This window comes from Chionomys nivalis, chromosome 25 (genome assembly GCF_950005125.1).
Source record: "Chionomys nivalis chromosome 25, mChiNiv1.1, whole genome shotgun sequence".
Taxonomy (NCBI): Eukaryota; Metazoa; Chordata; class Mammalia; order Rodentia; family Cricetidae; genus Chionomys; species Chionomys nivalis.
In genome coordinates this window covers 29,158,498-29,227,493 of record NC_080110.1, presented here as the reverse complement: position 1 = coordinate 29,227,493, position 68,996 = coordinate 29,158,498, and the positions used below count along the sequence as shown (strand labels likewise).

General features: G+C 48.5%; 4 protein-coding genes across 4 annotated transcripts in view; 3 read left to right on the top strand and 1 right to left on the bottom strand.

The window, feature by feature from the left end:
- The window catches only part of Myo1a (myosin IA), a 17,444-nt gene extending 3,172 nt beyond the window's left edge, over positions 1–14,272 (top strand). Inside the window, exons 6-28 of the mRNA XM_057757704.1 lie at positions 245–291; positions 418–481; positions 691–789; positions 2,744–2,847; positions 3,036–3,183; positions 3,541–3,659; positions 3,740–3,826; positions 4,777–4,842; positions 4,967–5,071; positions 6,935–6,997; positions 7,134–7,334; positions 7,456–7,682; positions 8,009–8,209; positions 8,320–8,413; positions 8,679–8,828; positions 8,909–8,977; positions 9,266–9,340; positions 11,761–11,895; positions 12,801–12,907; positions 13,122–13,254; positions 13,371–13,523; positions 13,684–13,811; positions 14,125–14,272. Coding sequence (XP_057613687.1) covers positions 245–291; positions 418–481; positions 691–789; positions 2,744–2,847; positions 3,036–3,183; positions 3,541–3,659; positions 3,740–3,826; positions 4,777–4,842; positions 4,967–5,071; positions 6,935–6,997; positions 7,134–7,334; positions 7,456–7,682; positions 8,009–8,209; positions 8,320–8,413; positions 8,679–8,828; positions 8,909–8,977; positions 9,266–9,340; positions 11,761–11,895; positions 12,801–12,907; positions 13,122–13,254; positions 13,371–13,523; positions 13,684–13,811; positions 14,125–14,251 — 2,702 coding nt within the window. The 3' untranslated portion in view covers positions 14,252–14,272. The remainder of the gene's footprint in view (positions 1–244; positions 292–417; positions 482–690; positions 790–2,743; positions 2,848–3,035; positions 3,184–3,540; positions 3,660–3,739; positions 3,827–4,776; positions 4,843–4,966; positions 5,072–6,934; positions 6,998–7,133; positions 7,335–7,455; positions 7,683–8,008; positions 8,210–8,319; positions 8,414–8,678; positions 8,829–8,908; positions 8,978–9,265; positions 9,341–11,760; positions 11,896–12,800; positions 12,908–13,121; positions 13,255–13,370; positions 13,524–13,683; positions 13,812–14,124) is intronic.
- Positions 14,273–19,036: 4,764 nt separating this feature from the next.
- Tac3 (tachykinin precursor 3) lies at positions 19,037–25,428 on the top strand. Its single transcript, XM_057758185.1, has 7 exons — positions 19,037–19,174; positions 19,723–19,841; positions 21,953–22,058; positions 22,234–22,263; positions 22,859–22,912; positions 23,181–23,257; positions 25,205–25,428. Exons 2-6 carry the CDS (start codon positions 19,728–19,730, stop codon positions 23,234–23,236), a joined length of 360 nt encoding a protein of 119 aa, XP_057614168.1. The 5' UTR covers positions 19,037–19,174; positions 19,723–19,727; the 3' UTR covers positions 23,237–23,257; positions 25,205–25,428.
- Positions 25,429–35,603: 10,175 nt separating this feature from the next.
- On the top strand, positions 35,604–43,223 carry Zbtb39 (zinc finger and BTB domain containing 39). The gene is made up of 2 exons (XM_057757815.1): positions 35,604–35,747; positions 37,594–43,223. The coding sequence occupies exon 2, from the start codon at positions 37,636–37,638 to the stop codon at positions 39,763–39,765; it is 2,130 nt and encodes a 709-aa protein (XP_057613798.1). The 5' UTR covers positions 35,604–35,747; positions 37,594–37,635; the 3' UTR covers positions 39,766–43,223.
- A 1,781-nt stretch (positions 43,224–45,004) lies between these two features.
- On the bottom strand, positions 45,005–47,159 carry Gpr182 (G protein-coupled receptor 182). The gene is made up of 2 exons (XM_057757816.1): positions 47,018–47,159; positions 45,005–46,653 (listed from the first exon to the last, which is right to left on the bottom strand). The coding sequence occupies exon 2, from the start codon at positions 46,635–46,637 to the stop codon at positions 45,462–45,464; it is 1,176 nt and encodes a 391-aa protein (XP_057613799.1). The 5' UTR covers positions 46,638–46,653; positions 47,018–47,159; the 3' UTR covers positions 45,005–45,461.
- Between the last annotated feature and the right edge of the window lie 21,837 nt (positions 47,160–68,996).

Below are 68,996 nucleotides of genomic sequence, written 5' to 3'. Positions count from 1 at the left end.
CTGTCTACCCCCCCATCTCTGCACCCCTCCCCAGTCCCCTGCCCTAGAACTCTGTCTACCCCCCCATCTCTGCACCCCTCCCCAGTCCCCTGCCCTAGAAGGTCTTCCAAAATCACTGAAAAAACCCACGTGATTGGTTGGCAGACCGAAGGGAGCTGTCCCACAGGCTTCACTCCTTTGGAGTCTAGCTCGCTCTCGCTCAAGAGCTGCAACCCTCTCATTTTCCCGCCTTTCGTTTCCACAGCATTTGGCAATGCCAAGACCATTCGCAATGACAACTCCTCTCGATTTGTAAGTGACCGCATCTGCCCAGGAGGAAGGGGGTGCTGCGGAGGGTGAGCAGGGCAGCACAGACCCCTCCCCACAGGTGGTGAGATGAGAAGGAGACCCAAGGCTTTCTCTGGTCTCTCTCCGAAGGGAAAATACATGGATATAGAGTTTGACTTCAAAGGATCCCCCCTTGGCGGTGTCATCACCAACTGTATGTGTCCCCCTCTCCGTGCCTCACCAACACTCTCCCACCTGCCAACTCTGTTCACCTTTGACCATCTGCTTCTTCAGGCAGAATGACCGTTAGATGGCAGGAAACTCCCCAACCTTTGGGAACCACTGGGGCTCAGGGCAGAATCCAAGGGCTGTGTTGTGCTGTCTCCTGGACTCTCAGGAGGGTGTTTCCTCATTCTCTCCCAGATCTGCTGGAGAAATCCCGAGTAGTGAAGCAGCTCAAAGGAGAAAGGAACTTCCACATCTTCTACCAGCTGCTGGCTGGAGCAGACCCACAGTTGCTAAGTACGTGTTCTTCCTGGATGCGTGGTAAAGCACCCCAACCTTGTCCTATCTCCAGAACTCTAGGTCTCTCTTCCTCCCTTCTCTCAAGCCCCCTCCCCATTTCTCCTTGTCTGCATTTCCCACCGGGAGCCTATGACTCCTGGCTCTGTTCTCTTCCTTTGCTGGGACGGATTCCCAGAGCTGTGTCTTCGCTGTCTCAGCGCTGCCCTGGTCCCTGGTCCCTGGTCCCTGCGTGGTTCTGTTGGCAGTCACACAGAAGCGGCAGGATGTACGAGTGTTAAGAGCTCCCGGGAGCTTTAGTGACAGGGTCTGGGCTTAGACACCCACCTCACCTAGGAGCTTCCCAGGGTCTCTTTTTTCTTTTTGGATTTGTTTGTTTGTTTGTTTGTTTTATTTTGTCTTTTTGAGACAGGGCTTCTCTGTGTAGTCCTGGCTGTCGTGAAACTCATTCTGTAGAGCAGGCTGGCCTCGAACTCACAGAGATCTACCTGCCTGTGTCTCCTGAGGGATTAGAGGCATACACAACCACCACACAGTAGTCTTCCCTGGTTTTCTTAGCTTTCAGAGGTTTCCTTCATTCATCCGTTCATCTAGCACCACTTGAACACCTGATCGTCACTATGGTAGGGTTTAGCGATAGAGCTGAGAATGACGGACCCTGTCATCAAAGAGTTCAGTCTCATAGGAATGGCAGGTGTGGGGCAGACACCCTGTAGTGCAATATGGTTGGTTCCAGCCTGTGCAGATAGCTGTAGGAGTGGACGGCATGAATCTCCTTGCCTGTCCTGGACTGGCCAGAGGTGGCTCCCGATGAGCATCACTGAGGGACCAGGGAGACTTTGTGTCTCTCAGCCTCCCCTCTAGCTGTGAGACTACGGATTCCTAGCCCCTAAGGAGCCCTCTCTTTGAGTTCTTGTTATTCAGTGCTTGATTTTTGCTTAGCTTTTTTCTGCTGCTTGAAGTCTCTGTGGTGCGGGAGACTCCATAGGTTTTATCCTCCCCCTTCTTGACTTAATGGCCTTAATGATGTTCAATTTGTATGACTCACAGACACTGTGTTTTATTCCAGCTGGGTCCATACCTGTTAGTTTAAGTTGAGTCTGGGTGAATCTCCCTGGCGTCATTATTACCGAGTTTTCTGACTCATTCTCTCTCTAGCTTCCCTTCTTTAGTAAGCCCCTGTTTCAGAACTTGTGTGACAGTGGGAGCTGCCACTAAAATCCAGCCTGATGTTCACTACCCTGAATCTCAGATCATTTGCATAAAATATAATTGACATGCCTCTAGTCTATGATCAACCTAATCCTCCTATTTTAGGTAGACAACTTGGGACATTTTCTTGGTTCATTTACTAAAATGAAAAAAAATTCCATTTGCCAACCAGGTACAGAGAATCTGGAGATGAAAAGCCGTCCTGGCATGCAAATTACTCACTTTTGGGAAAGATAGGAAAAAAAAAAACTCGAAACCTAGCTCTCATGATGTGGGCTGGGAGAGACACTCATTTACCTCAGGGGAATACGAGAAAGCCGTTCAGCTCAGCTGTCAGCATTGGAGAGAACCTTCCAGAGGCAGCGTCAGGGACAGAGAACAAATGCTGGATGAGCTGGCACTGCACAGGGACTTGGGACTGCGTAGATGGGTGTTTTCCTCTCTTCCCCCACCTTCCTGCCTGAGTGGGAGAGAGGGTTTGCTTGGTTATTTCCATTGTTTAAAGCCCCGGTGGTGGGGTAAAAATCAGTGAAACTCCCGTGAAACTCTCTAACAGGTATGAATACCCAAGCCCTAAAAACCACTTTGAAAGGTAGTTTACTGTCATGGAAATATATTAACCCCATCCAAAGGGGACAAGAGATGAACCTAAAACATGACCCAGGGCACGGGTATGAGGTGTCAGGCTGCTGTATTCTGGACAGCACGCGCCAGCTCTTTTCCTGTAAATTCACCCTCCCAGAGGCCCTGAAGCTTGAGCAGGATGCAAGTAGCTATACCTATCTGAGCGGGGCAGTGTCCCAAGTGAATGCCATGGACGACGCCGCCAACTTCAGGGCTTTACAGGTGAGTGGGGCAGGCTTGGGCCCTTAGGCCATCCTCCGAGCCCAGGGTTTGTGAAGGGAGGCATTGGATTGGTCCCATTCCTTCAGTTTGTGAAGGGAGGCATTGGATTGGTCCCATTCCTTCAGTTTGTGAAGGGAGGCATTGGATTGGTCCCGTTCGTTCAGTTCACTTCCTGCTTTCTTCCCAAGAGTGCCATGTCAGTGATTGGGTTCTCGGAGGATGAGATCAGACAAGTCCTGGAGGTGACAGCGCTGGTGCTGAAGCTGGGGAACGTGAAGCTGACAGACGAGTTCCAGGCCAATGGGATACCAGCAAGTGGCATCTCTGATGGGAAAGGTTGGTGCCACCCTGCTGGAGCCTGCTCTGAGTCCCCTACCCCGAAGCTAGTTTTTGTTCCACCTCCAACCGTGATTGGTGATTGACTGCACCCAGCCACTCCTAGTGCCCCCCCCCCCCCCAAAGGACTTCCTGAACCGTTCTCCTGAAGCACTTGGGGATGAGCCTCTGGAAATGTTCAAGCTTTGGTCTGTGACTCTCAAAGCCTTAGCCGAATCTTCTGATATCCAGGGACAATCTGACCTGTTTCAGGAGATTCTCCAGGGCCAACTGCAGTGACTTACCCAGCAGAAGTCACCCAGGTCCTTCCCCCACTGAGATCCCTCACCACTACCTCGTACTTCTTTGTCTTTCTAGGGGTTCGGGAGATTGGGGAGTTGATGGGTTTGAATTCGGTGGAACTAGAAAGAGCTTTGTGTTCAAGAACCATGGAGACAGCGAAAGAGAAGGTGGTCACAGTTCTGAATGTCACGCAGGTAAGAGCCCTCTTGAAGGCCCTGACGTTTGAGGCTGCCCTGTGGCTGCCACATTAATGAGACTGTGCCCCACACCCCAGGCTCAATACGCTCGGGATGCCCTGGCTAAGAATGTCTACAGCCGCCTCTTCGACTGGATAGTGGGCCGCATCAATGAGAGCATCAAGGTGAGAGAGGCCTATTCCAAAGCCTGCTTCCCTGAGCTTCTTGTCCTGGCTGCCAGCTCCATTCTCTGGTCTCTGAGATGCACAGAGAACAGGAAGAGGAAGGTACACTTCCTTCTAGGAGTTTGAGTCCCACAGTCTGGTCTTTCACCTTTCCAAAGATACTGAGCTGAGGTTTCCCAATTTGGCCGCAGCCGCTAACTACTATGAATGTCTGCCTGCTTCCCAAGGGTTTTCTGCAGATCAGAATATACACGGTTGCTGTGTGATTCGGAAATTCCAGTCACATCAATACAGATGATGTAATTCAATTCATGGCTGAATAAAAGCCATACTGTGTATACACCCTGCATTTCTTTATACAGTGCACTGTTTCTCAACCTGTGGGACGTGTCCCCTTCGGGGGTGGAAGGACCTTTTCATAGGGGTTGCCTAAGACCATTAGAAAACACAGGTGTGGGAGCTGGAGAGATGGCTCAGTGGTTAAGAGCACTGACTCTTCTTCCAGAGGTCCTGAGTTCAATTCCCAGCAACCACATGGTGGTTCAGAACCATCTATAATAAGATCCAATGCCCTCTTCAGGGGTACAGATACACATGCAGGCAGAGTATTGTATTTATAACAAATAAATAAATAAATATTTTTTAAAAAGAAAACATAGGCGTTTACATTATGATTCATAACAGTAGTAAAATTACAGTTATGAAATAGCAATGAAAATAATGTTGGGGGTCACCATGACACAAGGAACTGTATTACAGGGCCTTCGTTTTAGGAAGGCTGAGAGGCCCACTATCCTAAGAGCATCTAATATCATGGAACCCGTTAGCACCTTCCCTTTCGTCCTCCCTGTCCAGCCCAGTCAAGCTGCAGCTCTCTTTGCCCCTGCTCTGATCCTGTCCACATGCTGTGCTCAGGGGGCTTCCTCTTATTTGTCCTCCCTCTCCTCCAGGTGGGCACTGAAGAGAAGAGGAAGGTTATGGGGGTCCTGGATATCTACGGATTTGAGATACTGGAGGTGAGAGAGCACCATCCGACCTCAGCGGCCTGCTTCCCCCGCTAAGGGGGACCGGCTCAGGGTGGGCGGGAAGGGCTGTGAGGGAGGAAGGGTCTGAGGTGAACCGCCCTCCTTTCCCTTGCAGAATAACAGTTTTGAGCAGTTCGTGATCAACTACTGTAACGAGAAGCTGCAGCAGGTGTTCATAGAGCTGACCTTGAAGGAGGAACAAGAGGAGTACAAGAGAGAGGTGAGCCCAGCCTCCTGCTTGCTCTGCTGAGGGACTTCCAGATGAGAGTCTTTCTTCTCGTCACAATTTCCTTCTAATTGTCCCCAGATGGAAACACAAAGGACACAATGTTTCCCTCTCACAGCTGAGGTTCAGCGTTTCTAACTTGCCCCAACAGTCCGCTTCCCTTCTTCCTGTCCCCAACTTTCCGCTCCAGGCCAGTTCAAAAAGGGTGTTTGTGTGGAGAGTCCTGGTCGGAGGGCCTGGCACCCTTCATATCCCTTCCTGCTCCCTCTCAAACATGTCAGAACCTTTGCCTTCCCCGGGGCGCTGGGTGATGTTTCTGTCCGCTGTTAGAGATGCATGATTCTGGACTTACTCACCAGAAGTGCCCTGCGGAGCCAGATTTCCACACCCCTCCTCTGACTCGCATAACCCCTGCAACCCATGACTAGGTGTTAAAAAAATCTCTCTGAGCAAGCCAATCCACTTCCAAGGCTGAGCAGCCCAGAGTCTCGCTCCTTAAACCCTTCCAGAGATGTTCCCTGCGAGCTAGCGCTGGAGAGCTGGTCTCTGCAACAGGGCTGCTGGCAACATGGCGACAAAATGTATTGTTTCACACATTTTTTTTTTGTTTTAACAACTTCAGTGCTTAAAGATGATACATTTCTGTATTTCAAAATTCAAAAACTTTAAAAGGTAAATGAATAAAAATCTCCTTTTGCCTCAGCCCCTAAACTCTCAATTTTCTTCCCCACAAAGACCAGAAGGTTTTTTTTCCTATTTACATGCACATATGTAAAGGGACTTTTTAAAAATATATAAAACATACACAAAAGCTAGCAAACATGGTCTGTTCTGTACATCTTTGCTTAGCTGTGTGGTATTGCAGGATGCCATATTGCATTTAGCCCATTGGGAAAGGTACTTTGGGAACCAATAGGAAGTCAATCTCATTTAGGTTCAGTCTTTTTTCTCTAAGAAACCGTGAGGAGAGAGGGAAGGGTTGTGCGCCACAGCCTACATTTGGGTTGTCTGGTCCTTGGGAGGGATTATGACATAAGCTCCTGTAATCCTGATGTTCGCTGAGAGCACAAAGCAGAGAGCGATCCTCCCTTTAAAAAATTATAAGGTTCTGGTGGAGGTCAGAGGACAGCCTGGAGAAGCTGATGCTCTCCACCGAGCCACGTGGGACGTGGGCATCGAACTCAGTTCGGCAGGCTTGGCAGCAGGCACACTTATCCGCTGAGACATCTCAGCCCTGAAGTGTGGTCCTGGGCCAGAAGCAACACCACCACTGGGGAAATGTTGGAAATGTCAGTTCCTGGGCGCATCCCAAACATGCCGAGTTGGAAACAGTGTAGCAGAAAGAGCAGTCTGTGTTTTAGCAAGTGGGTGGTGAGCACTGTGGAAATAAAACCACAGGTGTGGATCTTTGAAGATGCATCAGATTGACTTTGTTGCTGGGTAACAGTCCTGGTTCACGCTGTCGAGACACATTGATCATGTCAGAGCACGGTAGCCTCTTTTCCTCATGTACACGGCCCCTTCTCTACCCCACACTGGGGTGAGCTCTGTCCCACCCTACACCTGACATCATGCTCCCTCCCAGCCCGCACCATCTCCCGGTATTTGGCTTTGTCTCACCTTCCCCTTCAGGTGCTCTGGTTTCTCCTGTGTGTCTGCCCACTCCCTGAGAGACACACACGAATTCACCACCAACCTGGGAGGGCTGGGTTGTAAACTGAACCCAACCGAGGTTGTCCCTGAGTGACAGGCCTTTCTGAAGTCCTTTTTACAGTGGGTTAAAGAGAGCCTGGGTCTGGCGAGGACTTTAGAGGTTCTCTTGGATTTGCTTCTGTGACTGATGTCTCCCTTTGCCAGGGCATACCGTGGACCAAGGTGGACTACTTTGACAACGGCATCATCTGTAACCTCATTGAGCATGTGAGCAGCTGTCCTCTCAGCTCTGGGACCCCCCTTTCCAGACTTCCTGAGCATCCTCCCTTCCCCCAGCCGGGCGAGGATGAGAGGGTTGGGAGGAGCAGGTCAAGCTCACATGGATCTTGTTGCCATGACCCAGAGTCAGCGAGGCATCCTGGCCATGCTGGATGAGGAGTGCCTGCGACCTGGGATGGTCAGCGACTCCACTTTCCTGGCAAAGCTGAACCAGCTCTTCTCGAAGCACAGTCACTATGAGAGCAAAGTCACCCAGAATGCCCAGCGCCAGTACGACCATTCCATGGGGCTCAGCTGCTTCCGCATCTCCCACTATGCGGGCAAGGTACTGTAGTGAGGCTGGGTGGGAGCCAAGGGCAAAAGCAGGTGTGGAAGTGGGAACTGAGACAGGGGGGTCCAGGTGCTGGAAGGAGGCGTGGGGTCCGAACCTACATCTGCCCCTCTAGGTGACATACAACGTGAATGGCTTCATCGACAAGAATAACGACCTGCTCTTCCGAGACCTATCCCAGACCATGTGGAAGGCCCAGCATCCTCTCCTTCGGTCCTTGTTCCCAGAGGGTAATCCCAAGGAAGCATCTCTCAAACGTCCCCCGACCGCTGGGTCACAGTTTAAGAATTCGGTGGCCGTACTCATGAAGAACCTGTACTCTAAGAACCCCAACTATATCAGGTGAATAGCTGGGCGCACAGGGGAGCATCCTCAAGGTGGTGTGGGATCTGTGCCTGGTAGGACATGCCTGTATCGGGGCATCAGTCTCTGGAACAGGCTCTTTCTCCATGGAACACAGGACCAGATGAGAAGCTAGCTGGGCACCCTATGGCCGACAACAGAGTGGCATCAGAGGAGAGTGAAACTGGGGAGGCCAAGAGCGTCTCCCTTACACTTCTACTGAAACTCCCATCTTGGGGTTTTGGGGAGTAGGCACAGGAGCACCAGGGCAGTGCTGCTGGCGTGGAGTTTGCTCCTGAGTCTGCTTCTTTCTGACTTCCTTCCAGGTGCATAAAGCCCAACGACCTGCAACAGTACGGCAGGTTCTCCTCAGAGCTGGTTGTGGTCCAGGCTCGATACCTGGGCCTGCTGGAGAACGTTCGGGTGCGTAGGGCTGGCTATGCCCACCGCCAACTCTACAGGCCTTTCTTTGAAAGGTACCGACTGTTGAGCAGGAGCACCTGGCCTCACTGGAACGGGGGAGACCGGTAAGACCCAGTGGGTATGGAGGGGCTGGGTCTCAGAGGGCTGGGGAGATGTGGAAAGGGATTCTGCCTGGCGTACCTCACCTGCAGCTCTCCCCCATCTGCCCCTGTAGGGAAGGTGTGGAGAAGGTCCTGGAGTCTGTGGCTGTGTCCTCAGAGGAGCTGGCCTATGGGAAGACAAAGATCTTTATCAGAAGTCCCAAGACTGTGAGCCAGGAAGCTGGGGGGTGGGGGGCGGCTGCACTTGGTGGGGGCAGAATGGAGCTAGAAAGAGGCTAGCTGGGAAGGCAGCAACCAGTGCAGGACCAAATGGTGCAGGACGAGGGTGCCGCCCTGGGAACTGAGAGTTGACCTCTCTTGCCCTGAGCTAGGAGTTCATCCCGGGGCCTGGCCTGGTTGTAGGAGGCAGGCTGGGGAGCTTCAGTTCCCTGTTGTGCAAGGGAGAGCAAACCCTTCTTTGCCCCCACCCCAGCTTTTCTACTTGGAGGAACAAAGGCGCCTGAAGATCCAGCAGCTGGCCACGCTCATCCAGAAGGTGTACCGGGGCTGGCGCTGCCGGACGCACTACCAGCAGATGCGCAAAAGTCAGATCGTCATCTCTGCTTGGTTCCGGGGCAACAAGGTGCCACGTCCCTTCCCATGTGTCGCGGGGACCTGTGGTTTAGGGTGTGGCCTCTTCTAACAGTGCTCATGTTTCCACAGCAAAGGAAGCATTACGGGAAGATAAAGGCCTCAACACTGTTGATCCAGGCTTTCGTGAGAGGGTGGAAGGTAACCAAGGGCAGAGGGGGCCTGTTGGCTTATGCATGCGCCAGGCTGTGACACTGAGACCGCCCTCCTGCTCTGGCCCAGCTGGCTGTGGGTGTGTGTCCAGGAGACTGGCCTGGGTGTGTTTCTGCCTTGATCTGTTAGTGACTTCGAATCATTTTTTCCTGTTTCAGTCTCAGCCTGGCGTTTGTTTATTTAGATATTTCTGACTGCACTTTGGTTGAAAGCAAATAGCAGAACCTCTCCTGGACTCTGCCTCACACTGACATCTTCCTCGCACTTCCCTTCCAGGCCCGCAAGAATTATCGAAAATACTTCCGGTCAGGTGCTGCCCGCACCTTGTCCAACTTTATCTATAAGAGCATGGTAAGAGCTGGGCGGTGGTGGCACACGCCTTTAATCCCAGCACTTGGGAGGCAGAGGCAGGCGGATCTCTGTGAGTTCGAGACCAGCCTGGTCTACAAGAGCTAGTTCCAGGACAGGCTCCAAAGCCACAGAGAAACCCTGTCTCGAAAAACAAACAAACAAACAAAAAGCAACAAAAATAAAGAGCATGGTAAGTGCTAGGGCGAAGGTACGAGGCAGGAAGAGGAGTTGGGACAGCCTTGGGAGAGGATGGGGAGGGGCTTGATTCTAAGCCTTCCCTTGGAGCTTCTTCACTCCATGAGACAGAGAGAGCAATCACACGCTGTGACTGGGTGTCCCTAACGGGAGCCGCATCAGGCATCCCTTGGCTCAGGTAGATGGTGTTTGCATCCTGTGCCAGTGTGGGGTCCTGGTATTCTCATCTGAGCAGAGGACACATAGACCTGGGGAGAGACTGACTAGGGGGTGGGGGGGTGGGGAGATGGGGGGTGGTAGCTTTCTTATGGAAGTGGATGATGAGGACACAGGATTAACTAGCCTGACTGCTAAGATCCATTTTGAGGTGGAAGGAATCACATCTCCTCTGAACCCCCAGGCAAATGAGGAGGGCCATCTCTGGGTCTGACGGAAGGAGGCCTCCAGCTAGGGATGGCTTCCAACAGGACTGTTAGGTAGTGGGGACATTTCCCAGAGGATACTGGAAAGCCACAGAGAGAACAGTACCCCAGTGAAGCCTTGGGGAAAAAGCGGGACAAGATGGAAACACAGGGGCCTCAGCCTAAGGGCTGCAGGAAGGTGGGACTAACCTGAGGCAACTGCTGTTGGCTAGTTTTTAGGACCCTCACCAAGTATGCTCGGTTGAGCGTGAAGGACCTTCATTTGGAACTCCTCTCTGTCGTGCTAAAGCCTGGACTGCCTGACTGCTTGACTGGGAGGGGTGGGAGTTCTGAGCTGAGGCGTCCTGGCATCTCTGGCTTTCTTTCCCCTCCTCCTCCCTAGCCCCGTGCTAGCCTGGCCTGTTGGGCTGGCTCTGCCATGTCCTGTCCCTTCTTCCCACAGTACGTGCTATCTCGCTGGACACCTGAGGGCTGCGACCTGACTTTGCACTTATCCCCAACAGTCCCTTCTTTCAGCCTTTCACCTGTACCTTGTCAGGCAGCTGCTGAACATCAAGCCAGGACTGCGTGGTTCAATAAATCACACCCAAGAGTCCTGGGTCACTGATTCTCCCAGTGCTCCTGGCACTTTGCCGCGGCCTTTAATCTAGCGCCATTACCTGATGATGTGCTATGTACGCTCTTTCCAGTTCTTCTAACAGCCCTGTCATGTAGGCCCTCTGCTTTCCCCAACCTCACAGGTTAAAAAACTAAAACTCAGGCCAGATGTGGTGGTATGCGCCTTTAATCCTAGCACTTGGGAGGTGGAAGCGGGCAAATCTCTGTGAGTTGGAGATCTGCTAGGTCTACATAGCAAGTGCCAGGCCAGGCAGAGCTACATAGTGACGCAGTGAGATCCTATCTCAAAAAACAAAACAAAACAACAACAACAAAAACAAAACAAACAAAAACAAGCTACAGCTTAGGAAGACTGAGTAATTTGCCCCTGGCCCTAGGCCCTGTAGCTGATAAGTGGTAGAGCTGGGGTAGGAAGCGTTTGATTGCTGAGCTTCCAGCCACTGCCTAAGATTGTCCACCTAACAGAAGTTTTGGCAGCCCAAGGCTCTAGGCAGGTTAGACTCTGCAGATCCAGAAAAGGCAAGCACTGGGCTACTCTGCCCTGGCTAGGAGGGTGTGTGGAGACCTGGAGCATCTGGGAGGGCTTCAAGCTGCAGCTCACACACTGCACGGAATCCCGGTGGGCAGAGTCCAGCTGTCAGATCAGCGAGAAGTAGGCCGAGTGCTATCAGCCTCGAGAGCACAAAGGTGGAAGGGCTGTGGCAAGGAGCCTTTCTGGTTGGAATACTGGGAGGCCAGGGGATTCTGTGACAGGACCCTGACCACCAAGTGGAGGACTGTGAACGTCAGGCTGAGGTGTCGGGCACCATTGATTAGAGAGGAGGGCAGATTTGGTGTCTGTCCAATAACCAGCACAGACAATGGCCCCAGCTGTAGGTCATTGTGACCTGAGAGATGGAAAAGCCAGGGAACAATATACAGAGGCCAGCTTTGATGCTGGATTGCCCCACCTCCCTGACCCAGGTGTCAGGTCCTGCTGCTTCCCATTTCTGTTCTTAACCCCAGCCCCAAAGCACAGTGCGCACCAACCGACAGAGAGGCAATTCTGTCCACCTCCCCAGCTTTGCTCCTGCTTCTCACAAGGGCGTGGCTTTCCTCTTGAGTGGCAGGACCTGGGTGTGAATCCACCTGCCTGAAAGTGGATCTTCCCCTGACTTCATTCCTAAGACTCTGCTTTCAATGCAGGCACAGAAATTTCTCTTGGCTCTGAAGAAGAATTTGCCATCCACCAAAGTCTTGGACAACACATGGCCCCCTGCCCCTTATAGGTACTTCAACAGGGCCAATCAGGAGCTGAAGCGAATCTTCCACCAGTGGAAGGTGAGGTCAGGCGTCCCTTCTCTATTGTGACCCACCCCTTATTTTCCTCCTTCACTCTCACTGTGGTAAAATATGCAAAGTTGTGTCTGTTATGTTCCCATTTCTAAGCGTCAGAGTTTCGGCAACAAATATGTTCAGGCAGTTGCAGGGCCATTGCCACCCATCTTCATACTTCTGTTCTTTGCCCTTTAGCCCTGACCTCCTTCCCCGTAACCAATACTTTACTTTCTGTTTCACTGGCTTTTGCTTTTGGAGGAAACTCCTGTAAGTGGCAACCACACAATATCTGTCCTTTGGGTGTCCAACTTCCTTCACATCATAGTATGATCTGTTCTTTTATCCAGAACATACCATAGGACACCCATGTAGGCTCAGCCTGGTCCTTAGGACACCCGTGTGGGCTCAGCCTAGTCCTTAGGACGCCCGTGTGGGCTCAGCCTGGTCCTGAGTGCTGGCTTGTACTTTCATGGGCCTTGCATTTGCTAGTGTCCACTTTTTCCTAAACACCCCTCAATTTCCTGCATCCTCACTAGTCCTCCAGGTCCTTTTCCTGTGTCTGGTCTCTGTCATGTCCCCTCCAGCCCTCTTCTCCCCGAGGTCTCTGTCGTCTCCCCTCCAGCCCTCTTCTCCCCGAGGTCTCTGTCATGTCCCCTCCAGCCCTCTTCTCCCCGAGGTCTCTGTCATGTCCCCTCCAGCCCTCTTCTCCCCAAGGTCTCTGTCATGTCCCCTCCAGCCCTCTTCTCCCCGTGGTCTCTGTCATGTCCTCTCCAGCCCTCTGCTCCCCGTGGTCTCTGTCATGTCCCCTCCAGCCCTCTGCTCCCCGTGGCTTCTCTTGCCCTCTTTGCTCACTTCCCTCTCTAACCCCGCCTTCCACTTCCACGAACTGAGCTTTCTCCTCCTCACAGTGCAAGAAGTTCCGAGATCAGCTGTCGCCGAAGCAGGTGCAGATGCTGAGGGAAAAGCTCTGTGCCAGCGAACTGTTCAAGAGCAAGAAGGCTTCCTACCCTCAGAGGTGAGAGCCTACAGATACAGCCTCTCAAGCTTGAGTTGCCCGGGAGGACTGGAGACGCCTAACCGGGCCCTCCTTAAAGGCTCTGACCCAGCAGGTGTTGGTCCCAGACATATCAATGGATCACTGAAACAAGATGTGGTAGAAGAGGGGGGCGTGGCACTCAGGGAGGTGAGCCGGGACTTGGTCTCACTGCACGCTTCTCTTATGTCCTCAGTGTCCCGATTCCATACCGTGGTGATTACGTTGGGCTGCAGGGGAACCCCAAGCTGCAGAAACTGAAGGGTAAGGAGGAAGGGCCTGTTCTGATGGCGGACACTGTGAAGAAGGTCAACCGTGGCAATGGCAAGGTAAAGGGCCACTGCACCCACAGTGGGAAATGGCCTGGGGCCGGCTGTGCATGCTTTGCCCAGTGGGTGGGGCGGGTGGCAATGCCCATCCTCACTATTTCCTACATCCTCTCTAGACATCTGCCCGGATTCTCCTCCTCACCAAGGGGCATGTGATTCTCACAGATGCCAAGAAGTCCCAGGCCCAAATTGTCGTAGGGCTGGAGAATGTGGCTGGGGTGTCAGTCACCAGCTTCCGGGATGGCCTCTTCAGTTTGCACCTGAGTGAGGTATCTGAGCTACGTCGGCAATGTCTCCAGAGTGGGCCTCCCGGGGCCGAGGGGAACTGGATATACTAGAACTGAACCTCTCACTATGGGTCTTTGATGCCCCTCAGGCTGCTCCTGAGGAAAAACATTAATCTCTATTACTTTTTTCTCTCTTGCTCAGATGTCATCGGCAGACTCCAAGGGGGACATCCTCTTAGTCAGTGACCATGTGGTTGAACTGCTGGCAAAAATGTACCAAGCTGTGCTGGATGCCACGCAGAGGCAACTCTCTGTCACCGTGACTGAGAAGTAAGGCCATGAGCTGGTGATGAGGGACGGCTTGGGACAGATGACCGGACTACCGGTCATTGTGACCGGGAAATTTGTGTAATCAGAAACCAAAGCAGACTGTCAGGGCAAGGCTCGGAGGTTTTTCTTAGTGTTATCCACACCTCCCTCCCCTCAGCCCTGGACTCTCTGCACCAAGTTTCTCTCAGGTCTTGAGTCATCGGGTGGGTGGGGGTGAGCTGTGTGTTTGCTCCAGGGAGAGGAGGCCATCTAGAAGAGTTGGGCTGAGAGGCGGAGGCCCTAGCTTCATTTTCTCTGTCTCTTCTCCCTCCAGGTTCTCAGTGAGGTTCAAGGACAGCAGTGTGGCTGTCAAGGTTATCCAGGGTCCTGAGGGGGCTGGGAACAGCAAGCTGACTTTCAAGAAGAAGGGAAGTCATGCCATGGAGGTGACTGTGAGGTGACTGTGAGGAGACACAGCTTCTTCCTCTGGATCAAAACTTTGGCCTAGCTCTTCTGATCGTGAGAAGGGGCTTAGAGTTGAAGAACCCTTGAAAACGGCCTTTCTGTTCCTGGACCTTTCCAGAATCCTTTCCCAAACATAGCATCCTTCCAGCATCAGTCCATATGCCCACTAATAAATCACGCGCTTCAGAAAGGTCTTGGCGGTGTTGGCGGGTCCATGTTTACTCACCTCCTTGCCATCATTTGCTTGACTCTTTGATTTTTTTTACCCAGTCATACTCGGACCCTCCACCTCCATTCCCCCATGCCATGTGTCCCTTAGGCTCATGGGAACCAGATAGTACAGACAATGAAGAAAAGAGGGGGAATTGTCTCCAGCCTCCTTGACCGGCTGAGCTCCAGCAGAGTTTAGAGAGCCTGGGGAGGAGTCCCCGGTAGGGCTCAGGTCGCAGGTGGCCAATGCGCTGATTCATTAAGTGTGTCCCTGGGGGAAGACGTAAAGATGCCTGCCTTGGAGATGAGGCTCCTTGCAGATGGAAAAAGCAGCCTAAGGCTGCCGGGCTCATGCGAGCTGAGGCAAACTGGGGTATGGTGGGACCCTGCTCCCAGGATCTCCGGCACCCTCTACCCCAGAGATGGGCTGTATCACACCTGCCTCCCAGGAGCCCTCTTCCTCTCCATGCCTCTGAGATGCCAAGCTGCTGCCAGGCACTCTCCCACAGCTGGCAGCCCTCGGCAGGCAGACTCACTGATCAGACCTGCTCATCCCTAGGACTAACCCTTTCCCTCTATTCTTCACCGTGATCATTTTCCCAGGCTCGGACTGTGCCATCTCGCTGTCTCGGTTTGTGTGGGCTTTGACAGTGTTACTCTGTAATATCTTTTAGAAATTTCCCACTGTTCTTCATCCTTCTTTCCTCAGAGACGGTCTTGTCTCTCTACCCTGTTCTATCTTTGGGGAACATGCTGCACATAGCTGTGAAATTTGGATCTGTACCCAGGGAGAGATTAGGAAGGGCTGCCATTGTTCCCGTCTCTCCTTGTCTCTTCCTCCTCTCACCGTCTCCACCCTCCCTGCCTCCTCCCTGCCTCCTCCACCGAGCTCTGAGCCTGGGTCCCTTACAGCTTCCATCGGTAGGCAGCTCACGGGCCCAAGTAATCATGCTGGCAGGGAGACCTGATTAACTATCCTTCCTGCCTTCAGATTAATCTCTCTCTCTCTCTCTCTCTCTCTCTCTCTCTCTCTCTCTCTCTCTCTCTCTCTCTCTCTCTCTCTCTCTCTTTCTCCCCTCCAGACTGGAGCTAAAGCCTGTCCTGTCGGGGCTGGGCTGGAGGACGGGTAGCTCAGGCTCTGGCTAGCCGCTAGCCTCCCACTCCCCAGATGACAGCTCCAACCTTGACTTCTCAGAATCAGAAGATCCTGTCTGGCTGGGAGCGGGTGATGACCTGAGCCTGATCGCCCCCGCTCTCCACCTCATCTCCTGCTCCCAGGGCCCAAATTGTCGTCACTTTCCCAGTGAAGTGTCTGGTCATTTTCAGAAGCAATTTCAGGAGAAAATGCAGCTGCTGCTCCCAATCCTGCTTTTCTTCTCCCAGGGCTGAGGGAGCTGCCAGCTCTCTGGGTGGGGGCGGGGATGGGGAGGGCTAAATGGGTCCTGGGCCTCCACTCTTCCACCGTGTTGATGGATACTAGTTCAAGGATGGGTGGGGCTCACCACCCCCCCTCCCATCTTCCCCTGCCTCCTCTCTGCTGTCTTTGCCTTTCCTTTCTTCTGGAGCCCAGGGTCCTGATGTCTATAGGCCCCCATTTTCCTACCCATGGACTTCCCACACATGGAAAAGGACTCGAAGTCCTGTGGGAATCAGTTCTGCCATTGGTCCTGCCCCAGCACATTCAGTGACTCTCAAAGTGTAGGCTGCTTCAACCTCTGAGGGCCACAGGCTATTGGGGACCACCCTGACGCCCCCCATTGAGAAGCCATTCAAGGGCCTCAGAGCTGGCTTAATCCAGCTCTGACTCAGCCCAGGCTCTTCCAGGCCCTCAGGGCTTCTTCCTAGTTCTGGCTGCAGGTACTGACCGACAGAGAACTGTCAGCCCTCGCTGTCACACAGGGCCCAGCCCCGCCCTCACCCAAGGAGTCCACAGTTGAGTACGTGGAGAACAGGCGCACGTCGTCTTGTGCACACAAGCATGTGCCCCTAACTTGTCTCACCTCCGTACAACTGAGCATACACGCACACGTGCAGATAGTGGGGTCTAGTGGGGTCAGGGATGGGGGTACCTGCTGCTACAGACCCGGACTTTATGACTGTCTTCTCTATGGAGACAGCAGCTGAGATGTGCCTCAAATAAATGCACAAAGAAAAAACAAACAAAAAACTATAGCTTAATAACAGCTCCATAGCAGAAACAGACACTGTACGTGTCATTTGCATACGATTCGTGGACAAACGGAGCTGCCTGTTCCAGCTCCTCATGCCTCCCTCCTACATCACCTCTCTAACTCGGGTCAGCATCCACCCTTTCAAGTCTTTGCTAATCTCAGAGATCAAGGGTGATCAGCTCCCTCCCAGCCTCGACTCCTGCCATCCTCTGTGAGATACAGCATCATCAAAGGACATTATTCATGGTGGGACCTTTGCTGAAGCTCTGCTTCCCTGATGTTAGGGCTTGGGGATGGGGTGACTGTGTTGGGGGGAGGGGCTGACAGAACCAGGGCCACCAGGCATTTGGTCCTTAGCTTTTGAACTCACCTTCTCCTGCACAGCCAACTCCCTTGGTCAGCCCAGCTTGGTCTTCTGTCTCTAGGATGCTGCAGATTGGGGAGGAGGAGGAGGGAGTCATCTAGGTTAGGTCCAGTCGGAAGCAACCGCTGGCCTTCTTGGAGGAATGAACATGTTATGCCATTTGCATGTAAATGCCTCCCACTTCTGTCCCTCACCCCACCTAATGGTACAGCTCTGGGTGCTGGCCCATGTTCTTTGCATACACAGTCCTGCAATTAACTGGGTAATGAGAAACTTTTAATGAAGCCCCGTTAGCCTCTCCTATCGTAAAGAGACCTTGATGCCCAGCTGCTACCCACATTCTGGGGTGAACACGGGGCCAGGGTGACCTTCTATCAATACGACCCAAGTCCCAGGGCATGTGGAATGGGGACAAAGGACTTCAGAACCCTGTTAGTGCTAGAAGTGTTCATATTTGGGGGTAGAAATTTACAAAAAAAAGAACAACCAAACAAAAAATCTTGGGTCTGGCTTCCTTTTCCATAAATTTTTATTGAGCATCTCTGATATGCCAAATACTGTAGGGTGAGGGATACAATAACAGACAAAACACTTGTCCTTGAGATGCTTAGGAGGGCTGGTGTATTTGACAGAAGAAATAAACTCTCTTGGGTCTAAGTGCTGGAGGAAGGGGGTGGGGTTCAGAGTGGGAGCAATCTTAAGTAGGGTGACTGGAGGAGTCTGTGGAAGAGGGGCACACACAACTAACTCTCTTCTCATCCCAGAACCTAAAAGGGTTCAAGTTTCCAAATCTCTGAGTCTCGGGAAGATGTCCCTCTATGCCCTCCGGAAGAGCAAGTGGTTTCCCTCGAAGTTCAGCATGCCAATGCAGGGGGAAACAAATGAGAGATTTAGCCTGGCTGTGGCTAAATTAGTTCTAAGTAATCTCAGTACCCGGGAGAAACAGGCAGGCGGGTCTCTGTGTGTTCAAAGCCAGCCTGATCTACAAAACAAATTCCAGGACAGTCAGAGCTACACACAGAGAAACCCTGTATCCAAACAAACAACAGAGAGATTTGGAGTAAGAAGAGCCAGATTGTTGTATATGCTAGATCAAGTCACCGAACCTCCCTGAACTCAGTTTCTTAGTCATAAAAATGGGAATATTTCTTGTTTCTATTGTGGAGGCCAGGAAACTCAAATCCCACGGCATATCTAAGCTCCACCCCCTGTGGCCAGATCCCAGCTGCCACTTCTGCTGTGTATTACTGGTCCTCTCTGAGTTCTAATTCCGATCCTTGCTCTCCTCCCCCGATTCTGTCCTGGGCTAAGAAACCACAGAAAAGCCCCTCATCTGTGTGGGATGTCAACAAGGGCTGGAAGGGTCAGAGAAGATGTCTGAGCTTTGAGGGAAAAGGGAGACAGTTAGGAGGTGAGCAGTGTTGCAAGCAAAGCAAGGTGAGGAGGGGATGAACAATCCTGGTGAACTGGGTTGCAGCAGGAAGGGTGGAAGCAAGAGGCCACTGGTGCAGTCAGGGAGGCAAAGGTGGGCAGAGGAGGGTCTCCATCCTCAGTCCAGCAGCCCTGCTTCTCCCCTGGGGTAAAGACCGGGAGGAGGGCAGAAGGAACCAGATTCACCCCCAGTCTTGGAGTGGGGCCTCAGCCCCAGCTGCCGAATGGTGGCAGGGGCAGAGAGACACCTGTCTGAGCTGTTCTAGGCTGTAGTCCAGCTCAGAGGATAAAGGAAGAGGAGCTGGCGAGTTCTGAGAAAAAGGTCCAGGAGACACACCTACTGAGCTCGATCTGGCATGCAATCCTGTGAGAGGTCACATACAACGACATTCCTTAGAGTGCCTGCCTTGGGTGCCTTTGGAAAGTGGGCTGCAGGACAAGTGTGTGTGTGTGTGTGTGTGTGTGTGTGTGTGTGTGTGTGTGTGTGTGCGCGCGTGCGCCTGCGTGTCTGGGTGTGTGACAGCAGCTTGCATCCTCTCCCCTACCAGCTTTCCTCCTCCCCTCCAGCCACCCTGGGATTGGTGACTCTCAGCCCCTCCCCTCGGCTCCCCCAAACCCTCCCAGAACCTTTATCAGGGAGCTGGGACTGGTCCCTGCCACCTTCCAGAGCCCTGCGCTCTTGCGTCTCTCTCTGCAGCAGCACCAGCCGGCTCCCTGATCCTGCCGTCCAGCCAGCTCCACAGGTAGGTTCTGGGTAGTGCGGTGGACTGCAGCTGGCCCCAGGATGATGGGCTTAGAACTAGAACCAGAGGGGAAAAAGGGAGAGGGCAGCCTCTGATAGGCAAGTAGGGTACCAGGAAGGCATCAGAAAGGGCCTGAGGATGGAGACCTATTAATGTTTAGCATCTGGGGCCAGAATCAAGACTGATTCTTACAGGTTAGAAAGTTTTTCTCTAAGTCTCGGGGTTATCTAGTACTACAAGACCGTATCCAGGGTCTCTTCTCAAGCTAACTGAAGAAACAGACCAGTGCACGTCCTGTGAATCTATCATCCTTATGATCTAGAGACCCCCATACCCTATCATTGCTCATTGTTGGGCAGATCCCGGGGAGATGTTTAATGGGGGACCCCCTTCTCAGAGATGCATTTCACTCTCTTCAGATCAGGGCTCGGATAGGGGAGGTGGAGAGCTGGAAAAGTGTGGTGGAGCAGAGCTGCGGGTCAGGGTCAGGAAGGCGGGCAGGCTTCCCACCAAGCTGTGCCTTCCTTCCTTTCACCTCTGTCCTCTAGGCACCATGAGGGGCGCCATGCTGTTCGCGGCCATCCTGGTTCTCTGCTTGGCTGGCAGCTTCGGGGCTGTCTGTGAGGAGTCTCCGGGGCAGGTGGCGCCTGCTGGGAGGCACAGCGAGGTAAGATGTCCCCTGACAGGATCCAGTACCTCGGGGAGACTTGAGATTCTGTCCGTCTGGATAGCTGGAGGGAGGAAGGTGGGCTGGTGGCATTTTGTCTCTAGATTTCTCTCCTGTTTCCGTTGTCTCCAGGGTATCTCTCTGTCTTGGATATCTTGTAGATAAAGTGTACCTTAAAAAACGTTGCTCAGCATTATATGGATGGAGTGGATTGCATTAGTATATTTAGGAGTATATATATTCTTTAACAATTACAGAAGAGGCTTGGATCTGAGAGAGAGGAGAGGGAGTACATGAGAGGGGTTGGAAATGGAATAATGTAGTTATATTTTAATTGCAATTTTTTAAATTAGAAAATATGTTGTTCGGTTGTTTGTTGATGACATGGTGATCGAGTGGTGTTGTGGGTAAGTTGGCTACACAAGTTCTCTGTAGTCTGGCTCAGTTCTGTCTCTTGGCAAGGGACAGCTCCCCTCCTATGGAGCCAGACGCAGGCAGGATTTCTCCCCTGAGTGGCCCTCTGCGTGCTATTACATCTATCAGTTACACATGTTCTCTTATTTTCCTGATGCAGATCCCGCCCCCACCCTCTCCTTACCCTCCTCCCACGGTCCCAGGTGTGTCTGAGGGCCCAGGGCGTCCCCTTCTCTCCCTTCCTTGCCTACTTCCAGTCTCTGTGTCCTCAGAGGAGTAAAAGAAATTGAGAAGCAGGCCAGGGTGAGCCTGCATTCCCAGAGGTCCTTTAGGAAGAAGAATAGGACTTGTCAGGGTCGGTGCAGGGGGAGCGCAGGGAGGAAGTCTTTTCAGGGGTTTGGGTTGACAGCAGTTACATTGGTACAAATTTGGTACAAATGCTTTTAAGATGATTACAGGTGGGACTTATTACAAATTCAGCGTGTGAAGCCTTCTGCCTCTCCAGCTCCAGTCTGGTTAGCATCTCATTAGAGGAGGTGGGCTGAGTATTTGAACAATTTGGGAAAAGTGGCTTCTGGGAAGCGATGTACTGGGCAGAGAAAGAGAGAGAGAGGGAGAGAGAGAGAAGGAGAGAGAGAGAAGGAGAGAGAGAGAGAAGGAGAGAGAGAGAAGGAGAGAGAGAGAAGGAGAGAGAGAAGGAGAGAGAGAGAAGGAGAGAGAGAGAGGAGAGAGAGAAGGAGAGAGAGAGAAGGAGAGAGAGAAGGAGAGAGAGAGAGGAGAGAGAGAAGGAGGGAGACAGAGAGAGAGAGAAGGAGGAAGAGAGAGAGCATGCACACACACACACACACACATACATACACACACACTCACATGCACACATGTGGTCGCCTGGGCAGCTATGAGCTATGCAGGTGGCAGTGGTTACACCAGGTCCAAACAAAACCTGCTGCTAGGTAAGTGACAAGAACAGGCTGTGAAGTCAGGTGGTAAGACTCTCTGGGTTCTTCAGAGACAAGCCTACTACAGCACCTAGGGCCCCAAGGAAACCCCTCTGCCTCTCTTGGTCAACAAAAGAGACCACCTCTTTCCCCAAGGTCTGTGAGGAGGAGAGATACTGGGTGCACTATGTGTGTGGGGTGCCTGGGTAGCTTATATGAGGTGTATCCTGGATGTCCTCCGTAGCCCAAGCGTACTAGGCTCTAGAGAGGGGCACAACTGAGATTCAGGCCAGAGGACACCTGCTAAATGTGCAGGGCCTTTCTTGGGGGTGGGAAATTCATGGCGCATTCAGGGGACTGATTGCATCCTTGAGCAAACCGGTTCCTGAACCTGGGGCGTTGTCACTGAGAGGTGGCGGGAGCTGGGTTGGGCAGGGGTTCCAGGAGACAATCACCCTTAGCTTTGGGAGACAGCATGATGGGCATCCCAGGAAGTCAGTTACCAGGCCTGTCGTTTGGGAAATCTCCACATGACCCCAAACCTCGCCATGCGTATGAGCACCGTGGGGTCACATTCAGATTCAGGCCCTGTCCAGGTTTCAGGTAGGTGTCTGCATTTCTGACAAGCCCCCAGTGCTGCTGCCAGGGTGTTGGATCCCGCTGTGGTGGGTTTGGGGCAAGGCTGCTTGGTGCAGGAAGAGAGCAGGTGGATGGGTGTGGACCTTGGCCCTCAACTCTCCACTCCTCTTTCCCCACAAGGACTCTGGCCTCTATCAGCTGCCCCAGTCTTTGCTGCGGAAACTCTACGACAGCCGCTCCGTCTCTCTGGAAGGATTGCTGAAAGCGCTGAGCAAGGCTAGTGCGGGTAGGAGGAGGCTCTGGAGAGGGAAGGGGCAGAGGGCAGGGCTCTGAAGATGAGTTTTGGGCTGGGAAACCCCTTCAGTGGGGAGGGAGACGGGGGGGGGGTGTCCTAGTGAGGGCTGTGATTTGAATTCCTCTCTAATTGCTGCTTTCACCCACTCTTGTGCTGGGCTTCCCAGGACCTAAGGAGACATCACTTCCTCAGAAACGTGAGTAGTTTCTTCCTTATCTGTGCTGACCACTGGCCTGGAGTTCCACGGGCGAGCAGCCAGTCAGCCTTTTGGCTGATCTTGACTCAGATGGTGCAGACAATATGCCATCTGTAATTGCTTAGCCAGCCTTTCTGAGTGGGAGATGGCACCAGAAACAAGGAGAGAGCAGGTTGAGGGGCACGGAGACGGTCCCACCCCTCACCAGTTGGTCCCTGGGAACTAAGTAGGGACTCTCCTGTTGGAAATGAAGACTCTAAGCCACAGACCTGCTGTGGTAGAAAACTGGTATAGTGTGGGTGTGTGAGTGTTGGGGGAGGGGCGGAAAGAGAAGACAAGCAGATGATGCACCTGCTAGCAGTGGGGTTCAGGCTACAGTGAGAGAAAGAGGAACCAGATGTGGTGACACACATCTGTAATCCCAGAACTCGGAGGTTAAGAAAGGAGAGATGGAGAATGCAAGGCTGGCCTGGTGCATAGCAAGTTCTGGGACAGCGACAGGGTAGCATGCTTAGACCTTGGGGAGGGGGAGAGAGAGAGAATAGTCTCAGAAGTCTTGACATGTATGTTGACAAACAGTGGCCTTTTCTTTCAGGTGACATGCATGATTTCTTTGTGGGACTCATGGGCAAGAGGAACAGCCAGCCAGGTAGGGTACACCCAACAGGAGGGTCTGGGTACTAGCTCAGGTCTATAGTCAGGATCAGTCATGTCCCTGAGCACAGTAGGACTTCCCTGCTGTCTCTGAGCACGGTAGGACAGCCCTGCTGTCCCTGAGCACGGTAGGACAGCCCTGCTGTGGTCGAGAGAGGGAGCTGTTCTCCCAGCTCTGTCTTCCAGCGCTGCCTTTCATAGCCAGCCAGTCCTTCACTGATTTGGAAGAATTCTTTTTAACTATGATGCTTCCTCCACCCCAGACACTCACACTGATGTGGCTGAAGAGAATACCCCCAGCTTTGGTACCCTCAAATAGCCCCCTGGTAAGAAGAAGAAGGTAAGCTCTGTTGGCTGGAGGGGTGAGGAGGGTGAGGAAGTGGGAGCTGTTAGCTGTGGCTTTCTTTCATAGATGCTACAGAGCACACACCTTTGCCCTAATACAGACTCATCACCAGTGTCCAGCACACCGCGAGCCAAACGCAGTGACGCTCAGAGATACACGCACACGCGCATGCACTCATCCACACACTCTCTTTCATCTCTTTCTCCTGTGTCATGGAGCAGACAGAGGGAGCGGTGCTAGGAAGCAGGGAGAGGCATCCCCCGGGTTGTCAGCTGTGCTTTTGGACACTGTCTTCTTGTCATCTGTACAGAAGACGGTGAGATCATCTTGCAGGCCCTGCAGGTCTGATTCACAGCTGAGGCATCTGCCTCCCAAGGAGGCTGAACTGTGACGAGCTATAGCCTTGGAATGTAGTCAGCGCAATTCTGGTTTAGGAAGAGATTCAGGCATGCTAAACATCTGGAAATAGCTGGAAACCACATCCTAGCCACTCAGTGCAGCAGAGTGTTTGAAAGCATGTCCTAAATTCAATATGAACCTCACCTGCCTCTCTTTAACTGTGTCTCCCTGGCCAACACCTGATGTAACGTCATGCCTCAGTTTTACAGACGAAGCCTTCATAATGGTTCCTGGCCCTCTGAGAGTCATCTATATTATGGCTCTTCTGGTCTGGAAGCCGAGCTTGCGGGAGGGTGGGCTGAGAGTGTCCTCATGTGTCCCCCTGGCTGACTTTTGTCTGACTGCTGAAAACCGTCTAGGCCAGACCTCGGGCCTGAGTGGGCTGTGAGATTCCTCACTTGTCCACTAGTGTGAGAGTCCCTCAGGGAAATCCAGTCAACACACAGAAACTTCTGCCTCGATGCCATCCACGCACACATGGCAACAGCAACTCAATCGATGCCTTCCTTTTTGCTGGTTTCTAAAGAGAGGAAGACAGGAGTGAGGTCGTGGGGGCGCTGGGAAGCCTCTGCAGTCTGTGCAGCCTCCTTCCTCTCTCCCCTTGCTCTGGGAATTCAGTCACTGGTCTCAGGGTGGCAAGGCGGAGACCCAAGAAGCTGACCCTCGATACCACCTGTTCATGACTCCTTCAGCCCAGGGACTGGGTCCAGTCCCCCTTTTACTGTGGGCGAGAGGGCACACAGGGCTGTAATAACTGTAACTCGCTGATTACGTGGTGTTCACCATATCATTTTGCTCTCATTAGATGGTTATTTCAGTCCCGCCGATGGCCAGATAATTATACGGGTAGCTATATCTGGGTGACATACTCTCTTCCAACGTTATACACTGGCCATAAAGATAATTACTGTGCAATTTTGCCATAGTATTTTATACAAATGGTAAATGCAAGTGCATTGTGGAAATCTCCTTTTTAATATTTGCTGGTGAATCCAAGTTCTTTCAGAGGGACTGAGCCAGTAATTGCAGCTTTCCCAATCCAACCACTGACGGTATTCTAAACCTGTTAGGTGCCAGACAGATGGGACATGCGGTCCCCAGGGGCTAGCATTTAAAGTCGATTAGAGGAAGTGGATTAACACGGATAACTGCGTCATCTTATTTCATTCACATAACGCTACTGAAAACAGAAGTCATTAAGAGCCTGTCTGGGAAGAAGGACTGTGAATGGGGGAGGGGTGGGGAGGGGCAGACCAGTCCCTGTGGATGGGATGTGTCTGTGCCAACCTCCTGGTGGGAGAGCTGGCTGACAGGAACTGGGCTCCTCACTTTCCTGCACGCACAGCACAGATCACGACACCAGGACAATGTTTAGTACACTGTGGGAGGGGCAGGCACCCGCTGCCAGCGGTTAGTCCCCAGCCCAAAGGTTTTCCCTTCTGTAGAGATGGTCATGTCTTGTTTCTTCAGTGGGTGGGTGGGATAGTGGCGCTTTGTAGGACTTAGATGGGATTTTAAAGTTTTATTTATTTGTGTCTTTAGCATTCTGCTTTGGACCCCGACTTCCTCACGAAGACAGTCCCCCGACTAATCCCAGCGCATGCTCTCCGGTTTCCCTTGCTTTCCCATCTCCTCTTGGCTCTCTCCTGCTCGGCACAGAAGCTGCATATGAACAGCCTCAATCCCTTGGGCACTAAGTATCGACTGTGGTCTCGGTAGTGTCCTGCATTAAAGATACAATGTCTCCTCTTCAACAATAAAGGGTTTCACCAAGGAGTGATGTGAGAGATTGGTTGATGAGTGAGTGGGTTTCTCCAGAAATACATATATTCAAAAAGATGATACAGGGCCTGCAAAGTGGTTCAGCAGGTAAAAGGGTTGCCACACAGGCCTGATTACCTGAGTTTGATCCCTGGAATTCACTGCGGAAGGAGAGAATAGATCTCAAAGATTGTTATTTGATCCACATTGTGCAATGGCATCGGCCCCTTCTCACACACACACACACACACACACACACACACACGTGAGCGGGGGAGGGAGGGAAGGAAAGAGAGACTAAAATTTAAACAAAAACACTACACATGACAGCTAAATAAGTACATCTTCATTTTGGACACACTAATTGTTCTAATAGAACCCTAAACAATTCTTCATACAATTAACATCGGACTTGGTGAATAAAAGAACAGGTATACACCAGATAGACACACATCTGTAACCCCATTGATGTGGACTATTATTTTAACTAGGCAAGGATGTGTTACGTTTGTTTCTGCTACAGAATATTACTTTAACTGTGTAAAGGTGTGTTACTTTGGTTTATGTTGTGTTTGTTTAATTATGGAAGGCAGTTTTACCTTGCCCACGCAAGGCACCTGATTGGTCTGATAAAGAGCTGAGTGGCAATAGCTGGGAAGAGAAAGGATAGGCAGGGTTGGCAGGCAGAAAGAATAAATAGAAGATGAGGGAAGACTGAGAAAAAGAGGCGAGAAAGAGGGGAACACACCAGGGGTTAGAAGCCAGGCAGCCATCAGCCAGCCAGATATAGGGAAACAGTGAAAGTAGGGTATACAGAAAGAAGGTTGAACACCCCAAGGCAAAATGTAGATGAACAAAAACAGGTCAAGTTAAAGAGCTAGCCAGAAACAAGCCTAAGATAGGCTGAGAATTCAAAACTAACAAGTCTCTGGGTCACGATCTGGGAGCTGGTTGTTGGTCCAAAAGAAAAAGCCTGGAACACCCAAGCACTCAATCTGGGTCACATAGGGAGACTCCGTTTCAAGGGAAAAAAAACAAATTTCACATTTGGATAGTTTGAAGTAATCTAATTGTCATAGATCAGTTTCAGAAAAGGGGAAAACAGACATTCTGAAAGGGTTGCCTGTGTTTCTAGGTGAGGCCTGGGAAAATTCAGCCAGCAGCTCTGGCAAACATACTTAGGGGGCTGTGTAAAGATTCTCCCCTCTCCCCAGCGTGGGTTTTAACAGATCTGGGGGATGAGAAGGTAGCCATTCTTGGTGGCTGTTCCCTCCGGGGTATGTCTGATTATTGCTGTCTTTGGTCAGAGGAGCTGTGATCTTCCATTCGTGTCCCTCCTGAGGCTGGCTTATTAACATTCCCATGTGAGGGGAGGAGGAAGGCTAGAGGCAGAAGCCTAAGGAATCCCTGCTCCTCCCCAGCTACTGCAGGGAGCCTCCTGTAGTTCTAGGTCAGCTGCCTGGACGACGCTGACTGGGATACAGCTTTCATAAGTGTTGCCCATGCTGGGGTGAGGGGCTTTTCCCACAAATAACCTGCTCCTCCAAGTAACCTGAACTCCAAACTCATAGGCTCACCAAGCTGACCTTTAGACACAATTATTTCTTTGGTCTGTTGTTGCCCTCTCTATCTGGGACCAATAAAAATGCCCACCCTCAAAAATCCGCACGACACCCACTCATGGATTTTGTAGTATAGCAGGGTTATGGACAAGCAAACACAACTTGATCTAGTTGGGGTGGAGGCTAGACAGGGAGGTTACTACAGAGGTCCAAAGAGAAGTGATGTCCTCAGTATTAACTGGCTGCTGCAGTCACAGAAAGGGCAATCATTACCTCCGGCTCTTCTTTCGTAGTGAGTCCATTACCAACCCTTTCAAGACTGCATAGTAGACCCTAGAATGTGACCTTACATGTCATGAGTGTGGGTGTCTTTTATCAACCTGATATGTTAATGATCACAGTCCCAAGGGGTGGCTCTGTACCCCAATCAGGGAAATCCCTGTGCTTCCCAGTCTTAGCCAGGTGTTGTAGTTGTGTAATTGAGCTGGGGAAACACAAAGATGGCGCTCAGCCTTCCCAAGGACCCTCAGAACCGGGCTTTGGAGCCAGATGCCCTGCCTGCAGTTCTTATACGTCAGGGAAAGTTCTAGTTTCCAACTGGGTCTCCTTTTGACCGACAGCTACACAATCCAGGTGGGAAAAGGAGAGAAAACTCCCATTCACAGCCGGATCAAGAAGTGACGCACTTGGTGATGTCAAGGACTACCACTGAGAATGAGAGACACTGAGGACTTTTGACTGTATGTATGCCTGCAGGCCAGAAGAGGGCACCAGACCTCATTACAGATGGTTGTGAGCCACCATGTGGTTGCTGGGAATTGAACTCAGGACCTTTGGAAGAGCAGGCAATGCTCTTAACCGCTGAGCCATCTCTCCAGCCCCCACTGAGGACTTTTGAGACAACCTCTCCCTCACCCAAGGAAAGTGGGGGGAATGGATCTAGGTGGGAGACCATTGGGGAGGGTCAGGTCCTTAAGGATGTGGTGGAGATGCTGAAGTGTAGCTTGAATAGGTATTGAGAGGAAACTGCTCATTTGTTCCCAACTGCTTAGACCCAAAATAATCATACAGAAACAATATTGTTTGGCCAATAGCTTAAGCATATTTCTGGCTAACTCTTATATCCCAAACTAACCCATCTCCATTAGTCTGTGTACTCCACGTGGCTGTGGCTTGCTGGGTAAAGTTCCATTTGGGGTCTGTCTCTGGCAGGGCTACACGGCTTCTTGACTCCGCCTCCTTTTTCTCACTATTCAGTTTATCCTATTGCAGGCCCAAAACAGCTTCTTTATTCATTGACCAATAAAAGCAACACATACACAGAAGGATTTCCCACACCATTTCCCCTTTTCTGTTTAAATAAAAAGGAAGGTTTTAACTTTAACATAGCAAAATTACATATAACAAAACAGGTATCAAGCAAGAATGTTACAATATTTATATCTACTTTATCTTTTATCATAACTAATGAAAACTATAATTATAACTATCTATTCTTCAACTCCATCAAAGACTGCAGAAGGATATATTACCTAAGTAAACAGGAAGTGCATTGTAAGCAACTTCCAAAACTCTAGAATTGACAGAGACATCTCACTGCCTGGACAGTCACCCAAAGTTCTTCTTTGGTTTGGTAACATTGGAGCATCCCTCTTCAGCCTGCAGGCCATAGTATTCAGCAGACTTTTCCATGAAGCAGGAAATTTGAAGATCTGTTTTGCCTTGTAATGACAGTCCATCAGTTGCTTTCTTCTGTGTCCTGCAGAATGTCTGGCAGACTCTTTCATGAAGCAGGAACCCCAAAGGATGGTCTCACCTTTAGGCAAGTTCAGCAGTCATTTTTCTGTGGGTCCTGCATGTCCATTTACAGTCCAGGCAAGAGCAGTTTCTTGCCCAAATGGCTAACAAAATCTATGAGGAACCTCTTCAATGCCCATCATCCTTTTGAAGTAATTGGTGCTGCCAGGAGCAGATGTGTCTCATTGTCATGAAAAGTCCTAAGTTTTTAAAACATTTTAAATGCCATATTTTGAAGGTCTTTGAAAAATTTGAAGAATCCCTATCTAATTGGAATATATCTCTACATATCTAAAAACCCTAACTAGGGGCTAGAGAGATGACTCAGCAGTTAAGAGCACTGACTGTTCTTCCACAGATCCTGAGTTCAAGTCCCAGCAACCACATGGTGGCTCACTACTATCTATAATGACATCTGGTGCCCTCTTCTGGGGTGTAGGTATGTATGCAGGCAGAACACTGTACATAATAAATAAATACTTATTTAAAAAAAAAAACTCTAACATAACTTACAAACTTGACTATTATAGATGATTATCTATTAACCTATATTTCTTAATTATACTTACATTTAAAATGAGTGCACAAACACAATACCTTAATCAAGAGCAGAAATATACATATAACAAAACTGATCTTAAATTCGTATTCAATAAAGCAAGATTCATATCAATGCAAATCTGTATAGCATATCCTCCTTTAAATATAAACAAGCATTTATAAACAATATCTGGGAATTTGGGCATAGTTCTCTCCAAACTGCTTTCTTCTTTTTGTTGCATGAAGTGATTTTGGGGGTATTCATGGCGACATTTCAAGAGGGTCTTGATCCACCAAATCACATTAGTCTGGAATAAATCCACAGGTTCTCATCTTCTGTGGAAACAAAAGCAAAACCTCTTTTCCAAAGCAACAAATCCCTAGACCCAAATTTTGGAATCAAGATACCTTTAAAATATATAGGATGGTTTAGTTTAGCAGCCCATACAATGAAATATCTCTCTATATTTAGCTCCTTCACAGTCAAAAAATTCAAAGAAAACACAATAGTGTACATAATCCAGACTCTCTGTGTATATTCCATCTTTATGTGGCTTATTTGTTTTTACTCTATTACTTTTTATTATTTATTTTATTATCTTTACTCCTTTAATCTATGACTGTCTGTACATTCTATATTACATTTACTGTCTCTTTACTCTTTTTTTCCTCCCTCCCAAGCCTACATACATTTTTTTAAACACACTATATCTCGTTTAGAGGTCTTTTATGTCTGAATCTGTCCTAGTGTGTATATGAAATCCTTTTCTGATAAGAAGCACTTCTTAAAATGATAAGCATATTACTGAGACTAAGGCTGCTTTGCCTTTTGTCTCTGCCTAGCTCAACATGGCGGAGGTCTGTGTAGCGTGAGCCATGCTCCCAACCCCATTTTCAGGAACACAGTGGGTCTGTGTTTGTTGCCATTAAGCAAGTTGTAGCACTCTGCTTACAAACCCCGTTTACATGCTTGAACTCCTGAAAGAGCCAGAGTTCATGCCGGCAGCATGGCCCAGGAAGCTGCTGTTTGGAAACTGCCCATTTTTTTCCCCTGCTACCACTGAACCAGAAAGAAAGACCTCTCTTAAAGGAATCATGCCTCTGCTTGCTTCTAGCAAACACAGCAAGAAGCTGAGTTAAACTCTGTTTTTTATTTTTTGTATCTAGAATTCCTTTTCAAGCTCTCTCAGGTTTTTATGTAAATGTAGTTATCCACGTTGGTGTGCCAATCTGTTGTTGGAAGCCACCTGTTTGTTCCCAGACTTGAAATAACCACTCAGAAACTATATGATTTGCAATACTGTTTGGCCAATAGCCTAATCATATTGCTAACTAATCCTTACATCTAGAATCAACCTATTTCCATTATTTTATATTTTAGCATGAGGCTCATGGCCTACGGGCAAGGTTCCAGCTGGCAGCTGCCGTCTTTCTCCTCTGGTGGCTACATGACATCCTTTAACTCTGCCTACTCTCTATATGTATCTCTTCCCGCCTGGCTATATTCTGTTAAGCCACTGGCTGAAAGCAGCTTCTTTATTTATTAACCAATAAAGGCAACAGATATATAGAAGGACTTCCTACACCAGGGGCCAGAGGGAGGACTCAGTTATCTTTGAGGGGCTGCCCATGCCCTGATGCTTATATGAGCAATGGAGATTGCACTTGGTCCATCTTTTTTTGGGGGGGAGGGAGCAAGGGTGGGAGAATGGACCTGGGAGGAAGGGGAGGCAAGTGTGATTGAGGTGAATTGTGTGAAATTCCCAACTAATCAATAAAAATATTACATTGCAAAAAAAGAAATGTCACCGTACTCCAGATAGAGCCATTCCCTAGAAAACCACCTTTTGACCTTCCAAAATGAGTTTTCTACAGAGTGTTTGATACATGTTTGCGGGCGTGGGAGAATTTCTTAGGGCTGTGAAAGCCCATGAGTTGGTTCTGCTCAGACCTGGAGTCTGGCATGTATGCTAAGCTGCAGCAATTGTCTGCCAATAGAACATAGATGCAGAGAGGTTGCTCTCTGGTGGGGCAGGCGAATATTACAGCGCCAGGGATATCGGGAAATCAGTCTCTAGAAATCTCCTCCTCTCTTTCTTTCCTCACTACTTAGCCCAGGCTGGCCTCAGATCCTCCAAATCCTCTCGCCTTCTAAATGCTGGGCATTTGATGCCACATTCATCTTCTTAAATTCCTATTTACTGTACTTAAAGAAGCAAGGTGGGATTGAGACCCTCTTCTTCCTGTTCTAAAGAGGTTGAAGTCTACAGAGACCTAATTCCCCTACTAAAGTCCTTCCCCTGTAGTTGTGTGCACACGTAGCTGTTATGCCCAGATCCACGAAGTCCCCCAAAAGCCAACAAGGAGACCAAGTCCTGTATGCAAAGAGCCTTTATTTTATGCAAGTTTGCAAACTTGGTCTCTCCGCATGCCCAACGTACTGGAATAAACGGAGAGCCCCGAGCTCAGTTAGAGTTGGGTTTTTATAGTAGTAAAGGTGGGGGTGAGGGGTTTCTGAGGTTCAGGACCCCTGACTGGCTGACATTTGTGTAGGGGAGTCCTGGTGAGTGTGTGCTGGCAGGTGATCCTATCTACAGCAGTTAGAACTTTGGCTTTTTTTTTTTTTTTTGGATGGTCTGTTCTTGGGTGGTACTCAGGTAATCTTAGTTTATGGTTCTTCCTGCAACCAGGTATTGCTTCAGGGTGAACTACTGAGACTCACGCCTCAATAAACTTGATGGCTGAGTCCTACTCTGGCAGGTGATAATGGTTGAAGTAAAGAACTTCCTTTGGGTGCTCTGTTCATCTGTGGCTGACCAACGCTGGCTCCCGCAGTGGCATGGTGACCGCGTGGTGGCTGTCTTCTCACAGTGCTAGGGAACAAACACCACACTTTGGTCTGCACCTTTCAGGTGGTTTGCTAGCTGGTGAAGCTGACTGAACTCTCTCCAAAGAAGACTGGGGCAGCTGGTGAGAGAGGTGGAGCAGATCTCGTGAGACCTGTGCCTGGCTCTAGAGTCATGCCTGAGCTCTGGGCACTGCCTTGCCCAGCTGGGTGAGCTCTGGCACTGCCTTGCCCAGCCTGGGGGAGCTGGACCTGTCATTGGAATAGAACATCAACCTTAAGTAACTCTCCCATTGCAGAGCACAATGAACCCCCTCACCCCAAACTAGAAGAACAGGTTGCATGACTGCTGTGCAAAGTTTTGTGGGAGACAAATATCTATTCACCCCAGAGAAGACACCAATGGCAGACCAAAGAAATAACTCCATCTGAGTCTAGCTTGGTTTGTGAATGAAAAAAAAAATAGAAGAAGAAGAAGAAGAAGAAGAAGAAGAAGAAGAAGAAGAAGAAGAAGAAGAAGAAGAAGAAGAAGAAGAAGAACAAGAGAGAGAAAGAAAGGAAAGACCACTGCTCCTAGGTGGAGAAGGTTTAGTGTAGATACAGCCAGAGGCAGGGACCTCTGAGAGAGTCCAAAGTGTACATGACCCTGATCTGGGCCATGGGGAGAGGAGGAGGAGGGAGAGAGAGAAGAAAGCAGGTGAACCCAGTGCAGCAGCCACAAAGCCCAGGGGTACAAAAAGAGTGGGTAACCAAAACAGCTGGATTATATAGGGAAGGGCAGCCAGGGCCCGGGTCTGGAAAGTTCAGGGTGGGGGCGGGATATGCCAGGCAGGAGGGCCCTGTAGCAGGTAGGGCTTGAGGAATGTAGGGAGAATCTGGCCCGCAGTGTCCGTTTTGATGTTAAACAGGCACCTTATCCATTTGTCCCAGGTTGGAAACCTAGCTTGGTAAACCAATGAGTTTAATTAGGAGCTTGAGTGAGGGGTTATTTATAAGCTTATAGGTGTATGGGTAATTTACAGGGGTAATTTAAAAAACGTCTTAGCAATTGTGAACCGCTCATCCACCCTCCGGTAGGTGGGTGTCCTCCAAGCCCGCAACCGTCAGCTGCCCGTGTCTAGTTTCTGGTCAGTTTGTTACCTGCTAGGGTCACCCGAGAGAAGGGAACCTCGACTGAGACAGCCTCCATGTGACGAGGCTACGGATAAGCCTGTGGGAGCATGGTCTTTTCGCAGATCTGTATGGGAGGGCCCAGTGCATTGTGGATGGTGCCGCTCCTAGACAAGTCACGCAGTAGGAGAAGCAAGCCAGTAAGTAAGCCGTGTTTCTTCCTGGCCTCCGCTTCAGTTTGTGCCTCTGGGTTCCTGCCATGGCTTCCCCTCATGATTTGTCAGCCGAGGGATGCTGCAGAAATCACACCATGCACCAGATCATGCCAGCCATTACTGGGGGCCGTGGGCGAAAGGCCACCTCTAATGGAGGTAGGAGAAAAGTGGGCCAGTGATGGCGGGGACTTTTTAAAAGGGCATGCATTTCACATTTGGCGGCTGGTGATGACATTTCGCTTTTGGCGGCTGGTGCTGAGTTGCTCAAGGTGGGCTGGGATGTGGGGGTGGTAGGGAGTGGGGAGTTCTCAGGGGAGAGAATCTGGTTCCTAACACCCTATGGGTTGCTTTTGGTCACGGTGTTTTTATCACAGCAATACACACCCTAAGGAAGACACTGCCTAGATGTCCCGGAAAGGAGTGGAACCTCTTGAGTCCCCCACCAGTGACAGCCACTGAGGATGGTGGTCCGCCACAATCCCCCTTCCCCTGACCCTTGTATTCTTTTCTGCCCCTCCTTCTGTTAAACCTGAGATTCTGGAGGAGGAAAAAACAAAAACCAAGTCCACAGCTGTCCAACTAAAGCAAATTGTATTTTGGGGTACACCTGGGACTGGCCAGCTGGCTGCCTTCCCCACCCCGTCAGGATTTGAGAGAGCAGCCCCCACTGGCATCCTGAAGAGGGTTGGTAGTTACACATTGTCAGAGGGATACAGAGGAAGGGAGAATTGGGGTTGCAAGAAGTTGACTTCAGCCCTTAGAAACAGGAACTTCTTTTTAATTACGAATAGAAACCTTATTTTGCAAGGATTTAACACAGGACAAACACGAACTATTCTTTAACTAGGGTTTAACACCGGACAAACAGGAACTTCTTAATTACAATTGAAAACCTTAACTTGCAAGGACTTCACACACGACAAACAGGAACTTAATTCTTTATCTGTCCTAATGGCAAACAGAACGTTCAACCTGCCAGGTATATTCTTCCTGTTTCTGTCTCCCATTAACTTGCGAGGGAGATGGAGGAAGAGAAGAGATGGTGGTGGCGGGCCAAACAAAACTAAATAGATATGAAAATGTCATAAAGAAATTCATTTCTTTGTAAGTAACTATAGGAGAGATGGAAGACCTTTCCTATAAATCAGAGACGGGGTGGGGCTTCTTAAATACCCCCCCCCCCCAGGTCAAGGGACTTAGTCACGTGATGATCTGATCTGTGCCAGTAACTGCTGACAGTTCAAAAGGGCAGCAACCTTGTCATTGCCAGAGGATGGACCTGGCTAATAAATCTGGACTATCTGGAGTCTTTGACACGCCACTTGCTCTCAGTGTCATCTACCACTTGGTGGTGGGAATGAAAACACACCACTTACCCATGAAAGAAATACTGGCTGGTCAAACTGGCTTAGATTAGTTAACAATACCTGCTGCGTCCTCTCCTTACTATTTACCCATCAAGAATTACTACATCCTGCCGAATGCCTATTCTGGAGTTGCGCCTGGATGTCTACTGTAGGCAGGGGAGATAGCTTTGGTTTGATGGCTAGTCTTGAGCAGAAGCATTTGAAGAGAGGGCTTGGAAGGGTGAAGGCGAGTGATGGCGTTCTATTCAGGGAATCCAGTTTAGGAAGTGACCGAGGTTGTCAAGGTGCAGGGAATCTGGAGGAAAGAGGGTCAGTTTTGGACTATCAGAAGAGCTTCCCAAGGACCTAACCTGAAATACTCTGTTCATCCATCCACCCCTGTCCCCCATGCCACACACTCACACACACCTACGGCCGCATAAATTCAGAAAGCACCTAGGAAGGGTGACAAACAAAACGCGAAATATGGGCTCTTGCAAAACCACGGATTCCTGCCTTCAGAAAGCTCACAGGAGGAGACATAAATTAATCAAATAAGCGTGTAAGTCTTTGTAAAGCTGTTGGAAGTCAGGCTTGAACCCGGCTTTTCACTCCCCAGGGGCTAAGTGTGTGCTCCTGGTTCCGCCCGGCCGTCGGGGGGCGCTGCCTCCTCCCGTGCGGCGGGGGGCGCTGCGGGCCGTGCGGCGGGGGGCGCTGCCTCCTCCGGGACGGCGGGGGGCGCTGCGGGCCGGGCGGCGGGGGCGGCCCGGGCCGGCGCGGCGAGCGGCTCGGCGGATGGAGAGTCTGGCCGCGGCCGGCGGCGCCGCCTCCTCGTCGGGCCGGGCACGGCGGGCCGGGGCCTTTGTGTGAGGCGGCGGCGGCGATGGTGCTCGGACCCCGCGGAGCCGGGTAAGCGCGGCCGGGTGAGGGCTGCCCCTGGCCGAGCCGGACTCCCGTTCGGCCTTTCTGTCGCCCTGGCTGGGCGCGCCCTGCCGGTGTCCCCAGCCGGCTCGATCTCCCTCCCGGCGACCGGGCCGCGGCTCTCGGGCCTCGGCTCGGCCGGCTCCCGCGGCGCCCGGCCTGTGTCTTGCAGGGGCAGCTCGCGCTGCCTGGGGCGACCGAGGTGCCCCCTCCCCGCGGTGGTGCGCCCCAGCCCGTTCCTGCCCCTCCCTCGGCGGATTGCACGGAGAGGCGACTGCGGCGCCGCCAGAACCTTGGGGCACACTTCGTGCAAGTTCCAAATCTACCGGGTACCCGGACCCTCCCACGGTGGATGAGTGACCGCCAGGGCCCGGGAGACGCGTGGTTGGTACCCAGTAGTACTCAGACGAGTGCTGGGCCCCGGAGAAAGTTGGGAATTGTTGGTAGGACCTGGTGCGATGGAGAAAGGGGCTGTGCTGCTCAGGGCGAGTTGTGAGCCGCACAAACATGTGACTAGCTCTAGCTGACTGTCCTTCCGAGGTGTGCGGGAGCCGAAAGGGGAAAAAGTATTAAAAAGGCTTGAAGGAATCTTTCCTATGCAATCGATGTCTTTCATAAGGCAACCAATTGTTAGCGGCAAGGAGAAATACAGCATACCTAAGTAATGTTAAAATACCACAGTTGTGTTTGCTTTGCATTCTTCCTTGGTTGTTAGTTTAGCGTCATCGACAGTAGTAGTTCCAGCAGCATTCAGAATGGCTCTGGGGAGGGCCAGGGAGTAGGCACTAGCCTGGGAAGGGCGAGATGGGAATTCAAGAGGGTGAGATTTTGAACTGGGTCTGGTGGCTCACATTTGTAATCTAGCATTTGGGAGGTGGAGGCAGGAGGATCATGATGAGTTCAAGGCTATCCTTAGTAACAGCAGTTTCAAAGTCAGCCTGGGCTACATAAGACCCTGTCTCAAAAAAGTAAAAAAGAAAGAAAGAAAGAAAGAAAGAAAGAAAGAAAGAAAGAAAGAAAGAAAGAAAGAAAGAGGAGTGTGAGCTTTATTTGGAGGCCTGAAAGGACAGCAGTGACAGACAGCTAAAAAGTAGACACCTTACCTCGTTCTCAGTAGCCAGTGGTGCTTTGATAATGCTGTCCAAGTTGATTTGTGGATTTGGTATTGTGAGGGAAGAGGATAGACTTTAAATGACAAGGGAAACTTGACTTAGGAGGTTAATAAAAAGATGGAGCCCGTTGTTTTGGCAGTATAGATTATTGTGTTCAGTGGAAAACTCATAGCCAGACACCTACGGCCACATCGTTCTTCATAGCCCAGACTGTCTTAGAACTCCTGATATTCTGGCCCAAACCTTTCGAGTGCTAGAATTATAGTATATGCTATTGGTATATAAACCTGGTCTCTTAGTTTTTTTTAAAATGGATTTATTTTTGTTTCGTGTGTATTAGTGCTTGCCTGCACGTACTTAAGTGTACTGTGTGGTTCTGTTGCCTGAAGAGGCCAGCAGAAGGTGTCAGATCCCCTGGAACTAGAGTTACAGACATGTTGGTGCTGGGCATGGGACCTGGGTCCTCTGTATGAACCGTGGATGCTTCTAATGATTGAGCTGTCTACAAGCTCAGATTCTTAGACTTTTTTCTCATCCCTTTGTGGTTTCGTCATGACGGTTCTCTAGTTGGGTTTGTACAGGGAACAGACCATGCTCCTCCCTTGTTCTCTGGTTCTCCTGCCCGCTTACCCCTGCTCATCCGGGCACATTCAGAACGGTAGTGTCCTATACAGAGTTCCTTTCTAGGGATGTCTGGCTATCTTTTTTTGTCTTGTCCACAGATTGACCTTGCTGATAGAGGCCACTTCCTAGGAGCTGCTAAGATGGGCATGAGAATCAAACTGCAAAGCACCAACCACCCCAACAACCTGCTGAAGGAACTCAACAAGTGCCGGCTGTCAGAGACCATGTGCGATGTCACGATCGTGGTGGGCAGCCGCTCCTTTCCTGCCCACAAGGCAGTGCTGGCGTGCGCAGCTGGCTACTTCCAGAACCTCTTCTTGAATACTGGGCTCGATGCCGCCCGGACCTATGTGGTGGACTTCATTACTCCTGCCAACTTCGAGAAGATTCTGAGCTTTGTCTACACCTCGGAGCTTTTCACAGACCTGATCAACGTTGGGGTGATCTATGAGGTCGCTGAGCGTCTGGGTATGGAGGACCTGCTTCGGGCCTGCCACTCCACCTTTCCCGACCTGGAGAGCACTGCAGTAGCCAAGTCCTTGACCAGTGATAGCCAGTCTGGTACTCTGAGGTGCCCTTCAGTAGATCCCACCCACCCTCTTGGGGAACTCCGGGGAAGTGGGGAACACTTTGGTCCTGAGAGAAACTATGCGTTGCCTACTGATGCTGGAGGGAGCTATAAAGAGGAAGAAAGGAGTGTTGTCAGTGACGCTAATCACAGCTTGCCCCTGCCACAACTGCCCTTGCCACCAAAGACAGAAGACCACGATGCCCCTGTTTCGTTCACATCTGTTCCTACTGTGGTGACCCAGCCAGTCCTAGGCGCTGTCAGCACGGGCATCCAGACCAGCGCGAGTTCTTGCCAGCCATACAAAGTTCAGAGCAATGGAGACTTCAGTAAAAGCAGCTTCTTCGCCTCCGACAGTGCCATAGACGTTACAGCCGGGACCAACTCCTGTTTGAGCAATAGCGACCACTCCAAAGATCCAGGCTTTGGGCAGGTGGATGAGCTCCAGCTGGAGGACCTGGGGGACGAGGATTTGCAGTTCGAGGACCCGGCTGAAGAGATTGGGACAACTGAGGAGGTGATCGAGCTGAGTGATGACAGCGAGGATGACCTGACTTTTGGTGACAGTGACAACCGGGAAAATAAGGCCATGCCCTGTCAGGTATGCAAGAAAGTCCTTGAGCCCAACATTCAGCTGATCCGGCAGCATGCTCGGGACCACGTGGACTTGCTCACAGGTAACTGCAAGGTCTGCGAGACCCACTTCCAGGACCGGAACTCCCGGGTGACCCATGTCCTGTCCCACATTGGTATTTTCCTGTTTTCCTGCGACATGTGTGAAACGAAATTCTTTACCCAGTGGCAGCTGACGCTGCATCGACGTGATGGCATATTTGAGAACAACGTCATTGTCCACCCTAACGAGCCCCTTTCTGGGAAACTGGGTCTCTTTCCAGGGGCGGCCTCCCCAGAGTTGAAGTGTGCTGCTTGTGGGAAAGCGTTGGCCAAAGATTTCCACGTGGTCCGAGGCCACATCCTTGACCATCTGAACTTGAAGGGCCAGGCCTGCAGCGTCTGTGACCAGCGCCACCTCAACCTGTGCAGCCTCATGTGGCACACTCTCTCTCACCTGGGCATTTCGGTCTTCTCCTGTTCAGTCTGTGCCAGTAGCTTTGTGGACTGGCACCTCCTAGAGAAGCACATGGCTGTGCACCAAAGCCTGGAGGACACCCTGTTCCGCTGCCACTTATGCAGCCAGAGCTTCCGGTCTGAGGCTGCCTACCGCTACCATGTCAGCCAGCACAAATGCACCAGTGGCTTTGACGCGCGGCCTGCTCTGGGGCTACAGCACCTCACCCTCCAGAAGCGGAAGCTACCCGCGGAGGAGTTTTTGAGTGAGGAGCTGGCTTTGCAGGGCCAGCCTGCCAACAGCAAGTATAGCTGCAAGGTCTGTGGGAAGAGGTTTGCCCACACGAGTGAGTTCAACTACCACCGGCGGATCCACACGGGTGAGAAACCTTACCAGTGCAAGGTGTGTCACAAGTTCTTCCGAGGTCGCTCGACCATCAAGTGCCACCTCAAGACGCACTCGGGGGCACTCATGTACCGCTGTACAGTCTGTGGCCACTACAGTTCCACCCTTAACCTCATGAGCAAACATGTCGGTGTCCACAAGGGCAGCCTTCCGCCTGACTTCACCATCGAGCAAACCTTCATGTACATTATCCATTCCAAAGAGACTGAGAAGAACCCCGACAGCTGACGGGGTCTCCGCAGAGCCGGGGGGCTCCCAGGTGGCAGCCGGGTAGTGATTTTCTAGAGGGTCCTTGCCCAGCTGATGCTACAGTTTGCCTTGCTAGGAATTCTCCTCTGTATCGCGTTGAGAGAAGAAAGAGCACATAAGCTGGTACTGTTTGTTTGCGAGAGGCAGCGGCCCCGGTGCATTTACCTCCATACCTGTTCTTGCCCACACAGGGGCTGCATTCTTGGTTATTTTGAGGCTGGTCTTTAGGATCTAGTCAAGCGGGCCTGTCTACTAGGTCCCCTTTGCCAGTTTCTCTTGTTTTAGTTTACTGATAGATTTTTATGCTGCTAAGAACCTACCAGCAGCCTCACTGGATAGAAGAGGTGGAGAGAGGTTTTCACTGTGGGGGTGACTGCCCAACCTTTGGCGGGACAACAGCTCTGAGAAGGTTTGGGGAATGTGGTCATTTGGAAGGACGAGCAACAGGGCAGGGCAGTTCATCTCGGGGTCCCACCCCCTCAGCAGGGACAAGGTGTCAGGAGCTGAGGGCGCTACTTGCTCCGCTTCTCAAATCTCCCGATTAGATTGAAAATCTCTTGTCAGCTAGATCTAAACTGAGGACCAAGCTTTCTGTTTAGGTTGGCAAGCTTTGGGTGTCTCATGATGCCACCCGATTGGAAGCCTGGATGGATGGAAGAAGATGCCCCTCTTTTTCCTCGTTTCCAAAGAAACATGATTTTTTTTAGAGTATAGCCCTGGATGTCAGGCCTTCTGTCAGAGGACAGAGAGCCACTCAATGTAGTCGTCTGTCACCTGGCCATCCCCTTAACCATGCGTCTCCTGGGCACGGAGGAGACTTCTCTGACAGCAGCAGTCTTGCCTTAATTCACATCAAGTCTCCCACTCAGGATGGTTTGGCCTACAGCGTAGATGAGAAGACCCTGTGAGGCGGTGGATCGTGAGCCCTTTGGGATTTAAGGAACCTGATTAACTGGTGGTATATGGCAGGGTGTGCACTTTGACTGTTTCACATGGGTAACTTGTTTACTTGGTAAAAGTATGGGAGTTTGGCGTTGATGCTGAGCATCGCCTCCAGGGGGCGCTCTTGGATGGTAGCTGGCTTAGGCCTTCCGTGTGGCTGTTTGGCTCCTTAGTCTTTGAAAGGGCCTTGCCCAAAAAAGGCTGGAGGAGAGAACCCTTGATCTTGCATACTTATAAGATGGCACCTCAGTAGCTCATACTACCTCACCCTGCTCAGGTGAGCTCTGAGAGCCCAGCCACTGCCCCTGGTGGGGCTCAGCAGCACCCTGGGCTATTCCATAAACAAGTGGTTTTAATTACACAAAGCCTTTTTAGATCAATATTTATTTATTTTTGTTTTGTATACGTATTACCCAGCATCTCTTTTCAGTAAGTGACTGTAGGAAAATTAGTTTCTCTCAAGCAAGGAACCGTATTCCACCAGACGGGTCTGGCTGTGGATTTGGAGGACAGGCGTGCAAGCATGGGAAGATGTGCTAGGCCTTTTAAGGAGCACATTTTCGCTTCTCCAGGTGTAGTCTCTAGCAGAACAAACCTAGTTCAAGTCACATGAAGGTTTTCGCGCAGTTTTTATCTGTCCAGCGTGGGCAGCCTCCTGTCCATGTATCTTAAGACACAGGCAAAGCAAAGCCTTGTCCTTGGGCTGGGGAAGCCTTGAGTAAAGAAATGCCCAGGGCATCCGGGAGCTCACATGATGAGCCTCCGACAGTGGCTGGTCAAAGGCCGCCTTCTCATTGGGATTCCTTTCCCTGGGGATGGGTAACAAGCTGCAGCGCTGGGTCTGCTGAACTGCTGGTGAGGAGGGAGTGTGGACCGGCTGATGGGGGGAGGACTTCCCGGGCCTCAGCCAGGTCACCGAGAGTGGAGAAACCCTTTTCCATAGCTTATGGCATCGTGGATGCTGGGTGGTCGGTCTGTCTACTTAACCTGAAACTGTGAAGTTTTCCCTTTTTGCCATAAACCAAAAAACAGATCTTTGAACTTTTGCCCTTTAAACACTAAAACCAAACTGTGCCCTCTGGTCCCTCGAGGTTAGTTGATCAGGGAGATAGATCCACTTGGTCCCAGTCAGACATGTAGCAGGTGGAAGCAGTGTCTCATGAGGCTCGCTTGTCCTAACCATGCCTCTGTGGTTAGCCCCACATCCGTTCCTGTCTCCCCTTCTGTGTGAAGTTGTTTGCTTTCCCCAAATCTAGTTCGTTCTTCTCTTGAGTTGATTTACTTGAAACGTTACATGGTAGTGAAGGGACCCAGACCACCTGGTGGAAGGTGTTTTGCAGTTTTAGTTTTTGATATCCATTTGATTTCACGTTTGCCTCCCTTGTGAATTTCCGTTTAGCACTATCCCCGCTGTATTGCGTTAGAGTTCTCTCTGACCCTAGAATGCTCCATCTTTGCCTCCCCCTCCCTTCGGTCTGTACTCAGGACCCACCCGCAGAGTTTTCAGAACTCTGCCCAGCAGTCACCCGGGCTGCTGGTTGACTGGAGAGCGTTAAGCCAAACAAGAACATTCCTAGCTTGTTTCCTAAGGGAAATTGTAATGTTGGTGCGGTAAGCTGGCATAAACAGCATGGACTGTCTGTGGCCAGAGAACAAGCTGTGTCCTTGGATGCCGCGGGTGACCCCTGATGGCTCAGTGATGTCATACACTGGCTGGAAGCTCTACTGAATGAACCCTGGTATTTGGTTCTAAGTTTTGAGATTCTTTGGAGTCCCCGAAGTTCATGGTTAGTTGAGAAGAAAAGAAGTGGTGTTGGTGGGGGTCAGGTAACCCTAAGAACCAGGAAATAGGTAAGAATCATATTTTACTTTATCGTGACATTCACAGCCCCCTGTCTACAGGGCGAACCTATAAACTTCAGTGCTTTTTCCGGGCAGGATTTTGCTACTGATTGTCTTCCTCTTTTGGCCTCCTGCTGTGCCCTTTCCACTAGACCCTATACTACTCAACTTTGAAAATTAATTTAAATCCCTTTCTAGATGGACACTGAGTTTGTTGGCAAGGGAGTGGGCCCTGTGAAGTCTCTGCCTGTCTGGGAGCACTTACATGTCCTCTCCCTCTCCCCGAAGTGTTGCTCCACGTGAGTCAGAAAGTGAGTGACAACATGCGTTCAGTGTGGTCCCACGTCACAGCCAGTGTCAGAACAAACGACACGTGATGATGTTCGACACCTTCCTCGTCAGTCCCACCCTCCCCCACCTGGAGTAGCTCGAGTCTCTGGTGAAGCAGAGAAGCTGTTGATGTCTAACCCTTCCATTAAATTAAGAAGTACTGACCTCCTAATATTTAAGTGTTTACTATCTGCTGTAAAGTTTTGTATATTTTGTAAACCTTTTTCCCCAAATAGTAGACGTCTAAAATCCTACATCTGATTCTTTTATATTCCATTGTTCAGCACAAAGTGTGGTTTTTATTTAGAATAAAAAAGAAAAAAGAAAGAAATTTGAAGTGGGAGTTCTTTTTCTGTGCGCATGCCTGTTTGCTCAGGTCCCGAGTTCAGCATCTGACTCTGGCTGGCCTCCAGAGCTCACGCCAGCTCTGCAGATGCCAGGATTCTTTCAGACAACACATTGTGTTTTCCTGACGCTGGAATTCCCCAGGACCGGTGTGTTGGCTGTTTTTTTTTTAGTGGGAATTGAAGTCAAGTACTCGGTGTCTCAGGGAAGCATCCCTGAAGGTCGGCTTGCAGCCTGGAGAGTGTAGTGGGCCTCTGCAGAGCTCTCAGCCCAGAGTCAGGAAGCAAGGGCTCCTGCTATTGCCACTGCATGGTGAAGTAGTGTGGGAGGCAGATGGGAAAGGAAGAGCGAGCAGGAGGCAGAGGTTGGCGTTTTTGTGAGCTAGGTCCTAGTGTTTTCCTTCAGAACATGACCTGTGGTCCCTTTGGTCCCGAAGCCTGAGGCCTGGCTTGGTAAATGTCTGCTGAGAACAGCCTGGTAGTCAGTGTATCTATTTCTGCTCATCCCTTCCGGGCGGAACAGCCCTCAGGAGATTCGCTCAGTGACACCTGGTCTCAGGGTGAAAGATGTGTACCAGCGTCCAAGTGGTATGGGCATCAGGACTTCGCCTTCATCGTAAATGGGGACAAGTGAAGAAGGGTTTTTAATGCAATTTCTGCATTGGTTAAATTTTTACTGTAACTTAAGCAGCAACTAAGACTTCTGGGTCAGAAAGCCTTGAACTCTGCCCCTGAGGAGCTGTCTCTAACTTAAGAGCCTGTTAGCTGTGGAGCCAGTGCACAGAGTCAGTGTTGGCTCCCTCTGCACATTGGCAGTGCTTGCGCTAGTGGAGCGGCTGAGGGATTGATCTGGTAAGTAGGGGTTGAGGTTTCTGAAAGCTGAACTTGTGTCACGGACGGATCTCTGGAGGTTCAGTGAGAGACCTGTCTCAGAAAAGAAGTTGGAGATCAGTTGAAGGAGACATCTGATGTTGACCTTCTGTATGCATGGGCACACACTTGAGCATACACGTCTGCGTGCGCGCGCGTGCGCACACACACACACACACACACACACACACACACCTGTTCCAGGGACTCTGCCAGTGAGCAGAACCAGAGAGACAGTGAAGAGATCAAGGAAATTATAGGGGCACCCATTATCAGAGCAGACTGTAAGTCCATCGACCTCCAGATGCTGCCCAGGGGCCAAGGCCACAAGGCAGAAGCTAGAGTCATGTCCGCTGCCCTGTTTACCAAGTCTGGCACCTGAGCCTTGGCCGCAGACTCGCCTGTCAGCAAGAGGACATCTTATCTATAGTGTTCCTAGACAAGGTGCTGGGCAGGGAGGCCTTGGAAGGACTTGGCTAGGGAGAACTTACTGTAGAGTTCTGGGAATGGGGAAGTCAGTCTTTGGCTCCTTTCCCTCTCCCTGCAGGGGACAAAGGCAGAGGCCCAGAGTGAATGTCCCCAGATACTTTGTGGTAATCTGGGAGATGGGGTGGGGTGGGGTCACTGGCGGCTCTGTGCTTCTCTAGGAAATTGGGTATCCTAGGTTCAAACCGAGAGGTCATCGTGAGGAGGCCTCAGCTTTGGGGTGGGAGGTGGGGAGCAGGATGGGTGGGGGAAGGGAGGGTACCACAGGGAAACGGAGCCACACTTCCTGGATGGCTGGGTGGAGGGATCATCCTGCTGAGCCGGCTGTGGGGTGCCTGCCGAAGACCCTACTGGCCAGGCTCTAGTCCCCACCCCCTCAGCTCACTCGCTGTGTACTGCTAGAATGGCCCGGCAGAAGCCTGGGTCCTTGGCCTCTGGCCCCTTGTCCCCACAACTTGCTTAGTGAGCTGGAAGATCAACAAGCACACAAACACAAAAGCAAAGTTTTGCAAGGTTCCTGCGGCGCGGACTCTTTCCGGCCAGGGTGATTTATGAAACAGGGGCATCCAGTTCCCTCTGCAGAACATTCCTTCGCTTCCGTGCCTTCCGAAGCCCAGCTGAAGGTGCACAGCGCTCAGATCCCAGCACAGCTGTCGCTACGAATTTATTTATTTCACCCCTCCCCCCACCCGTGTGGCTCCCTTTGCCAAGAAGACCCAAACAAATAGCTTACCACCAAGGGAGGACCCAACCTTTTTCCCACTCCCCACGGCAACGTTTTGATATATTTAAAACTGACCCTGAACAAGTCAGTTCCTCCCCTGTCCCCTCCCCCAGATCTGGAAGAGACTGGAATCCACCTTAGCTGCCTATGGAGTTGCCGAGTGTAGCCGAGGTGTTCGGAGGCGGAGGAGATGCCTCCTGAGAGTTTCGGGTGGCGTTGGGGTGGAGATCTGCTCCGGGCAGGTCCACCTCCTTAGTAATGACGATGGAGTGCTGGGTGGAGGATGATGCCCTGGCCTGCTCCTTGGGAAGGTAGCGGACCACAATGCTCAGCAGCCGGCCCCGGAAGCTCGGGCTGAGAAAGTTGTACAGGATGGGGTTGAGGACACAGTGCAGCATGGAGAAGCAGTCGATGATTTCGTAGAAGAAGTAGAGCAGGTTAACGAGGTGGCAGTGGAGGAAGATGTGGGTGGCATGCAGGGTGAGCAGCAGCATGGACACATGGTAGGGCAGCCAGCAGATGACAAAGACGGCTATGTAAGCCCACATCAGCAGGCACTGGCGCCTGCTCTCTGGCCGTCCTTGCTTCCGAAGGCGGCAGGCTGTTAGGATGTTGAAAACCGCGATGAGAGGGAAGGGCAGTAGGAAGCCCAGGGTGGTAGCAGACAAGGCCACTGCCAGGGCCCATGTGCTGTACGTCTCGAAAGGTGCTAGGAAGAGGCACATGGGCTCAGAGCCATCCATCAGCTGAATATGCACCACCTCAGGCAGTGGGATGATGGCCGAGAGGACCCAGACGCCTGCGCACACGGCTCTCCGTATTCGGTGCTGGTGGCGCTGCCAGGAGGCAGAGGCACTGGTGAGACTGACATAGCGGTCAATGCTGAGGCACGTGAGGAAAAATATGCTGCTGTACATGTTGGCAAGGTAGAAGTAATGGGTGAAGCGGCAGGAGAAGCTGCCCCAGAGCCAGGTGTAGTCCAGCATGACCTCCAGCATCCAGACGGGCAGAGACAGGATGATGCCCAGGTCTGCGATGGCAATGTTGAGGATGTACAAGTTCAGCAGCCCCGCCCGGCCCGAGCGGCGCCAGTTGACGCAGATCACCAGGATGTTCTCCACTAACCCCACCACAAAGATGGCCAGGTAGAGGACGAAGAGGACGACTTGCTTGGCATTCTCGTTGAGTTCCATGTGGCAATCAGAAAAGGTGTGGTTGAAAAGGTGGAGCAGTTCTGTCCAGTTATGGATCTCTCCAAAATCATTGCCGGGTGCCGAAGTGGGGCCGGGCCCAGGGCTGGGTTTGTCTGACATGAGGACCAGGTGAGGCCTGTTAGAAAAGAAGGGAGAGTTGTAAAAGAAAGAAGAGAGAGCTTCCCCAACGGCAGTCTCTGTCCCCCCCCAACTAAAAGCCACAGGGGTTAGGGGAATTTGGAAAAGACTCTGGGGCGGAAAGTATGTTTAGAACTCAAACTGTGACTGCTTAAGTTTGACCCAAGAACAGACGCATTTTGTAGCAACGTCAATGTTATTTGTTCCCAACAAGGCTTCTTCCCAACATTGGCAGTGCCGGCTTACCACCAGCCCCAGGGGTCTCCAGCACAGACACACAGACAAATAGATAGACACCCACCCCTCACACCTCCGAGAGAGCCATTTGTCTCCTGTCTCTCCCAGGGAGAAGACGCGCTCACCTGACTTTCTCCCGGAGCACCTATCCTGGAGCCTGGTGGATAGTGGCTGGTAGTTGCCTGGAGGAGGTTTCACCGGCCACAGATGTGGAGCTGGCTCTGCTGCTGGCTTCAGGCAGCCCTGCTCTCCTGCTGGTAGTAGCTGTCACTGGTTGAGGCTCTGTAGGAGAGGGCTGGGTTTTTTCCTGTATTCTCCCAATCCAGTCCAAGGGGACAGGATGTCCCAGAAAGACTGACAGTGTGTGTATGTGAGTGTGTGTGGTGGGGGTGGGGGTGTCAAACTGCAAGCATTGAAACCCAGACTGGCTAGCCGTATGACTTGTCCTTAAATAAGCCTCAGTTCTTCTCATCTCTGCAAAATGGGGGCAACTACAGTATCTAGTAAAAGTGAGATTTCAAGAAAAAAAATAATTAAAAAATTAAAAACAGACCTTGTGATAAATTTCTTTTTTCTCTAATTATTTTTTCTTTAATTAAAAAACATTTATTTTATGTGTAAGAGTTTATTTTGCCTGATTGTACATACATGTATATGTGTGCTGGTGACTGAGGAAGTTCGAAGAGCTTGGAACTAGAGTTTTGGATGGTTGTGAGCCACTATGTGGGTGCTGGGAGCCAAACCCGGGGCCCCTGCGAGAGCAGCAAATGCTCTTAGCTGTAGAAGGAGACTACTCTTTTGTTCCCAGCTGCCCAGACCTGAATAATCACACAGGAATAATAATAATCACTATATTAATTACAACACTGTTTGGCCAATGACTCAAGCATATTTCTGGCTAACTCATATCTTTTTTTTTTTTTTTTTTTTTTTTTTTGATTTTCGAGACAGGGTTTCTCAGTAGCTTTTGGTTCCTGTCCTGGAACTAGCTCTTGTAGACCAGGCTGGCCTTGAACTCACAGAGATCCTCCTGCCTCTGCCGCCCGAGTGCTGGGATTAAAGGCGTGTGCCACACCGCCCGGCCTCATATCTTTTTTTTTTTTAAGATTTATTTATTTATTTCGTATACAGTGTTCTGTCTGTATGTATGCTTGCTGGTTAGAAGAGGGCACCAGATCTCATTACAGAGAGCTGTGAGCCACCATGTGGTTGCTAGGAATTGAACTCAGGACCTCTGGAAGAGCAGTCAATGCTCTTAACCACTGAGCCATCTCTCCAGTCCCTAATTCATATCTTAAATTAACCCATTTTTACTAATTTGTATTTTACCACGAGTTTCGTGATTTGTTACCTCTTGCTTCTTAGGTGGCTTCACGGTGCCCCATTGTGACCGCCTACTCTCTCTTTGTATGTCTTCCAGCCTGGCTGTATTCTGTCCTGCCATAGGCCAAAGTAGCTTTATTCGTTAGTGAATAAAACCTGCACGTGTACAGGGCAATCCCACATCACTTAACTGTCGAGTCATCTCTCCAGCACCATAGCAAATGTCTTATAGGAATGCAGAAATGCACGCCCTCATCTCTCCCAGTGGCTTCGAGTCTCCCTCCCGCTGTGAGTCTTGAGTTTTTCTCAAGCAGAACTGGGATATAGGGACGAGTACATCCTGGAAATCACCAGGCTTCCGCTGTGGCACCTGCAGTGGTTCCGCTCACCCTGGTCACTCTCCAGGGCTGCTGTTTTGTAATAAGAGGCTAACGTCTGCCACTGTGGGCAGGGTGACTTTCTCAACCCTCTCCGGGGTCCAGGGTTGCCTGTCTTGTACCAGTCATAGTGCGCATGACAGTCATTCTGCATGGGATAAGACCTGGAGGGGGGAGCTTCATTTTGCAGGATGTAGGGCCAAGGGTGTGCCAGCTGCCAGGGATTCAAGATTAAGATTAGATTCAATGTTCATGGAACTGGAATTCTCACAACAAAATTAGCTATTTTAAAGATTTTTGTTTTGTTTTTCAAGACAGGGTTTCTCTGTGTAGCCCTGGCTGTCCTGGAACTTGACTCGTAGACCAGGCTGGCCTTGAACACAGAGATCCACCTGCCTCTGTCTCTGCTGGGACGGAAGGCATTGCACTACCACGGCCCGGCTAAAGATTTGTTTTTATTTATTTGTGCGTGCGTGTGTGTGTGTGTACCAAGTGTGTGCTGGTGTCTAGCAGGAGAGAGCGTTGGATCTCTGGAGCCAGAGTTACAGGCTGTGAGTCACTTCATGTGGGTACTGGGAACCAAACTCCGGTCCTCGGTCCTCTGACAGAGCAGCAAGTGCTCTTAGATGCTGAGCCATTTCTTTAGCCTTCAAATTAGCCATTTTTAACTCTATAATCCAAAGTACATTTCATGCTGGCTAGTTTCATGTGCGCATAAGGCAGGCTAGAGTTATCTGAAAGAAGAGAACCTCAACTGAGAAAATGCCTCCATAAGACAGGGAATTTTCTTAATTAGAGGCTGATGGGGAAGGGCCCAGCCCAATGTGGGAGGTTCCGTCCCTGGCCTGGTGGCCCTGGGTTCTATAAGAAAGCAGACTGAGTAGCCATATGAACAAGATAGTAAGCAGCACCCCTCCATGGCCTCTGCATCAGCTCCTGCCTCCAGGTTCCTCCCCTGCTTGAGTTCCTGCTCTGACTTCCTTCAGCGATGGACTACAGTGTGGAAGCCAAATAAGCCCTTTCTTCCCCAAGTTGGCCATGGTGTTTCATCACAGCCATAGTAAGCCTGAGTAAAACACAAGCACACCTCTTCCTAAGTCGTTATCCCACTGAAACCCCTGCACCCATTAAGTCCCGTTCTCCACTTGGCCTCTTTTTGTTACGGTTTGTTTGCCGTTGAGTGGCAGGACAAACCCTGTGGAAGCTCTGTGCTCTGTGCTCTAGCTTTTTCTCACCTGCGTTGACGCAGTACCCCGGCGATGCCAGGTCCAGCTGGCAGGGATGAGACCTACCTTGGCTAGTAGGAGCCTCTCTGTGGGTGGTTTGCTCACCCTCTGGTGATCATTGCCATGCAGGAAGTGATGCTCCACAGGGTTTATGGGCACATGCTGCCCCTGTGGCCAGCAATTCCCTTTTGCCTTTTCGCTCTGATAATAAGTGTGGCTGTTAATCTTCCTCACCCACCACTGATCTGATCTTTTTTTTTTTTTTTTTTTTTTTGGTCAGAGGAAATGACCTTCACTGAGCCTGAGGGCAGCTTGTCATTCACCATTCTCACCATTGTGGCTGAGGATTGCAGGTCCACAGAAGCATTTGTCATTTCTGGAGATGCAATCTAGCTACCGCCACTCACCAAGAACATTGCCAGCGCTGAGCTACAGTGCAGGACTGATTGGGGTGGTGGTGGGGCTTCTGCTTCTCAACCTTGCTCTCCTTCCCAGTGTCCTTGATGAGGTCACGGTTCTTGTGTAATCTGCACTGTCCTCGCGACACTTGCCTTACACGTACAATGGGTTTCTTTTGTTCACAGAGGCCAGTGGGAGGCTGTGATCCGAACTGTGATGGAGGCAGCCACCCACTGCCAGTCTGCTCTCCGCCTGTGTGGCTTTGTGTTTCCAGGGCTCATTCACGTGTGTTGACTCCTAGTTTCCTTTCATGGCTGTGTGATGTTCCACTGTATGTACATACCACACTGCATTTATTCACCCGAGGAAGGGGGACTTTTTTTTTTTTTTTTAAATTATTTATTATGCATACAATATTCTGTCTGTGTGTATGTCTATAGGCCAGAAGAAGGAATCAGACCCCATTACAGATGGTTGTGAGCCACCATGTGGTTGCCGGGAATTGAACTCAGGACCTTTGGAAGAACAGGCAATGCTCTTAACCTCTGAGCCATCTCTCCAGCCCAGGAAGGGGGACTTTTAAGATTTGCTAACTGGTCTTTCATCGCGGTGAATCCAGATATCGTTTGTCACCTAGACCATTGCAAAGGGTACAGTTCAGTGTTGTCACACCACTGTTGTGCCCATCTGCACGGGAGCTTACACCATAGTACTGCAACTCTCCTTCCTCCCTCGCCCTCCTCCCTCCCCCTGGAGGTTCTTGGTCATTTTAAAATCTTCAGAAAGTTTTTGCTATTTGTGTGTGTATATTTATACATGCAGGTATGTGCCTGTGGTAGTCAGAGGCCAATGTTAACTGTTTTTCTCTATTGCTCTCCACTTTATTTACATTTATTATTATTATTATTAATTTTTTTTTAAAGACAGAGTTTCTCTGTGTAGCCCTGGCTGTCCTGGAACTAGTCTGTAGACCAGGCTGGCCTTGAACTCACAGAGATCTACCTGCCTCTGCCTCCTGAGTCACCACTGCCTGGCATTTATTTACGTATTTTGAATAATTTATTTTCTATGTGTTTGTGTCTGTCCATGAGCAACCAGTTTGTGAGTGTTCTTGAAGGCCAGAAGAGGGTGCTGGACCCCCTGGAGCCGGAGTTGACTGACTGGAGCCAGTCCACATGGATGCCAACTCGGACCCTCTGGAAGCACAGTGAGCTATCACCACTGAGCCGCCTCTCCAGCCCCACCTCTGCATTAGTTTCCTGGTGTCACTCACTGGATCCGTAGCTCCCCTCTGAAATTCTCCTGTCTCTGTTCTCCTCCAGTCTTCTTTACCCACAAGGCCATCCTGTCCTTCCACACCATCTTTTTCCTTCATTTTTAAAAATTTATTTTATTTTTTTCATTTTTGGGCAGAGCCTCCTTGTAGGGTAGGCTGGTCTGGAATTCAATACGTGGCACAGGTTGACCTTGAACTCTTGATTCTCTAACCTCTGCTTCCCTAGTGCTGGGACTATAACTCTGCACCACCACGCCCCGACCTAATTTTGCTGTTTTTCCTTTATCTTCCTATTTGTAGATGGTATTAGGGTTCTGCCCCACCCCCAAGTGTCGACTCTAAGAATTTTTCACTCCCTCCTCTGTCCCTTTAAGCCACACAGGTGGCGCCTCTGCTGGACCACTTCCTTCCGAGGAAGGCCCTTTCGGAATACCAGGGCCACGCCTTGGTGTTTTACTGGCTCTCTGAGCCTGCCCTCACAGGTGGAGATATCACCGCCTTAAGCAGCTTAGCTTCTCCGTGTGCTGGCCTGGTGGCACCTTTGGACAGACTCTAGAGGGACAGCTGCTCCTTCAGGAAGGAGTGAGTGTGAGTTCTGAAGCTCTCAGGTTAGATCGTGGTTTCCCTTCTGTGTATGTGTGTGTGCGTGTCTAGGTGCCTTCCATTTTGTGTGTATATGTGTGTGTGTTTGTGTAAGCGCCTTCCTTTCCGTGTGTGTGCATGTCTATGAATGCATGCATGCGTGTGTGTGTGTGTGTGTGTGTAGGCTTCTTCCCTTCTCTGTGTGTGCGCGCAAACATATGAGTGTATTCATGTGTGTTCATATGTTTAGGCTCCTTCTCTTTGGTGTGCAAGTGCGTGCGTGTGTGTGTGCATGCGTGCGCGCGCGCGTGTGTGTGTGTGTGTGTGTGTGTGTGTATGTGTGTAGGCTCCTTGCCAGCCCGAGGCATGCAGTTTTGTCTTAAGCAGCAAGAACAGTCACCTTGAAACAATCCCTGGAAATGTAATTTCCCCTTCCCCGCCTAACTATACTTTTTTTTCCCCTCCTCCAGTGTAGACAAGACATTATAATAATCAACATTGCAGAGGAAGGAAGGAGGGAAAAGATCTCAAGAAGCAGAGATAAACCCTGGCAGCTTCTCAGAGTTGGCCTGGGTGAAAGGCTTACGTTTTGACCCTTAAGAAAGGCTGAGACCGGCTGTTCCAGGACCCTGCCTGACTGGCCAGGCCTGTGTGGCGGGGGCAGGTGGGTAATGGGAAGGTCAGGGCTGAAGACTTTGGCAACTACCCAGCATGGGCTTCTAGAAGCTCACTCAGTGAGAAGCTAAGTGTGGCCTCAAGAGCTGCTTTGCCTTCGGGCTCTCCAAAGACTGGGACCCACCCCACACCATTGGCTCTTAGGGCTGGGTTCTCTCATTCACTCTTCAGGAGACAACGTGGCAACCACACGGACGGAGGCTTTAGACCTGATTTCACTTATTCTACTGGGCGGCTGTGCAAAGTCACTTGGACGTTCATCTCCGTTTTCCTATTTGTAGGTTAGCAACACTTCCCACATGGAAGTGCGGTAGGCAGTCCATGTAATTGGCGTGAGCCTGGAAGCCACCCTCTCTGGTCTCGTCACTCATCAGCCGTTTTTCTCTACATTGGGTCAATACCGACGTCCTCTTCTAATTAGTTGTCTGGAGTTGCAGTAGAAGCGGGGTGGGGGTGGGGGCACACATTCCCAGAGGCCACCAGGAGTCACCACGCACCAGGTGTGGCAGCAGCTGACACTAACTGAATAGTCACTGTTTATTTTGGACACAGCTCTAAAGGACATTTGCTCAAGAAAACCTCAGAATTTGTAAGGTGAATATTCTCATAGATGAGATGACGTACAGAGAAGTTAACCTGCCCAGGTCACAACGCTAGCAGTTGGGCAGGCAATCCTGTCTGGGTAACGCAATGGCTTCAGATATGACCCCCTAGCAAAGTACTGTCTGCATACACCAAGTTTGTCTGCTATGTACTTCTTAAAATCAGGACTTCGTTAGATTCTCAAAAAGGTTCAAGATGTCCAGATGTTAAAAATGACTGTCCATGGACACCAGCTGGAATGATATATAGAGCTGGACATCTGTTTCTGGAGGTCACTCAGCCCTGGGAATCCTGAAGTCTCCTGGTGACCCCTGTGGGTTTGAGGTGGTCTGGAAAGGGGCCTGAGAAAGGGAATCACCATGGCCCCCCTTCCACGAGGTTAAGGATAGCTGTTTACTTACTCTCTCTGCCTTCCTGAACAGGAAATGGGAAGGTGCAACTCCAGCAAAGGAAGAGGAAAGTTAGACAGATAACAGACCCACATGGCACCAGATACCAGCCCAGGCCTGCAGCCATGATAACACCTAGAAATCTCCCAGCATGCTCCGCCTTCGCGCCCTCCTTCCGTTCCCATGCCTCCCCCAGGCTTCCTCAGCCTCCCCCAGCTGTCCTGCGGATGTGGGGACACTCCCTTGCTGACTCCAGAGCTTTTCAGTCCTGCCCCCACAACAGAGTTTTCTTTGAATTCTCTAGTGCTTCCCATGGCCTTCAATTTCTGTTTCCACTATTTTGCAAAGAGCATAGAATCTTAGACTCCCCAAAAGTTAGAGCTGGGAGGACTTGCTGAAATCATCTTGTTTCTTATTCATTATAAAGATGAAAGAAATGGAGAGGCTGGGGAGTTGTCAGACGAGGTATGGGGCATAGGTGGATGAAGAAAGTCATTTGCCTCAGCATTTATTCATCTCTGCTGGATGTTGAGTGTAGGCAGGTGATTAAAACACAGAAATGGTTGTCAGATCTTGTCCTGGGGGTCTCCAAGTCCCCCAGAGCTCTAGAGTGTATCACACTCCGGACACCATCCTTGCTCCTCCAGTCAAATGAAGCCATGCTGGGCCTAAGATGGAGCTTCTAGATAGCTCCCAGTTTTCTCTGAGAAAGACATTGGTTATTGAGCTATTTTGTAGCTCCAAGGGAAGGGGTTCCAGAGACATGGGCCTCTCCTGGAGTCATCTTATGAAAGAGGCCCAAACTAGCCCAGGAGATCTGAGCATGTGGGTGCCACGAGAAAAAGTGTTCACTTTCTTGCTTTGCTGTCTTGGCTCTACAGAAATGAGGCCTTGCCAAGTAGCTTAGGCTGGTCTCGAACTTGCAATCCTCCTGTCTCTACCTGCTAAGTGCCGGAATTATAGACCCGTGCTACCATAGTCACCTTAAATCTTTGACACGAAGTCAAAGGCATCATTTCAGATGTGGGTTCCTGCGCTAGCAGAGAAGGATGTTGTAGCCTTAAGGGCTAAAAACTGATTTGTATAATCACACGTAGCTCAGACCGTTACTGGCTTTGAAATACAAAGAATGCCTGGACGTGGGGGAGATATGCCCTTACGATGGAGAGAATGGCCTTCACAGGCATGGCTTGGAGTCCACGGTGGCAGAGTCCAAGCAAATACCTGTGTCAAGACTGCAGTGCCAGAGAGGACCAGTAGGAGGCGGGGCTAGGTCGATACTCCGGTTTCTTGTTCAGCTGAGGCGTTACTGCTTTCAGAGTCTGGAATCTAGGTGTGTGTGAGCCCCAGAGCAGGAAGGAAGAGGACAGTGGTGGTGCCCAAGGCTGATGATGAAGGACAACCAAGTCTTAGTGTGTGAGGAACAGCCCTTGGGTGTTATGAAGTCTAAGAAACAAAGGCAGACAGGGAGAGAGGAACCCTAAAAGTAGTGAGCATTGACTTCTGTCGTGATAACGTGACCAGAGTACCTGGGAGAAGAGCCTCATGGAAGAAGGCTATCTTGGTTCACAGTTTCAGAGGATTTCAGGCCATCAGTGTGGGTAAGCCATGGCAGTGTAACTGTTCTTGGTGATGACATTATGATATGCCAGGAGGCAGAAGGGGCAGGAGCAGGACAGGGCTGGGGGTTCTAACTCACAAAGGCCCACACCTAGTGACTGTCTTTCTTCTACCATTCTCACCTCCTAAAGATTCCTCAACTTCTGTAACTAGCACCGACAACTGAGGAACCAGCACTTAAAACAAGAGTCAGATGGAGACATTTCCGATTCAGTTTCTTAGACTTTTGCTTCAGATTCAGAGTGAAATTTATGGGAGAAAATGTAGCAGTTAAACTTGATCACTAGCATGCTGGGCTTAGAGTCACCAGGGAGATCAACTTCTGGGTGTGTTTGTGAGGACATTTCTAGAGAGTGGGCAGCACCATGCTGTAGGGCTGAACCAAATAAACAATGAGAGGCCTAGCATATATCATCACTGTCCATATCGTCAGCATCCATTCCTCTCCACCTCCTGCAGAGAGCCTATGGCCATATCGTCAGCGTCCAATCCTCTCCACCTCCTGCAGAGATCCTATGGCCATATCATCAGCATCCATTCCTCTCCACCTCCTGCAGAGATCCTATGGCCATATCATCAGCATCCATTCCTCTCCACCTCCTGCAGAGATCCTATGGCCATATCGTCAGTGTCCAATCCTCTCGGCCTCCTGCAGAGATCCTATGGCCATATCGTCAGTGTCCAATCCTCTCGGCCTCCTGCAGAGATCCTATGGCCATATCGTCAGTGTCCAATCCTCTCGGCCTCCTGCAGAGATCCTATGACCAGTCACCTCATATTTTTGTTGTGTGATGACCGTACACTCAAATTCTGAGCTTAAGTAAACCCTTCATCCCTGTATTCACAAGAACAGCTGGACCCCTGCAGCTGTTATGTCAGAAAGAGGGACAAAAGTGCCTTCCTCCTCGCTGAGAGGGACTTGACACTGGAACCAGAGTCAGGCACATCCCTGGTGCAGGAACCAATGGCAAAACTCTACCTGCTGCTTGAGAAGTTTGTTGACTTACATTTTGCTGGAAAACTAAAGCAGGAAAAACTGGCTTGTGTTAATCTGAAGCCATCATGGTTCTTACAAGTCAAGATGGCTACAGCCATGTCAAGATAAAGCCATACAGCTGGGACAGGGCTTATACAAGCCATTTTCCTCTTTCAGTAGCTCTGAGAGTTTCATTCAGCATTCCTAGACCATATCCCTTTCTTTCTTGTTTTGTTTACATTCTGTTTAACTTCTTTGTCATCTTAACAAGGAGGAATTTCACTTGAGAGAAATGATGATTGTTCAAAACATTAGAGCATATAAAACAACAAAATTTAACCTACAATTCAGCTCCCCAGTGCATAAAAACTGGTAATGTTTTAACCTGTGTGCATTAAAATAAATTAATTCTTCTCACTTACAAAAAGGTGAGGAATTTTTACAACATTAACAACATTTCTTTGAAAGATAAAGTTTCCCTGACAAGATTTCTCGGCGTAGCCTTGACCGTCCTGGAACTCAGTCCGTAGACCCAACTGAACTCAAGCTCACAGATCTCCCTGCCTCTGTCTCCTGAGTGCTGGGATTGAAGGTGAGTATCAGCACACCAGGCCAGACTTTTTATGTACAGCGTGTCTTCATCAGGTTTCTTTTTTCCACCTACCCCCAAATTCTCCCCACATCCCTACCCACTCTAGTTCATGTTCTTTCTGCATCTCACCCTACTCAAAAATAAAATAAAATAAAATGAAAACCCAAAATGAAAGTCAAAATAAATAAAAAGAAAACATTTTAGAATAAAACAACATGGCCCCTTGTTGTAGGGAGAAGGCCTGCTTGTTTGTCTCGGCCTCCCAGCTAGCTTACACCCAAAATAACCACACAGATACTGTATTAATGAAATCACTGCTTAACCCATTAGCTCTAGCCTCTTATTGGCTAATTCTCACATCTTGATTTAACCCATTTCTGTTAATCTGTATATCGCCACAGGGCAGTGGCTTACTGAGAAAGATTTGGCGTGTCTGTCTCTGGTGGCTCCATGGTGTTCTTTCTTCACTCTGCCTTTCTTTCTCCCAGCATTCAGTTCTGTCTTCCCCATCTACCTAAGTTCTGCCCTATCAACTAGGCCAAGGCACTTTCTTTATTCATTAACCAATGAAAGCAACACACAAACAGAAGGACCTCCTATACCATTTCCCCTTTTCTGTTTAAACAAAAAGGAAGGCTTTAACTTTTTTTAAAAGATTTATTTATTTATTATGTATACAGTATTCTTAGTATTCTGCATGTATGCCTGCAGGCCAGAAGAGGGCGCCAGACCTCTTTACAGATGGTTGTGAGCCACCATGTGGTTGCTGGGAACTGAACTCAGGACCTTTGGAAGAGCAAGCAGTGCTCTTAACCACTGAGCCATCTCTCCAGCCCCCAGAAGGCTTTAACTTTAACATAGTAAAATTATGTATAACAAAACAGGTGTCAAATAAGAATTACAGTTACAATATTTATATCTACTTTATCTTTTATCATAACTAAGGAGAACTATAACTATAAATTTTTCAACTCCATCAAAGACTCCAGAAGGATATAATATCACCTAAATAAACAGGAAGTGTATTGTAAGCAACTTCCAAAACTCAAGAATAGACAGAGACTTCTCACTGCCGGTACAGTCACCCAAAGTCTTCTGTATCATTGCGGCCTACAGTCCCATAGTACCCAGCAAACTTTTTCATGAAGAGGAAATTTCAAAGACAATTCTGCCTATATTGGCAGTTTATTACTCATTTTCTTCTGTATCCTGCAAATGTCTCACAGACTCTTTCATGAAGCAGGAACCCCGAAAGATCATCTCACCTTTAGGCAAGTTTAGAAGTCACCTTTCAGGTTGGAGAGATGGCTCAGAGGTTAAGAGCATTTCCTGCTCTTCCAAAGATCCTGAGTTCAATTCCCAGCAACCACATGGTGGCTCACAACCATCTGTAATGAGGTCTGGTGCCCTCTTCTGGTCTTCAGGCATACACACAGACAGAATATTGTATAATAAATAAATAAATAAATAAATATTTTAAAAAGAAGCCACCTCTCTGTGGGTTTTGCATGTTTGCTTAAGCAGTTTCTTTCCCAAATGGCAAGCAAACTTCATAAAGAGCCTCTTCGATGCCCATCTTCCTCTTGAAGTAGATTAGTGCTGCCAGGAGTAGACATGTCTCATTGTCATGAAAAGTCCTAAGTTAGTAAAACATTTTAAATGCCATATTCTGAAGGTCTCTGAAAGATAAGAAGGTGTAAGTCACAAAAACAATCTCACACCAGTTCAGAAGAATGGGTAAGAAAAGGGTTATTTATTTAAGAGGAAAACTTACAGATCACCGTTCTAAACAACAGTCCTCTGATTGCAAACAGGAACAGAATCTAGCAGCCCGAATGGGAGCTGAAAGCAAGAGAGCAGGCGCACCGTTCCCACTGCTTTTTAAACTGTAAGAGCCAATGCCTTAGTGGGCTGGTATCTTAAAGACTATTGGCTGAAGGAGCAGAATGTGCTCCCACAGCACCTTCCCTTTTGGTTTAAATAAGAGAATTCCAACCCCATACAAAACTATATACATTAGGAACAGATATCAAGTGTAATTAGACTTACAACCAGCATAAACAATATTAAGCAAGGAACATATGTTAAATGTTTTAATAAACATTCTATCCTATGGAGTCTAAGTCTTGTATAGGAAATGGGTTGGCTAGATCATAAGAGTACTGTAACTATGACTATCTAATTTTCAACCCCATTGAAGGCCTGAGAAGGGAGATAATATTACTTGATCAGGCAGGGAGTACAATCAAGTAGCTTCTAAAGCAAACAAAATATGACAAAGACAATTAGCTACCTGAGCAATCACCCAAAGTCTCATTTTGCAATGTTGAAGCAACCAACTTTGGCTAAAGCCTAGCGTAACTGAGAGACCATTTTCAGAGGCAGGAAATTTTTGGCAAGATTAGAAGGTCCTGCTTATCCATTTCTGAATATTATGTAACTTGTCAGTGGTTGAGGCATTGTCAGTTCCTTGCCCAAAGGCCAGTTTTGCCAAGAAGAAAACAAGCTCCAAGTGGAGTATCTTTGGTGCTCAACATTCTCTCGGGAATAGATTGGTACTGTCGTAAGCAATCATGTCTCATGTCAACAGAATTCTAAATTATTTAAATGCCATCTTCCACAGATCCTTAAAGTGGTTGAAGATTACCTATCTAGACAGAATACAATCTCTATGTATCTAAAGAACCTAATTGATCTGACTGTATGTACAACAAACATGAACAACACTTGACCTATAATAAGTAATACCTGTATAACTTAAAGACTAAAACTTCATGTCAGAATAGTAAATAATCTGTAAATAAATGTGTAACAAGTGAGGACAATGACCTCAAAATGTAAACAATCTATAAGTATCTTGATCAGAGGTAAGAGTAATATACACACAATATGAAAATGTACCCTAAATACTGTATCAATATACAAAATGTCCTAAACCGAGATAGAAACATGCATATATAGCATCTGACAAAATAACTTGGTATAGGTGTACAAATAATGTAAATAAAAGTAACAAATATAGTTTGAACTTGTACCAATATACAAAAATTACCAATGTAAATTATCTATAAATAATAGCTCACAAGTATTCACTCTATTACCCACTATTACTACCCCTCTTTTTTTTTGAACAAGCATAGTTTTCTCCCCAACCCTCTAGCTAATACAAGTAATAATCAACAACCCCTAAACAGTGTTCCCAACCCTATGGGTGAACTTTTTTGGGATGGGGGCTTTGTCTTCTAGAATTGCTTCCTGCTGTCATGGGGGCGATGTTCTCTTAATGGGATCCTGAAAAAATTAAGTGGTGGTTAAGTTCCAAAATTACTGTCTAGTATAGTCACAAACAATTTCTGAGCAGTCAATAGGGTTTTTTTTCAAAGTTCTTATTTGGAGTTCTGGCCAGAATATGAGAAAATTCACCATTTCAGCAGTTGGTACCCAAAACGGTCTTATAGTAGTGCTGTCTACATCACGATGTCATCGCAACTAGGTGGAGTGGTTGCTGTGGGGCCCCATCTTCTTCCTGGAAACTTCAAAGATTACTGCAGGAAAAGGATCTGTAGGAAAATCTATTGTTCATTGTGGAAAACTTAAACATCATTCATATAAACACACATATAACGAAGAATATGATATAGACAAAATAGGCATGGAGAAAGTAAATTTTTTCCTAAAGTCTTCCTATTGTCCCATACTAGATGGCTCCAATATTAGACAGAAACTCTGAATGCTCCTTTAATAACACACTTGGATTTATAGAAGTACAGAGCCATTGTACTACTCCAAAACCAGCTGAATATATATATATATATGTATATATATATATATGTGTGTGTGTATGTGTGTGTCTGTATACATACATACATACATACATACATGTGTGTGTGTGTGTGTGTAAGTATAACCAGTAGTTGGATTCATAAACCTTACTCTGTTTTCTAGATGATCCTTAGTGGATAGTTATTTTTCCTTATGTCAGCATTCAAACATCCATGTTCTCTTCTGTTTTCTAGATGATCCTTAGTGGATAGTTATTTTTCCTTATGTCAGCATTCAAACATCCATGTTCTCTTGAATTTTCCATGATGTGTATTTTCCCTCAAAGAGAAGAGCAGAACCCTGCCCCAACCCAATATAGTTTCCTTAACACCTGCAAGGTTGTCACCATTATGGATGAGCTGTCATTTATATGTTTCAATAGGTTTCTCTTTTTAAAAATGAATCTTTATTAATTTTGATGGTATCCATAATTTTTCTTCTCCTGTGAAAACAAGAGCAAAATCCCTTTCCAAACATAGCTCATCTCCTGTTGGTTCCCAGCTGCTTAGCCCGAAATAATCACACAGAAACTGTGTTAATTGAACCAGTGCTTGCCCCATTAGCTCTAGCTTCTTATTGGCTAATTCTTATATTAATTTAACCCATTTCTATTAATCTGTATATCGTTCATGCTGTGGCTTACCAGGTAAAGTTCCCAGCATCTATCTCCAGAGGCTCCATGGCTTCTCGCTGATCCCACCCTTCTTTCTCCCAGCATTCAGTTTATGTTCCCTGCCTACCTAAGTTCTGTCCTATCAACAGGCCCAGATCAGCTTCTTTACTCATTAATGGTAATCACAGCATACTGCAAAGAATCCCACATCAGTTTCTTAACCAAATCTTACCTAGACATTAACCTTGTCCTTTCTTTCTTTTCTTCTTTAATTCTCCTTGATTCCACTCTCCCCAGTCCTTCCTCATTACTGCTTCTATTTGCCATGTGAAGGAAAAGGTGTCTTAGTTAGTATTCTATATCTGTGGAGGGAGCCCATGACCATTGCAATTCTTATGAAGGAAGACATTTAATGGGGGCTGGCTTACAGTTTCAGGGGCTTAGTTCATCATCAGAATGCTGGGAAGCCTGGTGTCACACAGGCAGGCACGGTGCAGGAGAATGAGCTGAGGGTTCTACATCCAGATCAGTTCTACATGCATCCATCCAGGCAGCAGGAAGATTGAGACCCAGGGCCTGGCTTGTTCTTTTCAAACCACTTATCCCAACCCCAGTGACACACTTCCTCCAGCAAGGCCAGACCTACTGCAACAAGGCCACACCTCCTCATACTTCTCAGGTAGTTCTGAACAAACGTTCAAATCAATGAGCCTGTGGGTCACATTCCTGTCTAAACCAACACAAGTGAAAGAATAAAATATCTTCAAGGATGGGAATAATATGTAAAACACAAACATAGTTTCGTGTTTTCCAGGTGAAAGGTGGCACACCATGTCTTCAACATCCATTATTAAAACTGGAGAAGTGATTCTTGGTTTTTCAAAGACAGCAAGCTGGGCCATGAAGGGTTAAAGAAGTAAAGTGTCTGTGCTGTGAGCCTAGAGGCTCCAGGATGGGTTCCCCAGCTCTGATGACTCCATGCTGCTCTTCACTGTGTCCTAGTCTCCAGTACACACATGTCTAAGCTGTCTTATCGTGTGGAGTGTGCATTTCACCCATAACTATACCTGTGATGCGTGACTCTCTCTCTTCCCACTGTCCACAATGTAGGGTGCATTGGACTGAAAGTACAAAGAGGACCTCTCCTTTGTGATGGACTGCATGGAGCATGCACTGACTTCCCGTCACCCCCGGACTCAATACTCAGCTGGTTGGGATGCCAAGCTCTTCTTCATCCCTGTGAGCTACCTGCCCACCTGTCTTGCGGATGCCTTCTTCTACAGGGCCTCCACGAAGCCTGACAAAGCTCTGTGAAGCATGCATCTGCTTCCATAGTTGGGGGTATAAGAGTGCAGTGTGAGGGAGAGGATCCTCAGGAGAAGGCAGATGTTGGGCTCAGGACAATCTTGTCATTGGGAAGGAGATCCACAAGTGCCTGACTTGTCTTCCTTTGGTATGACCATGGAGAACATAGAGCCACAGGAAATGCTTCTATGTTTAAACAATGATTCAAATCTTGATACAAATAAAAAAGTGATCTTCCATGTATCAGGGTCATCCATTTTATTTATTTTAATTATCATGATTTGTTTTTCATTTATCTGTATGCATGTGTGTCTCCATTCCATGTGTGCAGAAGTACCCATAGAGCTCAGATCATTGTGTCCTCTGGAACTGGAGTTACAGGCAGTTGTGAGTGACCTAAATGTGGAGCTGGGAATGAAATTGGGGTCCTGTATTATAGATGCAACTGCTCTTACCTTGCTGTCCCTGTGTCTAAACTTTTAATTTATATTTTTTAAGTATTTATTTATTTATTTATTTATTTATTTATTATGTATACAGTATTCTGTCTGTGTGTATGTCTTCAGGCCAGGAGAGGGCACCAGACCTCATTACGAATGGTTGTGAGTCACCATGTGGTAGCTGGGAACTGAACTCAGGACCTTTAGAAGTGCAGGCAATGCTCTTAACCGCTGAGCCATCTCTCCAGCCCCCTAATTTATGTTTTTAAACAGTAAATTGAGACAGGATCTCACTATGTCCCCCAGGTATGTCATGACCTTCTCAATCTCTAGCCTTGCTTTAGCACATCTCTTAGGTCTGAGACCCACAGAACCTTTGAGGGGCAGTGAGGGAATTAAGAAAGGACAGACACACAGACACATGGACAGAAAAGCTGGCATCAGTGTCTCGTGTGTGCTCTGATGGAGCCTCAGCTGCTCCACTGTAACCTGCAGCCTCGGCTTGTTTATTATAAACAACATAGTGGAGGTGTTGACTATTCTCTGTAGGAGGTCTGAAGGCAACAGTGTCAGTCTGTGAACATCCGGGATGCTGCAGTTGCCAGTCTTCTCCAGAATGATCAGACATCCATGAACTCGCGAACTTGAAGAAGAAGAAGAAGAAGAAGAAGAAGAAGAAGAAGAAGAAGAAGAAGAAGAAGAAGAAGAAGAAGAAGAAGAAGAAGAAGAAGAAGAAGGCTTTGCCAATTCTGAACCCGGGCCATATGGCAAGGTTGTCCCAATTTTCTTTGGGTCCTTGCCATATTGATGCCCTGGTCTACAGCACACTCTCACTCCTCTTTATATTGCTCCAGTGTCTCCAGTGCTGTTATTATAAAGGCACACCCTAGACATGCTGTTATTTTATGTTTGATTGATACATACAAACAGGAATATTACTCATGATAATAGTCTAGCATGTAATATTTCAAGCAATTCCTCATCAAACTCACAATGAGTGTTGGTTCCAGATTCAGAGCAGTGAAGAAACAGATTGGCCAGGATGTGAAGGAGCTCAGAGTCTCCCAATGCTCCTGTGTAGTTCATTCAGACCAGCCCAAGTTTTCTTGTAGGGAGAGCAAGACCAGAGCACGGTAGGTCACTCCTGCAATGTTAGCATTCTGCAAAGCTGAGCCAGGAGGATTGCTGTGAGTGGAAGGCAAGTGTGAATATGAGGTCTACTGGATTTGCAGCTCTTTCTACATACGTGTGAATATATATGTGTGTGCACACTCACAAACACCTTCATACACAAATCACATTTTTGAAAACTACAATAGTATTTCTCGACTTTAAAGATTAGACTGTGAGGAAGCTGATCATGAGGGCTGGACTAATCTCAGGCCTTTTCTTTGGAGCATCAGAGAAATATGAGGGCTTTGGAACAGTCTTTTTGTACTCTGTGAAGATGTGTTACTTGCATTGGTTTAATAAAGAGCTAATGGCCAATATCTAGGCAGGAAGAGGTTATGCAGGACCTGGGTACAGGAAAAAGAGAGCTCAGGAATGAGTAAGGGCAGAGCTGCAAGGACACAGAGAGAAACAAGATGAACTCACAGCGCTGCAAAAAGGTAGCACCTGGGCTGGAGAGGTAGCTCAGCAGTTAAGAGCACTGGCTGCCTTCCAGAGGTCCTGAGTTCAATTCCCAACACCCACATGGTGACTCACAACCATCTGTAATGAGATCTGGCACCCTCCTTTGGCGTGAGGGCATAAATGGAGGCAAAATATTGTATTCATAATAAATAAATAAATAAATAAATAAATAAATCTTTAAAAAAAGGTAGCATCTCATGATCCAAAGTCGATAAGAAATATGTGTTTATTTAATGTGTAAGAGCTAGTTAGTAACAAGCCTAAGCTGTAGGCCAGGTATTTATAATTAATATTATGTTTCCACCATGTTTATTAGGGAGCTTGTCTCAACATCAAACCCTACCTATATATGAGGGTAGAAGTTGCTGCCCCCCACACTGGGAAGCACTGGGGGAATTGACAACACCAAGCACAGATCTATGGTTTAAGAAGGGCATCATGATTTGACAGAGCAACGAGTAAACAGAAGGAAGTACCCCATAAGAAGTCCACATCCACAAGCTGCATCCTTGGAGGAGCTCCTGTCTATGATTATAGCAGAGTAACACTAGAAATCATTTCACTCACTGTGTTCTTGTTTGTTTGTTTTCCAGGTCCTTTTTGGTTCTGTCCTAGGTCTCTGAGTTATTGTAAAGGAAGAAGTCAAAGTATTACTTTTCTCAGATTATATGATAGAATATATAAGCAACTGCAAAAATTCCACCAGGAACCTCATACACCTTTAAACACCTTCAGTAAATGGTTTGATACAAGATTAATTCACCCCCCCCCAAAAAAGCACAGCAAACAACAAAACAGCACAAGCCCTCCCATCTACAAATGATAAGAATGAGTTAGAAAGAAATCAGAAGCACCACCCTTCACAATAGTTATAGTTAATATATAATATCATAGGGTAACTCTAACCAAGCAAAGTAAGGACCTGTATGACAATAACTTCAACATACAAAGTCTTTAAAGAAAGAAATTGAAGAAGATATCAGAAGATGGAAAGAGCTCCCATACTCATGAATTGGTGGGATTAACATAGTAAAAGTGGCCATTTTGCCAAAAGCAATCTATAGATTCAATGCCGTCCTCATCAAAATTCCAACACAATTCTTCCCAGACCTGGAAAGAACAATTCCCAACTTCATATGTAAAGGTAAAAAACAAAACAAAAGAAAACAAAAAACCCAAAAACAAAAACAGGAAACACAAAGCAAAAACCCTCGGATAACTAAAATAATCTTGCAAAATAAAAGAACTTCTGGAGGTTTCACCACCCCTGATTTCAAGCACTTCTACAGAGAATAGTAATAGAAACTGCATGGTGTTGGCATAGAAACAGATAGGGTGATCAACGGAATCAAATTGAAGACCCAGACTTAAATTCACACACTTATGGACACCTGGTTTTTGATAAAGAACCCAGAACTAGAATGTGGAAAAAGGCAGCTACTTCACCCTTCATCCTTCTTTTCAGCCTCCACAGAACAGCGCCCAGTTTTCAACAGAAACTTGTCCTTTTCTTTTACATTTTCCAATTTTGTGGAGAACAAGTTTTCAAAGTATGACCTGGTGATTGTCTGGATTTCCTTCATGTCTGTTGTTACATCTTTCTTTTCATTTCTGATTTTGTTAATTTGAATATTCTCTCTGCTCTTTTGGCTACTTTGGATAAGGGTTTGTCTGTCTTGTTGAATTTCTTGACGAACCAACTTTTTGTTTCATTGACTCTTTTGTATTGTTCTCTTTGTTTCTATCTTATTGATTTTAGCTTTGATTTGATTATTTCCTGTTGACTACCTCTTCTGGGTGAGTCTGCTTCTTTTTGTTCTAGAGCTTTAAAGTGTACTGTTAAATCACTAGTGTGAGATTTCTCCGCATTTTTTATGTAGGCCCTTAGTGCTATGAACTTTCCTCTTAGCACTGCTTTCATAGTGTCCCATAGGTTTGGGTATGTTGTGCCTTCATTTTCACAGAATTCTAGGACGTTTTTAGTTTCTTTCTTTCTTTATTTCTTGACCCAGTGATGATTCAGTTGAGAACTGTAAAATTTCCATGAGTTTGTAGGCTTTCTGCAGTTAGTTTCGCTGTTGAATTCTAACTTTAAGTCATGGCGATCTGATAAGCTACAGGGGGTTATTTAAACTTTTTTTAATCTGTTGAGGTTTTCTTTGTTACTGAGTATGTGGTCAGTTTTAGAAAAGGTTCCATGCAGTGCTGAGTATATATTTTTTTTTCGGATGGAATGTTCTGTAGATGTCTGTTAAGTCCATTTTAGTCATAATATCTGTTAAATCCCTTATTTCTATGTTTGGTTTCTGTCTGGCAGACCTGTTCCTTGGTGAGACTGGGGTATTGAAGTCTTCTACTATTAGTATGTGGGGTTTAATGTATGATTTAAGTTTTAGTAATGTTTTTATTACAGATGTGACTGCCCTTGTTTTGGGGGCATAGTTAGCTAGAATTGAGACTTCATTATTATGGACTTTCCCTGTGATGAATATGAAATGTCCTGTCATCTTCATTGATTAATTTTAGTCTGCAGTGTATTTTGTCATCTACTAGGAGAGCTACACTGCTTGTTTCTTAGGTCCATTTAGTTGGGCAATCTTTTCCCAACCCTTTACTCTGAGGTTGTATGTAGCAGAAAGATGGGTTCTGTTTTTGTATCCATTCTGTTAGCCTGTGTCTTTGTTTTATTTTGTTTTTCAAGACAGGGTTTCTCTGTAGCTTTGGAACCTGTCTTACAACTAGCTCTCATAGACCAGGCTAGCCTTGAACTCACAGAGTTCTACCTGCCTTTGTCTCCTGAGTGCTTGGATTAAAGGCATGTGCTACCAGGCTAGACTGTGTATTTAAATAGGTGAACTGAATCCATTGATATTAAGAGATATTAATGACCAGTGATTGTTAATTCCTGTTACATTTGGTTTTGTTGTTAGTTGTGGTAGTGTTTGTGTGTTTCTCTTCTTTGGGTTTTGCTGGTGTGAGGTGTGAGTTTGTTTATCTGTTGCCTGTGTGTTTGTGGGTGCAGCAAACTTCCTTGGGTTTTAGTTTCCCTTCTAGTACTTTCTGTAGGGCAGATTTTGTGGATATCATTTCAATCTGATTTTTCCATGGAATACCTTGTTTTCTCCATCTATGGTGACTGAAATCTTTGCTGGGTATAGTAGTCTAGGCTGACATCTGTGGTCTCTTGGTGTCTGGAGCACATCTGCCTAGGACCTTCTGGCTTTTAGAGTTCCCATTGAGAAGGCAGGTGTAATTCTGATAGGTCTGCCTCTATATATTTCATGGCCTTTTTCCTTTGCAGTTCTTAGTATTCTTTCTTTATTCTGTATTTTAGTGTTTTTAGTATTATATGGTGATGGGACTTTCTTTTTTGATCCAATCTATTTGGAGTTCTGTAAGCTTCTTGCACCTATGTAGTCATATCTTTCTTTAGGTTGAGAAAATTTTCTTCTATCACTTTATTAAATATATTTTCTGTGCTTTTGGTCTGTCCTTCTATTTCTTTTTCAATTCCTACTCTTAGGTTTGGTCTTTTCATTGTGTCCAAGATTTCTGAAGGTTTGTTGTTAAGAATTTTTTGTTTTACCATTTTCTTTGACCAATTAATCTATATCTTCCAATGTATCTTCAACACCTGAGAGTCTCTCTTCCATCTTTTGTAATCTGCTGGTTATGCTTGCATCTGTAGTACCTGTTTCTTTACCCAGATTTCCCATTTCCAGAATTCCCATGGTTTGTGTTTTCTTATTGCCTCTATTTCAATTTTTAAGTCTTGAACTTTTTCCTTCACTTGTTAGATTGCTTTTCTTGGTTTTCTTGCCTTTCTTTAAGGGATTTTTTTTATTTCTTCCAATTTTTTTTTGTATTTTCATCTGTTTTCTTAATGGAATTTTTTATTTCCTCTTTAATGGCCTCTACCATCTTCATAAAATTATTATTTTTTTTAAATATTTATTTATTTATTTATTATGTATACAATAGTCTGTCTGTATGTATGTCTGCAGGCCAGAAGAGGGCACCAGACCTCATTACAGATGGTTGTGAGCCATCATGTGGTTGCTGGGAATTGAACTCATGACCTTTAGTAGAGCAGGCAATGCTCTTAACCACTGAGCCATCTCTCCAGCCCCATAAAATTATTTTTAAAATTGTTTTCTCCTGCTTCAACTGTGTTGGGATGTTCAGGTCTTGCTGGTGTAGAGCCTCTAGTTTCTGGTGCTGCCATTTAGCTCTTTATGCTGTTGAATGTGT

Excerpts from the sequence above, each read along its gene's own strand:
- Tac3 (XM_057758185.1), top strand. The coding sequence starts at position 19,728 with ATGAGGGGCGCCATGCTGTTCGCGGCCATCCTGGTTCTCTGCTTGGCT. Across the intron at positions 22,059-22,233 it reads GCTGAGCAAGGCTAGTGCGG|GACCTAAGGAGACATCACTT; the intron begins GTAGGAGGAGGC and ends TGGGCTTCCCAG. Across the intron at positions 22,913-23,180 it reads CAAGAGGAACAGCCAGCCAG|ACACTCACACTGATGTGGCT; the intron begins GTAGGGTACACC and ends CCTCCACCCCAG.
- Zbtb39 (XM_057757815.1), top strand. The coding sequence starts at position 37,636 with ATGGGCATGAGAATCAAACTGCAAAGCACCAACCACCCCAACAACCTG.
- Gpr182 (XM_057757816.1), bottom strand. The coding sequence starts at position 46,637 with ATGTCAGACAAACCCAGCCCTGGGCCCGGCCCCACTTCGGCACCCGGC.